Source organism: Elephas maximus, chromosome 20 (assembly GCF_024166365.1).
Source record: "Elephas maximus indicus isolate mEleMax1 chromosome 20, mEleMax1 primary haplotype, whole genome shotgun sequence".
Classification (NCBI taxonomy): domain Eukaryota; kingdom Metazoa; phylum Chordata; class Mammalia; order Proboscidea; family Elephantidae; genus Elephas; species Elephas maximus.
Window position 1 is genome coordinate 72,434,570 of NC_064838.1, and position 72,089 is coordinate 72,506,658.

General features: G+C 37.0%; 3 pseudogenes; all 3 read left to right on the forward strand.

The window, feature by feature from the left end:
- The first annotated feature begins 28,980 nt into the window (after positions 1–28,980).
- Positions 28,981–37,957, forward strand: LOC126063648 (olfactory receptor 6C3-like; annotated as a pseudogene).
- Positions 37,958–39,655: 1,698 nt separating this feature from the next.
- Positions 39,656–53,825, forward strand: LOC126063649 (olfactory receptor 6C1-like; annotated as a pseudogene).
- A 13,296-nt stretch (positions 53,826–67,121) lies between these two features.
- Positions 67,122–68,055, forward strand: LOC126064039 (olfactory receptor 6C3-like; annotated as a pseudogene).
- Positions 68,056–72,089: the final 4,034 nt, after the last annotated feature.

The following is a 72,089-nucleotide window of genomic DNA, read 5'->3' on the forward strand; positions in this document are numbered from 1 at the left end:
AAGAATATAGAATATAGAATAAAGGAGAATATAGAACATAAAATACAGAATATAGAAGAATATAAATTATAGCATATAGAAGAATATAGAATGTAGAATGTGGAATACAGAATATAGAAAATAGAAGAATATATAACGTAGAATATAGAACATAGAATATAGATTTTAGAATATAGAATATAGATTTTAGAATATAGAATACAGAATAAAGAATGTAGAATATAGAACATAGAGTATAGAATATGGAATAAAGAATATGGAATATAGATATAGAAGAATATAATATATAGAAGAATATAGGACATAGAATATTGAATATAGAATATGGAATGTGGGATATAGAATATAGAAGAATAAAGAATATAGAGGTATATAGAATATAGAAGAATATAGGATACAGAATATAGAAAAATATAGAATATAGAAGAGTATAGAATATAGGAGGATAAAGAATGTACAAGAATATGGAATTAGAATAATATAGGATATAGAATAAAGCAGAATATAGAAGAATACAGAATGTAGAATAGAGTATATAGAAGAATGTAGAATATTGAAGAATTTAGAATGTAGAATATAGACTAGTATTTAGAATGTAGAATAAAGAATATAGAATATAGAAGAATATAGACTATAGAATACAGAATATAGAATATGGAATGTGAAATGAAGTATATAGAATGTAGCATATAGAAGAATATAGATTATAGCATATAGAGGAATATAGAATATGGCATGTAGAGTGTGGAATATAGTATATACAATGTGGAAGAATATAAAATATAAAAAATAGAAGTGTATAGAATATAGAATGTACAATACTGAATATAAAATATGGAATATATAAAATAGAACAGTATAGTTTATAAAATATGGAATATACAGTACAGAATATAGAATAAAGAACATAGAGGATAGAAGATAGAATATAGAAGAGTATACAATATAGAATATTGATGAATATAGAATATAAGACATAAAATATACAATACAGAAGAATATAGAATACAAAATATAGAATATAGAAGTATATAGAATATAGATAAATATAGAATGTAGATTATAGAATACAGAATATAAAATATAGAATGTAGAAAATAGAATATGGAATATGGAACATAGAACATAGTATTTAGAAGAATATAAAATATTGATGAATATGGCAAAAAGAATATAAGAAATAAAATATACAATATAGAAGAATATAGAATACAGAATACAGAATGTACAAGTATATAGATTATAGAAAATAGAATATAGAATGCAGAATGTACAATATAGAATACAGTACATAGAATAGAGAATATAGCAGAATATAGATTATAGAATATAGCAAGTAAAATGTAGAATATAAAATAAAGAATATAGAAGACCATAGAATATAGAAGAATACAGAATACAGAATAGAGAAGAATATGGCATACAGAAGAATATAGAATATTGAACAACATAGAATATTGAATATAGAATGTAGAATATAGAAGACTATAGAAGGTTGAATGTAGAATGTAGAATACGGAGTATAGAATATAAAATTTAGTATATACAATGTAGAAATAGAATGTAGAATATAGAATATGGAAAAACATAGAAAAAGAATATTGAATATAGAATGTAGAATACAGAATATGGAATATAGAACACAGAAGCATACAGTATTTGGAAGAATAAAGAATACAGAATACAGGACATAGAATATAGAGTACAAAATATAGAATATAGAAGAGAAAATGTAGAAGAATATAGCATATAGTACATAGAATATAGAATACAGAAGAATATAGAAAGTAGAATACCGAAGTCTATAGAATATAGTAGAATATGGAATATAGAATATAGAAGAATATAGTATATAAAAGAAAATAGAATATTGATGAATATAGACTTTAAGACAAAAAATACACAATGTAGAAGAATAGAAAACAAAGTAGAAGTATATAGATTATACAATATAGAAAATATGGAATATATACTGTAGAATGTAGAATGTACAATATAAAACGCAGAATACAGAACACAGAATATAGAATATTGAAGAATATAGATTATAGAATATAGAAGAGTACAGAATATAGAATGTAGAAAAATATAGACTGTAGAGTGGAATATAGAATACAGCATTAGAAGAATACGGAATATAGAACATAGAAGGTAGAATATTGAATACAGAAACTAGAATGTAGATTATAAAATATAGAAGAAAATATATATAGAGAAGATTATAGGATATAGAGTATAGAATGTAGAAGAGTGTAGAATATAGAAGAATATGGAAAATAGAATATAGAATATAGAAAATAATAAAATATAGGACACAAAAGAATATAGAAAATAGAAGAAAATATAATATAGAACACAGAATATACAATATAGAAGAAAATTGACAATAGAAGATAGATTGAAGATAGTAGATAGAAGAAAGCAGATGATAGAAGATAGAAGATTGAACATAGAACATAGAACACAGAACATAGAATATCAAAGAATATAGAGTATAGAATATAGAATGTAGGATATAGAAGAGTATAGAGTACAGAATATAGAAGATAGAATACAGAATATAGAACATAGGATATAGAATATAGAAGAAAATAGAATACAGAAGAATATAGAATATAGAGTGTAGAATGTGGAATATAGGATATAGAAGAAGATAGAATATAGAAGATATGAAAATATATGTAGAATATAGAAAATAGAATTTAGAATATACAATATAGATTAATATAGAATAATACAGAATAGGAATAATATAGAATATTGTTGTTGTTAGGTGCTGTCGAGTCGGTTCCGACTCATAGAGACCCTATAGCACAACAGAACGATACACAGCCCGGTCCTGCTCCATCCTTATAACCAGTGTTATGCTTGAGCTCATTGTTGCAGCCACTGTGTCAATCCAACTCGTTGAGGGTCTTCCTCTTTTCCGCTGACCCTGTACTCTGCCAAGCATGATGTCCTTCTCCAGGGACTCATCCCTCCTGACAACACGTCCAAAGTATGTAAGACGCAGTCTTGCCATCCTTGCCTCTAAGGAGCATTCTGGCCGCACTTCTTCCAAGACAGATGTGTTCGTTCTTTTGGCAGTCCATGGTATATTCAATATTCTTCGCCAACACCACAATTCAAAGGTGTCAACTCTTCTTCCGTCTTCCTTATTCATTGTCCAGCTTTCACATGCATATGATGTGATTGAAAATATCATGGCTTGGGTCAGGTGCACCTTAGTCTTCAGGGTGACATCTTTGCTCTTCAACACTGATGAGGTCCTTTGCAGCAGATTTGCCTAATGCAATGAGTCTTTTAATTTCTTGACTTTTCTGGCATGGCTGTTGATTGTGGATCCAAGTAACATGAAATCCTTGACAACTTCAATCTTTTCTCTGTTTATCATGATGTTGCTCATTGGTCCAGTTGTGAGGATTTTTGTTTTCTTTATGGTGACGTGCAGTCCATACTGAAGGCTGTGGTCTTTGATCTTCAAATATAGAATATAGAACGTAAAATGTAGAATATAGAAGAATGTAGATTATAGTGTATAGAAGAATGTAGAATGTGGAATATAGAATATAGCATATAGAACGTACAATATAGAAAACAGAATATAGAAGACTATAGAATATAGAAAATAGAAGAATATATAATGTAGAATATAAAATATATAATAAACACTAGAGAATATAGAATATCAATTATAGGATATAGAAGAATATAGAATGTAGAATATGAAATATAGAGTATAGAATAAAGATGAATATAGAATATAGAAGAATATTGAATGTAGAATATATAATATGGAATATGGAAGATAGGAAATAGAAGAAAAAATATATAGAATATAGAACGTAGAATGTAGAATATAGAAGAATAAAGAATATAGAAGTATATAGAGTATAGAGGAATATAGAACATAGAATATAGGATATAGAATATAGAAGAATATAGAATACAGAAGAACATAGAAAATAGAATATAGTGTGTATAATGTAGAATATGGAATAGAGAATACAGAATATAGAAGAATATAGAATATCAATATAGAAGAATATAGAATATAGAGCACAAAATATATAGAAAATAAAAGATAGAATATAGAATATTGAAGAATATGGAATATAGGATATAGAAGAATACAGAACACAGAAGGATATAGAATATAGAAGGATATAAAATATAGAAGAATATAGGGAGAATGAAGGGAGAAGCAGAGAGATTTCATAAAGACACAAGCAGAGATGACAATGTGACCACAGAGGCAGAGATTGGATGATGCAGCCACAGCCATGGGATAGAGACAGCCACCAGAAGCTGGAAGAGGCAAAGAACAGATTCTCCCCTGGAGCCTCTGAAGAGTGTGTGGTGTGGTTCTGCCGTGACATCTTGATTAAGGCTCAGGTATTTTGGCTCTGACTTTGGATTTCTGGCCTCCTGAGCTGTGGAAGAATAAATTTCTGTTGTTTTAAGTCACTCAGTTTGTAGCGATTTGTTATAACAGACACAGAAAATGAATTAACTGACCAATAAAAGATGTGGTTATCTATGGCACCGTTATAGGATTGTAACCTGATGAGGGTGGGTCCCGCCTGGTGCGACCCCTTGAGTCAATTGAGAGGCACCAGGCCTTTGAAAAAGACAAAACAGATTTTATTGCAAGCCGGTCAAGCAAGGAGCTCAGATTAAGTCTCAAATCAAACTCCCTGAGGTTGGGGATTCTAGTGCATTTGCAGGGTTTGTCATAGGCAACTTAAGCATAATTCATGAAGTTTCTAAGAACTGGCAGACAATTTCAGGAAATTAACACATACAGGGGTGCAGTAGGGGGTGCAATATGGTGGCTGGGGGCATGTGGTTTTTAGGGGGGGTATGAAACATGAAGTTTACCTGAGGACAGCTTTGTGGCTTATTGCTCATGTCCAAATGGAGTGGGGGGAAGGTTGGTGGGTAGCAAAGCAAACCTGAGCAGAGAAGCAGTAAGATGGCCTTGAGCTGCTACACAGAATTTCTTATCAAAAGTTTGTGATGTCACCCAGGTGTGATGGGAGGAAGGGGAACCGTTTAACCCTGTTGTTTATGGATCAATAATACATATTTTTTAAAATAATTTTTATTGTGCTTTAAGTGAAAGTTTACAAATCAAGTCAGTCTCTCACATATAAACTTATATATACCTTACTACATACTCCCATTTACTCTCTCCCTAATGAGTCAGCCCGCTCCCTCCTTCCAGTCTCTCCTTTCGTGACCCTTTTGCCAGTTTCTAACCCTCTCTACCCTCCCATCTCCCCTCTAGACAGGAGATGCCAACACAGTCTCAAGTGTCCACCTGATACAAGTAGCTCACTCCTCATCAGCATCTCTCTCCACCCCATTGTCCAGTCCAATCCATGTCTGAGGAGTTGGTTCCTGTCCTGGGCCAACAGAAGGTTTGGGGACCATGACTGCTGGGATTCTTCTAGTCTCAGTCAGACCATTAAGCCTGGTCTTTTTATGAGAATTTGGGGTCTGCATCCCACTGTTCTCCTGCTCCCTCAGGGGTTCTCTGTTGTGTTCCCTGTCAGAGCAGTCATTGGTTGTGGCCAGGTACCATCTAGTTAATAATATTTTTAATAAAATATCTAGACTTAAAAACTTAAGGAAGGAGAAGGGTCTTTCACTTCTTAAAATACGGCAGATGTTATGGGTTGAATTGTGTCCACCAAAAATTTGTGTGTCAACTTGGCTAGACCATGATTCCCAGTATTATGTGATGGTCCACCATTTTGTCGAGTGATGCGATTTTCCTACACACTGTAAACCCTACCTCTATGATGTTAATGAGGTGGGATTAGTGGCAGTTATGTTAATGAGGAAGGACTCAATCTACAAGTCTGGGGTGTGTTTTAAGTCAATCTCTTTTGAGATATAAAAGAGAGAAGCAAGCAGAGAGACAGGGGGACATCATACCACCAAGAAACAAGAGCCAGGAGAATAGAGTATCCTTTGGACCGGGGGTCCCTGTGTTTAGGATCTCTCGACTGGGGAATATTGATGACAAGGACTTTCCCCCAGAGCCAACAGAGGGAGAAGGCCTTCTCCTGGACTAGCACCCTGAATTAGGACTTCTAGCCTGCTATGCTGTGAGAGAAAAAATTTCTCTCTGTTAAAGCCATCCATCCACTTGTGGTACTTCTGTTATAGCAGCACTGGATAGCTGAGACAGCAGGTATATTGAAAATTATATTTCTGGCACAAAAAGCCTCAAATTGCTGAAAGAAATTAAAAATATACTTGTATTTTTGTATATTTGTGTGGGTATATGTGTATATATATATGTATATATGAGCTCTGGTGGGTTTATATATATATATATACATATATACACCTATATATGAGTTCTGGTGGCACAGTGGTTAAGTGCTCTGATGCTAATCAAAAGATAAGCAATTTGAACTCACCAGCCTGTTCCACAGGAGAAAGGAGTGGCAGTCTGCTTCCGTAACGATTTAGAGCCTTAGAAACCCATGGGTCAATGCAGCTCTGTTCTGTGGAGTCACTATGAGTTGGAATTGACTCAGGGGCAACTGGTTTGATTTGGTTTTATATATATAATATGCAAATATATATGCTATCAGATGAATGATTGAGCTACTGGAAAAATAAGAGAAATCTGCACTATCTAGAAAGATATTGTGAATGAGTCCTGAAAAAGGTCAATACAGGTAACAGACATGAAAAAGGTGTTGATATAGGTATTGGACTTTACTAGGACTCATACAATGGGGAAAAGAAGCCAAATTAAGTCCCATGCACAGTGGTTAGTTATTGCACATGCCGAGATATCAAGCTGGGACCAGGAAAATTATGTTCTTAAAAAACTGAGTAAGAAAAAGCTACATCAGAGATAAATGAGGACCATGACTTCCCTTAACCATAGATGTCTGTGGAAGGGAAATAAAAAAGCTTTTCTTAAAATTTCTATTCTCATCCCCACACTTAGATATATTTGGAAGTAAATTGCACACCGCCATGTAACTTAAATATCACCATCTCAAAATCTAGTTAACATAGAGTCCGAGTGATGAGCAGCCAGTTACTGAGCAATTGAGAAGGACAATTCTCTTATTAGGATTCAAATATAGACATAGATAAATTTCTAAACAATATGACCTCAGAATGAAATATCTCATATTATATGTTTAACAGTATTGCTCTGGGCAAATCTGCTACAAAAGACCTCCTTAAAGTGTTAAGAAGCAAAGATGTCACTTTGAAGACCAAGGTGTGCCTGACCAAAGCTATGGTATTTTCAATGACCGCATATGAATGTGAAAGCTGGACAATGAATTAGGTGTTGGTGAAGAATATTGAAAATGCCAGTGACTGCCAGAAAAATGAACAAATCTATCTTGGAAGAAGTACCGCCAGAATACTTTTTTGAAGCAAGGGTGCAGAGACTTTCTTTCACGTGCTTTGGATATGTTATCAGGAGGGATCAGTCCCTGGTGAAGGACATTATGCTTGATAAAGTAAAGGGTCAGTGAAAAAGAGGAAGACCCTCAAAGACATGGATTGACACAGTGACTACAACGATGAGCTCAAACATGGCAATGATTGTGAGGACGGCACAGGACTGGGCAGCTTCTCTCCCTGTTGTACATGGTGTCACTATTAAAAAAAAAAAAACAACCATTGCCATTGAGTCAATTCTGACTCATAGTGACGATGGCAACTAACAACAACATATTTTTTTCTCAAGTATTGGGATGGGAAACAACCAAGGTAACAGAATCTTAATATATTGCCTAATGGAGACAAAAGTTCCTTTCGAGTTAAACATCTGACCAGTAAAATTACTCAACAGCCCCATGGGAGTTGAGAGTAGATTGCATACCACCACATAACTTAAATATCACCACCTCAAAATGTATTTAACATAGGGTCCAAGTGATGAGCAGCCAGTTACTGAGCAACTGTGAAGGACAATTCTCTTATTACAATTCAGATATAGCCATAGATAAATTTCTAAACAATATGACCCCATGGGAGTGGAATAGCAGAATACTGTTGACACCTTATATAGAGTTTAAATCATTTCTGGTTATCTTTTGGGAGAATGTCCCCTCAGTTTTGTACTTAAAGGAATTGACAATTCTCTGTCTTTTTTTTTTTTTTTTGTATGTAATTTGTAGACAGGAACACCAGTCTCCACAGGAGATTTCTTTTTCTTTTATCCTTTTATTTCATTTAATCCCCTTGAGTCTTTTATGAGCAAACTGATAAAACTGTGGCAATTGTGGAATTTTGTGCACAATTGCAAGCATAGTTATTCTTTGTTATGAAAAGTGGGTTCCTGTAATCTGAGAGCTTTCCTAAAATATCCTTCCTTTCGAGAATAATGTTTTCATTTAGGTTTAAATATTTACGGAAAAAACTTCAGAAAAATTCTATTAGAAAGAGTATTCTAATTGAATTATCTGTAATAACCACGTCCTGTGATTTTTGTGGAAACCCTGGTGGCGCAGTAGTTAAGAGCTATGGCTGCTAGCCAAAAAAAGTCAACAGTTCAAATCCATCAGGTGCTCCTCAGAAACCATATGGGGCAGTTAGTTCTACTCTGTCCTATAGGATCACTGTGAGTTGGAGCTGACCCAATGGCAAGGGGTTTCATTTTGGTTTCAGGTGATTTTTGTAGTGTATGTGAAATTGCATATACTTTCCAAATTGCCCCTCTGATTCAAATTGTGCTTAAGAAGAGCATTGTAATTAAACTTCTTATTTAAATAATTGAATGCTTTTCTATTTGACTTTTTTTTATACCATATACCCTTGGGGAGAAAGAACATCAATATACTCTGCATACAGTAAGTCACTTGTAATTTGGAATAAATATCTAGGTAATAAAGGCAATTCTACGAATACAGTGGTAATTAACATTGACATCACAGACATCATATATTTTCTATCTTCATGTAGAAGCAGCACTCAAACCTGCCTGATTATGCAAGGGTGGATATAAATTTGGCATGATAGATCTGATTCTTACTCTATGCAATTGTGGTCCTTCAGAAAATTTTGAAGAGTAAAAATAGCACCTATTTTGCAGATTCTTAAGAAACCATTGTGTAGACTTGTCCTCTAGCAACATAATGTCAGCAAAAACTGTCTGCCTCTTAGAAAGCCCTCCTACTGACTGAATGTGGAGTTACATTGGGAGTAGAAGTGATGACAGTGCTGATACATATTCTTGGTAAATAAACACTTGTAATCACTCAGCTTATAGTCTTTTCAGTAGTCAAGGAATAAAACAAAAACATCTACTCAATTTGACTTCAGAATTTGAGATTTACAAAAATCAAAAGTTGAAACCTGTCTGCCTATCTATCTAATCTATTTTCCAAAGAAAGTATAAATCCAAAAATAGATATAAAATATTGGGGGAAAAAAACACTTGAAAATTGGAGCACCTTAGCCTGTTGTAGCTATAGATTGTTATAGCAACTTAGACTGTTAATAGCTATCATTGTAAACTCACAACTGTCATCGGAAAGTAGATATTTTGTCACATTAAGCAGAGTGAGTAAAATTGAATTTCAGGAAAAACTAAAAAAATCCTCCCATGTTGATGGCACAGTGGTTAAGTGCTCAGCTGCTAACCAAAATAAGTAGTTTGAATCGACCAATCGCATGTTGGAAACCGTATGGGACATATGCTCTGTCCAATAAGGTAACCCATGAGTTGGAATCAACTTGACGGCAACAGGTTTGATTTTTGGATGCAGGAATAAAAAGAAATATTTTATTTAACTGGGATAACAGATTAAAAACCTAGTGTAATGACATAAAAAATGCATAAAGTAATTATTTTTACAAATACCCCTATCTAAATACCATATTACCAAACCAAACCAAACCCGTTGGCTTTGAGTCAATATGGACCCATAGCTAACCTGTAGAAGAGAAGTAGAACTGCCCCATCGGGTTTCCAAGGAGTGACTGGTGGTTTTGAACTGCTGACTTTTTGGTTAGCAGCCTGAGTTCTTAACCACTGTGACACCAGGGCTGCTAAATACCATATGAGACCTATAAAATACCTTTGACTTTAAATAGGTCAATGATGAGGACTTCCAGCCAACATGGCACCCTAGCCAGAAACACCTCGCCATCCCTCCACAACAAAGACCCAACAAACTAAATAAAACAGAGACAAACATCATTCCTGGACCCCAAAGTGTCAAATGAAGAGCTAAAGAACTCAGCCAAGCACCAAATGGAATAAGAAACTGACAGAGGACTGAGAATGAGGAGAGATATTTGCCGAGAATCCTTATCAGCTAATGCAGCATGGATTGGCCCTCTTGGACTCCTGTCGGAGATTGGCTAACAGGGAGCATGGGAAAGCAGCTTCATGGAGCTCCTAGCAGGAGATAGAGCACCTGGTAACCAGCGATACATGCTTTCCTGCCCCCCATCATCTCCCCATTACTCTACTCCCCACTACTCTACCTCCAAACTTCCTGACTGGCTGTGGTGGCTTGGACAGCTGGGAAGTGCAGCGTCTGCAGTGAGTACAGGAAAGCAGCTTCATTAAGTTGCCAGCAAGAGGCAGAGGACCTGATAAGGAGTTATATATCTTTCCTAATCCCCACCCTTCTTCCCCTGCCCCTTCAGCCTCCTCTGCTTCCTGCCAGCTGCAGTCTTTTGGCCAGGAGGCAACTGCTTCAGCCCCAGGATGCTTGGGTTCGCCCCATCCACACTGGCCAGTTCCCTGAGCTGGGTTGCTACTTTCAGTCTCTTTTGGTTTCTTCCATGCCTCCTACCACCTCCCCCTCATTTATCTTGAACACTTGGCTCCGTGTGCCATCTTTGCTTCTTCTTGAAGGGCTTTGAAGCCCCACTCAACTGGGGATCCACTCCCCTGGCCTAAGGCACCACACTGGTGGGATCCCTGGGGCTTTTCTTTTCTTTCCTTTTTTAAAATTTGCTTGCTTTCTTTCTCTTTTCACACTTTGGAGCCCTTTCTTGCTGGGCTGGACTGCACAGCCTAGGAGACACTCCCCCAATCTGCATAGCTGAGTAGGCAGGATGCCTGGGGGAATTTCTTTTTTTTCTTCTTTTTCCTTCTACCTTTTTCCCTTTCTGTCTCTCTTCATTTCTCAGTTCTCATCTGTGTATACTTACCTTCTTTTCCTGTCTCCTGAATACTTGATGCTATGTGACATCTATACCCCCTCTAGCCAGGCTATACTGTGCAAACTGGGACACTTCCCCCATCTTCACGGAGACACAGAAGGGACACCTGAGGGCTTTTGTTTTCCAAATTTTTGTCTAGTTTTTTTCTTCTTTTTCTCTTTTTCTTTTCTTTTTGCTGCTCTCCATTTCGTGGATTCTCATCTCTCCACTCCAACAGCAAGCTCCCTTTGCACTCTTTTGTTGTTGTTGTGTTTTTTTCCCCTTTTGGCTCCTTTTTCTCTCTCCTCTTTTCCATACCCATGCTAGCTCTGCACACCACAACCTCCTCCGTTTCCTACCTACCTGCACTGTGCACTAAACATCACACCTCTGAGTACCACAGTCATGGCCTACTGGAACGTGCCCAGCACTGATTCCTGGCCCTCCCTGTTGGCTCTATGTGTGCCACAAACCCATCCCAGGCCCTCCCCTTCAGCTGCACTTGCCCTGCTGCACTGTACCTGAGTGACTAACCCCACCCATTAGACAAGTAGGCGAAAAGTATCATGAGTACAGATGAGAAAACAAAGAAGGCAAAGTGCACCTGCTCAAACATAACCAAATAAAACTGTAAGACAAAACAAACAAATCAAGAAACAAAGAAAATAACTACTGAATGTCCTGAAGACAGCAGACAATATCAAAACATTAAAAAAGAGAAGATCATTCCAGTAGGTATCCAAAATAAAACACCAGATGACTTTTCAGTAGAAGAAAAGACACTAGAACTACCTGACAGGGAATTCAAATCTCTAATATTCACAGCTATCCAAGAGTTGAAGCAAAAAAAAAGACAAAAATGAGGAAAAATACACAACTTTATGGAAAAAGCAGACAAATTCATGGAAAATACAGACAAAAAAATGGAAGAATTCAGGAAAGTAATACAGGAACAAAATGCCAAAATAGATTGACAACTAGAAGTCATGCAAACACATCAATTAGAAATCCAAAAGATAAACAACAAGATTTCAGAAATGAACAGTGTCATAGAAGGTGTGAAATGATGGAAAACAGGATTAGTGAAATTGAAGACAAACACTTGGATATAACTTTGAGGAAAAATCAGAAAAAAGAATGAAGAAAAATGAGGAAACCCTGAGAATTATGTGGGATATAATTAAAAGCAAAAATTTGCAAGTGATTGGACTTCCAGAACAGGGAGAGAAAATAGAAGCCACCGAGAGGATATGATGGTGAAATTAGGACATTTCCACATAAACAGAAATTAAGGGAATATGTAAAAACTAAACTTACGAGAGTTATTAAAGGGAGTCCTTTGGCCTGAGAACAAACAACAGCAGACCACAGCCTGAATCTAGGACACAAGATTGTACCAGCCAGACACCAGTGTAGGAAATGAACTCTCAAGGACTATCCAAAACCAAAAGAATTACCACAGGGAGCCAGAGAAGTTAATCTGTAAATGACAACAACATCAGAACAATACAAGAGGGGAAAAATGGTGTAGGTATAGAGTTTTCTAATGGAGAGGAAGGCAAGGTGATACCAAGAAATAATAGGCTTGTTCAAACCTAGGAAGATAAGGGTAAATTTCAAGGTAACCACAAAGAAAATTAATAAACCTACTCATCAAAATAAAGAAGAAAAATAAAGTCTCAATAAAAACAAAATCTACAAAAACAAATGAAAATAAAAACCACAAACAAAAGGAACTCAGCACAGGAGAGTAAGAGGAACAAAGAAAATGTTAGCACCAGAAAAAAAGCACTACAACATGACAGCAATAATTGCACACCTGTCAATAATTACACTGCATGTAAATGGCCTAAATGCACCCATAAAGAGACACTGCGTAACAGAATTGATGGAAAAAAAAAAAAAAAAAAAAAAACAGGATCCATCAATATACTGTCTACAAGAGGCACACCTTAGAAACAAAGATGTAAATTTATTAAAAATCAAAGGGCGGAAAAAATATATTAAGCAAATAACTACCGAAACACAGCAGTATTGGCAATACTAATCTCAGATAAGAGATAAGATAGACTTTAAAATAAATTCTACCATGAAAGACAAAGAAAGGCACTATATAATGAGTAAAGGGACAATCCATCATGAAGACTTAACCATAATAAACATCTATGCACCCAATGACAGGGCTCCGAAATACACAAAACAAACTCTAACAGCACTGAAAAGAGAAATTGGCAGTTCCACAATAATAGTAGGAGCCTTCAACACACCACTCTCGATAAAGGACAGAAGATGTAGAAAGAAACTCAAGAAAAATACACAATCAGCCAACTTGACTGCCTAGACATATATAGAACACTCTACCCAATAGCTGCAAAGTACACATTCTTTTCCAATGTATAGGGAACGTTCTCCAGAATAGACCATATCTTAGACCACAGAGCAACCCTCAACAAAATCCAAAACATTGAGATAATACAAAGTATCTTCTCTGACCACAATGTCATCCAAGTAGAAATTAAGAAGAGGAAGAAGAGGAAAAAAATCAATTACATTCCTAGGTTTGAACCTGCTTAAAAACCACTGGGTAATGGAATAAATCAGAGATGAAGTAAAAAATTCCTAGAATCAAACGAGGATGAAAAGACATCATACCGAAGCCTTTGGGAGACAGCAGAGGCAGTCCTCAGAGGTCAATTTATAGCAAGAGATACACACATCAAAAAAGAAGAATGGGACAAAATCAAAACATTAGCTACAGAACTTGAACAAAGAGAAGAGCAAAAAAAAAAAAAAAAGGTGAATGTTAGGATAACACTTCAACATCTTCATTCAGTTAAAAGCTCTTTTCCACCATAGATGTATATATACAAGACAATCATCTACTGAACATAATGTATCCAATAAGCAATTTAGCAAACAGTGGCCCTGTTCATCTGTAGAGAAAAGACTTACTTATGGATTTAAGAACAATTACGTTGAGTGACAAAAACGATAGTTAGGATTGTAAGTTGACTGTTTACCATCACTTCTGTACTTGTCTTTGACTAACAGAAGAATTTAATTCAATTCTTTACTCATTAAAATCACTCTCCTACTAAGAAGACAAAATTATTTATTATGGTCTGCATAAACAGGAAAAATGTACTATTTAAGAATTTATTAACTATCTGAATCTAACACAACAATCAAGTCACAAAATGCCTGATTTGTTTGTTTCTCCTAAAAGCTGTATTTCTTTCCTCAATGCCTTTAGACTTTTTTGAAATTAGTAAATGCATCTTGAACGTATTTCAAAATGATGAGTTTAAATGCAACATTTTCAAAAAGCCTGATGATTTGGAAGCAGAAAAAAATAATAAAGGAAATAAGTCAAAGAATAATGAAGTGGTTCTGCATTGGAGCCAAGTAATTAAAGGCATATGCTAAAGAATTTTAATCACACTTAGGGAAATCATGTAATAGCTGATATTACTGTATGTTTCATAGATTTGAAAAAGTCTTTTCACAAGGTAAAAAATACTGAACATGCATAATAAATTGACACTGGCAAAACTGTCTAGATTTTATAAGAATTTATGCAATCACTAATAAACATACACAGAAAATACATCTTAAATAATACTTGGACTCTCTTTATTTAGAGTGTTTAAGCAGAATTCAGATCATTTAGATTTAAATTACCTTTCAAGCCTAAAAGGGGAAAAGAATAACTTGCTATAGTAATATGTAAAACTTTAATGTATAAAGTCAATTATAAGATTATCTTAGTTTGTTCTGTACTATAATTTTAGGTATCATCTGCCTTGTTAAACTGCAACAAATATTTACACTTGTTTATATTTCTGGATATCAGATTTTTTTCTTGATGGTAACTTTAAAAAACTACTGTTATTTCTGCTTTTAGAGTTTATTTCAATGTCCATTTAATAGGTCTCAAATCTGAAATGAGAACCAGGGAGACAGAGCTCATTCTCTTGAGACTGACGGATGACCCACAGTCGCAAACTGTAGTTTTTATATTTTTCTTTCTCAACTACATTTTGAGTGTGACAGGGAATTTATCCATCATCCTCCTCAGCTTGCTGGATCCTCTCCTCGAGACTCCAATGTATTTCTTCCTCTGAAATTTCTCCTTGGAAATCTTGTTGACAACAATCTGCATTCCTAGATTCCTGACAACCATTGTGACTAAAAACAAAATCATTTCCTACGATGGTTGTGTATCTCAATTATACTTTTTTCTTTTATTAGGAGATGTATAGTTTTTCCTTCTGGCTGCCATGTAGCTATCTGCAAACTCCTGCATTATTCAGTCGTTATGAGCAGCAAAGTGTGCTACCAACTTGTACTCAGTTCATGGTCATCTGGCTTTCTGAATATCTATCTTTCCACCACTGGTCTTGGGACTGAAATTGTAATTCTGTGTTTCCAATGTAATGGATTGTTTCATATGTAACACTTCTCCACTCTTGCAGGTGTCTTGCAAAGGCACTGTCTTCCTAGAATTGGCTTCGTTTGCTTCAGCAGGTATAACACTTGTGGTCACATTGCTGTTAGTGATTTTTTTCCAGTACACATATAATCAAGACCCTTCTAAAAATCCCCTCTGCTCAGAAAAGAACAAAAGCTTTTTCTACTTGTTCTTCCCACACGATTGTAGTCTCCCTTACAGGTAGCTGCATCTTTACTTACTTGAAGCAATCAGCAAAAGAAAGTGTGACTTTATCTAAAGGTGGAGCTGATATCTATATGTCAGTTGCCCCTTTATTAAACCCCTTTGTTTATACCCACAGCAAGTGAAACAAGCTTTCAAGGATACACTGAGAAAGATTTTCATTTTTTTCAAAAAATGAAGAAATACTTTAAAAATCTTGATGTAAACATTGAGTAAAGGTTATTGCTCCTATGTTCATGTTTACTTAATCTATTCTTTCACTTACTTAACATTCTTACAACATTTTAGACAAATATCTCAGGATGATTCACACTTTCCTACTTCTCTTTATGATTATTACTTCTTGCAGTGCCATAGAATTATTCCTTCAAGTTTTCAAGATAAATTTAAATACCTTTTATTTCCCAAGACATGGAACTCACCGTCACTAAAAAGAAAAAAAAATTAAATTATATACTCGTATATCCCATAATCAATTTGCCTGGATAAGTGTAGTTAGTTAACATCCATTTATTATAGATAAGCTCATCTGTTTCTACATTAGTCATAATTTCTGTTCTCATTAGGATGATACAGTTTACTGTGGGGCAGAGAAATAAAGAAACCAAAATTATTAAAGAGTGCAATTTCTTTTATGACAGAGCTATATACAGAATTGTGTGATCACAGCAATATTTTATTATTTTAGTGAATCAAGTTTCATTATTTTAGTGAATCAAGAATGCAGTTCAAAAAGAGGCAATTCTTGTGACAGTTGCAATATATAGAAAAAAGAGTAATAGGATGTTAAAGACATGTATATAATAACATACACACTGTTCAGGAGCACAGGAAGTAGTTCGAATATCACTAGCTACTATCACTATACTGATATTCAGGAGCATAGTCTGAGCCAGCCAGCCAGGGTATAACTGCAGAATTATGTATAGGCATGGTGTCAAGTTTCTCAAACTCTTTGTTGCTGAATTTCTCCGTTTATGAAATAAACGTAATAACCGTTCTCACTTGATAAGTTTGGGAATGAATTGAGGCAGTACAAAAAAAGCAATTCTAGGTCAACACCTGGCCCTCAATGAGCTCTCGACAAGTGTTAGCTGCCCTTTGGGGGGAAAGTTTACCTTAGGTGGGATAAATTGTAACAAGAAAAAGAGACAGACTACAAATTTTAAAAGTGTAAGTGCACTGAAATGTACTGGAACTTAATCTGGTAGGTGTACAGTCCCCAAAATTTAGTGTGAACAGAGTAGTGAGATGCAAATTCTTTGTGTCTCATACCTAAACCAACTTTAAAACCACATGGAATATTCTAGAAAAATGAACCGTGGGTGATTCTGAGGCAGATATTCATATAAGCGTTTCCTCTTTTAATCTAAGCATCTATGTGATGAGATATTTATCTTATATGGATTGCTCTGTCAAATGCGCTGAGAATGGATTTTTAGATGTTTAGAGTTAGGAAGACAAGTTAGAGTGCCAATAATTTAAGCTAAATGAGATATTTTAAGAGTTAAAAACACAATAGTGGGAGTGGATCAAAAGCTCCAGATGTGACCCCCAGATACATTTAGGAAAATGAACTGAGGGAAATTATTGAACGTTTCATATCTGGGATAAGTGAAAGAAGGTTGCAAGAAGCTTATAAAAAATGATTCTTCTTGGGCTCTCCCTGCTTTCCACTTCTGCACACAAGCACCCATATATTTAATACCATTTAAAAAAGGAAGTTTTAACCCTATGGGGAGCAAGGGAGAATGAATAAAACCAAAGATACAGGGGAAAAATTAGTCCAAAAGACTAATTGGCTACAACTGCCACACCTTCCTCCAGCCTGAGTCTGGTGTCCGGCTACTACCACTGACTGCTCTGACAAAGATCACAGTAGAGGGTCCTGGGCAGAGCTGGAGAAAAATGTAGAAAAATATGCTAACTCACAAAAAAGACCAGACTTACTAGCATGACAGAGATTGGAGAAACCCTGAGAATACAGCCCCTAGACACTTTGTAGCTCAGCACTGAAGTCAGTCCTGAGGTTCACCCTTCAGCCAAAGATTAGACAGACCCATAAAACAAAACAAGACTAAAGGGGCACGCCAGTCCAGGGGTAAGGACTGAAAGGTAGGAGGGGAGAGAAAGCTGGTTGTATGGAATCCAAGGTCGAGAAGGGGAGAGTGTTCACATGTTAGGGGGTTGGTAACCAATGTCACAAAGCCATATGTGTACTAATTGTTTAATGAGAAACTAGTTTGTTCTGTTAACCTTCATCTGAAGTACAATAATAAAATAAAATGAAAATATATAGGGAAGTTTTATTAATATACTTTGAAATTTAAAAAAATCACCTATAAAACTTATGGATTCTGTATGGGATATAATTTGCCATATAAGTGAATAACTCATTAGGCGAATGGTGGTGTAACTATTATATATGTGACCCTGAATATAAATCATTTAACTTCAGATTTGTGTTCAAATTAGTTTTGCAAACTTTCAAAGGGAGAATTTTGAGTAATCTAATTTTCCTTGGTAGATATGGTGTAAGGGCACATGATTATTTCAAGGCCTTGAGAGCCTCCATCCACATAGATTTTGTTTCCTCGACAAGCTCTTAAATAAAAAAAAAAACAACAACAACAACTAGAATCTTATCAGATATATGATTTGCTGGTGGAATTTTTATTTTCTTGATAGTGTCCTTAGATGCAGAAAAACCTTTCTAATAGATGAAGAAAAGAAAATCCTTCCTTTTAACATCTAAAGAAGTAGTTTGTATGACAATATTTTTTCAAAAAATAAGTGGACAGAGATATATTGCATATTACTGAAATTAAGACACTATCTGAATTAGTTTAAGTGAAGATGCTAACTATAACCTTCACAGATATTTCTAAGAAAATAATTTAAAATATATATTGTAAAAGATAAAAAAGTAAATTTAAAAATTCACTAGGAATATTGATTTAACAAAAAAGTAGCCAGGGATCAATAAATAGACTAACCGAAAAAGAACTAAGACACATAAAAAACAAATTGCAAGAAGTAAAAGGAAATATTATCTGTAATTAAATTTAAATAGTGGAACAGCCCAATTGAAAGATAGATGCTGGAAAAATGCATTAAATAGAAAATATGACCCAAATAAAAACCAGTGTGCATAGACACACTTAAGATTTAAAGACACAAGTAGTTGTTCAAAAATAAAGGATGGTAAAATGTATGACCTGTGTTATGAAATGAAAGTGTACCTGGAAATAAAGTTGAAGTCCTAACCCCTATACCTGTCATCGTGGCCTTGTTTGGGGAAATAAGGTTATTCTTTGAAGATATTATCAATTAAGTCATATCAGAGTAGAGAAGGTCCTAATCCTAATATCTTCTGAGAGGCATATTATACAAGGAGGGAACAGTTGGAGAGACAGACACACGGGCAAGAGAGATGCTATGTGAAGATGGAGGCCAATGCATCTGTAAGCAGCCAAGGAATGCCAAGGAATGCCAAGAAATGCAAGGGGCTACTAGAAGGTGAAAGTCAGGAGGCTGTTCCCCTAGAACCAAAAGAGAAAGTGTATAACCCTAAATTTGGAGAAGAACTGTGAGATAATAAATAAATTTGTTATGGCACCCCTAGGAAAATAAGATACCACACAAGCAGTGCCAAAAGAGACTGGAATCAGCTACACTAATATCTGACTGTGACAGTTGAGATTGTGTGTCACCTTGGCTGGGCCATGATTCTCAGTGTTTACATGTGATCTGCCCCATGATGGAATCTGCTGTGAGTAGCCAGTCAGTTGAAAGGGAGTCCTTGGGCATGTGGCCTGCATTTGAATATAAGCAGATGTTCAGGCTTTTGCCCTGTCTGGTATCCTACAGCTGCCTCCTGTTCACCTGACCTCTGATTCTTGGGACTTGAGCTAGCAGCTTATCAGCTGATCTTGGGATTTGTCAATCTTTACAGCCTGTGAGAAAGAGCCCTGCTCTCCGACCTGCCAATTTTGGGTTCACCAGCCCCTGTGGCTACAGGAATCAGGAGAAGCCTCTATTCTGATCCATGGACTTGGGACGTTCCAGCCTCTACAATCCCATGAGCCGTTTCCTTGATATAAATCTCTCTATATTTATATGCTTTACTGTTTTTGCTTCTCTAGAGAACCCAGGCTAAGACACTGACTATTAGACTTCAAGTAAAAACATGTTACCAGACACCAAGGACATCTTAAAATTATAAAGGTGTTAATATGTTGGGCAGAACAGATTTGTAAAAGGCAGACCAGACTGACAAGACATATTAAAGGGAGTCCTTCTAATAAAGAACCAATGACATCAGACAACTTGAGATAAAGACCCACAACAACATCTCCCAGATACCAACTCAAATAAAGACTTCGCAATAATAAAATAAAGCTAAAAAACTGATCACAGGGAACCAGGGAAGATAAGCTGTAAATGATGACAACTTTGAAAGAAAAAGGGAGAATTAAAGATGTAGTTATATAAATTCCATATGGGGAGAGAGTCAATGAGATTTCTAGATGTAGCAAACTGTCTTAATTTTAAGGAGACTAAGGTAATATTCAGGGTAACACCTTTGAAAAGGAATAGATCTACTTACTTAAATAAAGAAGAGACCCAAAAAAACTCAGTAAATGCAAAAACAACAACACTAGTTGGAAGGAAAAGAAAATCCAGATACAAAAAGAACCCAGCACAGAAAATTAAAAGGAACAAAGAAACCATTAACTTCTCAAAACAAACAATGGTACAACAAATGACAGCAATGAATACATACCTATGTTAATCACCCTCAGTGAAAATGGATTAAATGAACCAGTGAAGAGACAGAGAGAGAGAGTGGCAGAAAGGATTAAAAAAAAATACATCAATATGTTGCCTACAAGAGACACATTTAGACACAAAGACATAAACAAGTTAAAAATCAAAGATGGGAAAAAAAATATACCAAGCAAACAGTATCCAAAAGAGAGCAGGAGTAACAGTATATAATTCTGGATAAAAAAGACTTTAAGCCAAAATTCATTATAAGAGACAAAGAAGGGCATTATATAATGATTAAAGGGTCAAACCGCTAAGACATAACAATACCCAGTCCATTTATTCATTTAATGAAAGATCTCTAAAATACATAAAATGAACTAACAGAATTGAAAAGAGAAATAGACAGTTTTACAATAATAGCATGAGGCTTTAACACAGTACTTTAGATGATGGACAGAAGAACTAGAAAGAAACTCAATAAAGACACAAAAGAACTGAACCACAAACTCAAGGATGCAAATAATCTACAGGGCTAATGGGCCACGAGAACCACAGCCTCCTCTAGCCTGAGACCAGAAGAACTAGACGGTGCCTAGCTACCACTACTGACCATCTGACCAGGGACACAATAAAAGGTCTTAATTTGAATGAGAGAAAAATATAGAACAAAACTCACATATGTAAAAGAGAGCAGACTTGCTGGAGTGGAAGAGACTAAAGGAATCTCTGACATTATAGTCCTAAAACAACGTTTCTTTTTTTTAAACCATATTTTAGATGAAGGTTTAAAGAGCAAACAAGTTTCTTATTAAACAGTGCATATTTCGTTTTATGACATTGGTTACCATCCCCATGACATGTCAATATTCTCCCCTTCTCGGCCTTGGGTTCCACAATACCAAATTTCCTGTCCCCTCCCACCTTGTCATCCTTGTCCCTGGTCTGGTGTGCCCATTTAGTCTTGTTTCATTTTATGGGCCTGTCTAATCTTCAGCTGAAAGGTGAACCTCCGGACTGACTTCATTACTGAACTACAAGGATGTCTGGGGACCATACTCTGGGGGTTTCTCCAGGCTCTGTCAGACCAGTAAGTCTGGTCTTTTTTTGTGAGTTAGAATTTTGTTCTACATTTTTCTCCAGCTCTGTCCAAGGCCTTCTACTGTGATTCCTCTCAGAGCAGTTGGTGGTGGTAACCAGGCACCATCTAGTTGTACTGGACTCAGTCTGCTCAGGGTGTGGTAGTTGTGGTCTGTTAGTCCTTCAGACTAGTCTTTTCCTTTTGTCTTTAGTTTTCTTCTTTCTCCCTTGCTCCTGATGGGATGACAAGTGGAGTATCTTAGATGGCTATTCACAGGCTTTTAAGATCCCAGGTGCTACTAACCAAAGTAGAATGAAGAACGTTTTCCATAAGACAACTTTTTAAACTGGAATGGAAATCACTCTCGTAGATCACCTTTCAGCCAAATAATAGATCGGCCTACAAAATAAACAATAACACCCTCGAGGAGTCAACTGTATGAGACCAAAAGGGCAATATTTGCCCAAAAGCAAAGATAAGAAGGCAGGAAGGAGTGAGGAAACCAGGCGAATGGAAACGAGGACCCCAGAGTGGAAGTGGGGAGAATGCTGGCACATTACGTGGATTGCAACCAATGTCATGGAACGATGTGCATATGAATTATTGAATGACAAACTAATTTAGTATGTAAACGTTCACCTAAAGCACAATAAAATGTCAAAAATAAAAAAAAAAACAGTAACAATTTGAGGAATGTGCTTCTTAGAACAATCAGCTATTTGGAAACAAATGGGCAACACTTGCCCTAAAGCAAAGATGAGAAGGCAAGAGGAGTATGGAAACTAGAGGGATGGATACGGGGAAGGCAGGGTGGAATTGGGAAGAGTGCTGACACATTGAGGGGATGGCAACCAATGTAACAAAACAATTTGTCTATGAATTTTTCTTTTGTCATACACAACTGTTTTTGTCTATGAATTATTGAATGGAAAACTAATTTGCTGTGTAAACTTTCACCAAAAACACAAAAAAATACTCAAAAAAGCTAAAAAAGGATAAATCACAAGAGAAATTTTAAAATAAAATATTTAGATAAAAGAAACAGAATGCCACTTCAGAATTGTTTATAGAGAAATTAATAGCTGTAAATGATTACATTAAAAAAGAAGACAGATTCCAAATTAATAATAAACAAGTGTTATACCTGTGAAAACAAGAAAAAGAAGAATAAAATAATCACAAAGAGGACAAAAAGAACATGTACTATATGATTTCCTTTATATAAAATTCTGGTAAATGGAAGCTAATATGTAACAACAAAAATTAGATTGACTGCCACCTGGGTGTGGCAGGGGGTATGTATCAAAGAAGTTGGGGAAGGGCTGAATGAGGGTGTACAAAATGGAAGAGGAAAACTGTTGGCGATGATGACTATGTTAATTATGGTGATCGTATTGACGATTACATGAGTGAATACATACATCAGCACGTATCAAATTGTACACATTTTAATCACGTGCAGTTTATTATATTCCAATTATACCTCAATAAATCTGTTTTAGAAAAAACAACCAATGTGTTATTATTTTCCACTAGATAATATGTGCCAGGCTACATGTCTGAAGATCATTTTTTGCTGAAGATCATTCAAAAGCATCTGCAGCAGTCTATTGACCGAGAACTGCCAGAAATTCAAGCCGGACTCTGAAGATGCTGAGGAACCAGGGATATCATTGCTGATGTCAGATGGATCCTGGCTGAAAGCAGAAAATACCAGAAAGATGTAGACCTGTGTTTTATCGACTATGAAAAGGCATTTGATTGTGTGGATCCTAACAAATTATGGATAACATTGTGAAGAATGGGAATTCCAGAACACTTAATTGTGCTCATGAGGAGCCTGTACATAGATCAAGAGGCTGTCATTCGAGTAGAACAAGGGGATACTGCGCGGTTTAAAGTCAGGAAAGGTGCGTGTCTTGCTTATCTAGTGTTGCCATAACAGAAATACCACAAGTGGATGGCTTTAACAAAGAGAAGTTAATTTTCTCACAGTAGAGTAGGCTAAAAGTCTAAGTTCAGGGTGTCAGCTCCAGGGGAAGGCTTCCTCTCTCTGTTGGCTCTGGAGGAAAATCCTTGTCCTCGATCTCCCCATGCTCGAGGAGCTTCTCAGGCACAGGGACCCTGGGCCTAAAGGATGCACTCTGCTCCCGGTGCTACATTCTTGATGGTATGAGGTCCCCAACTCTCAGCTTGTTTCCCTTTCATCTTTTGAGAGATAAAAGGTGGTGCAGGCCACACCCCAGGGAAACTTGTCAGCAGGTGATCAGTGGGATGCAGACCCCAAATTTGCACAAAAAGACCATACTTAATGGTCTGACTGAGACTAGAGGAATCCCGGCGGTCATGGTGCCCAAACCTTCTGTTGGCCAGGACAGGAACCATTCCCGAAGACAACTCATCAGACACGGAAGGGACTGGACAGTGGGTAGGAGAGAGATGCTGATGAAGAGTGAGCTATTTGTATCAGGTGGACACTTGAGACTGTGTTGGCATCTCCTGTCTGGAGGGGGGATGGGAGGGTAGAGAGGGTTGGAAGCTGGCAAAACTGTCACGAAAGGAGAGACTGGAAGGGCTGACTCATTAGGGGGAAAGTGGGAGTATGGAATAAGGTGTATATAAACTTGTATGTGACAGACTGACTTGATTTGTAAAAGTTCACTTGAAGTTCAATAAAAATTAAAAAAAGTAAGAATTTTCTGAAGCAAGCTAAAAATGAATGAGATGAGGCCCTGTGACAATAAGATAATTGCTTGATATTAAGTCCCATGTTCTTTCTACTCTTAACTCTTTAGTAATTTATTTAAGGCTATAAGCAATCCTTTTGGCATTATATTAGTATAATTTCATTAAACTTATGTTTTAAATTAAAAAAAATGCATCAATTGGTCTCAACCCACCTGCATCAAAGGAGAATGAAGAACACCAAGGTCACATGATAACTATGAGCCTAAGAGATAGAAAGGGCCACAAGAACCAGAGACTTACATCATCCTGAGACCAGAAGAACTAGATGGTGCCCGGCCACAACCGATGACTGCCCTGACAGGGAGCACAACGGAGAACCCCTGAGGGAGCAGGTGATCAGTGGGATGCAGACCCCAAATTCTCATAAAAAGACCAGACTGAATGGTCTGACTGAGCCTAGAAGAATCCCAGCGGTCATGGTCCCCAAATCTTCTGTTGGCCCAGGACAGGAACCATGCCCGAAGACAACTCATCAGACATGGAAGGGACTGGACAATGGGTTGGAGAGAGATGCTGATGAAGAGTGAGCTACTTGTATCAGGTGGACACTTGAGACTGTGTTGGCATCTCCTGTCTGGAGGGGAGATGGGAGGGTAGAGAGGGTTAGAAACTGGCCAAATCGTCAGGAAAGGAGAGACTGGAAGGAGGGAGCGGGCTGGCTTATTAGGGGGAGAGTAAGTGGGACTGTGGAGTAAGGTGTATATAAGCTTATATGTGACAGACTGACTTGATTTGTAAACTTTCACTTAAAGCACAATAAAAATTATTTTTTAAAAAAAGGTGGTGTGGGCCACACCCCAGGGATACTCCCTTTACCTTGGATCAGGGAAGGGACTGGAGTACGGGTGATGTTACAGTGCCACCCTAATCCTTGCAATGTAAAATTGCAATCATGAAATGGAGGGCAACCACACAATACTGGGAATCATGGCCTAACCAAGTTGATACACACATTTTTTGGGGGACATAATTCAATCCATGACAGTGTGCATCAGGGTTGTATCCTTTCACAATACCTATTCCATCTGCATACTGAGCAAATAATCTGAGAAACTGGACTGTATGAAGAAGAACAGGCATCAGAATTGGAGGAAGACTCATTAACAACCTGTCTTATGCAGATGACACAGCCTTGCTTGCTGAAAATGAAGAGGACTCGAAGCACTTACTGATGAAGATCGAAGACCACAACCTTCAGTACGGATTACACCTCAACATAAAGAAAACGAAAATCCTCACAATTGCACCAATAAGCAACATCATGACAAATGGAGAAGAGATTGAAGTTGTCAAGGATTTCATTTTGCTTGGAACCACAATCAACACCCATGGAAGCAAAGAAACCAACAGATGCCTTGCACTGGGCAAATCTGCTGCAAAAGGTCTCTTTAAAGTGTTGAAAAGCAAAGATGTCACCTTGAAGACTAAGGTGCGCCTGACCCAAGCCATGGTGTTTTCAGTCGCCTCCTATGCATGTGAAAGCTGGATGATGAATAAGGAAGACCGAAGAAGAATTGACACCTTTGAATTGTGATACACTATGAACTGCCAAAACAACAAACCAAATCTGTCTTGGAAGAAGTACAGCCAGAGTGTTGTTCCTTAGGAGCAAGGATGGCGAGACTACTTCTCACATACTTTGGACATGTTGTCAGGAGGGATCAGTCCCTGGAGAAGGATATCATGATTGGTAAAGTAGAGGGTCAAAAAAAGAGGAAGACCCTCAATGAGATGGATTGACACAGTGGCTGCAACAATGGGCTTAAGCATAACAACAATTGTGAGGATGGTGCAGGACTGGGTAGTGTTTTATTCTGTTGTACATAGGGTTGCTGTGAGTCAGAACTGACTCGATGGCTCCGAACATCAACAGGCCTGCAGGTGTCTGGAGAGAGGTGCTGCCTATCATGATCTGGGTATTATGAGATATAGAACTGTATGTTTGGGCAAGCCAAGAAGCAATGTATTATACAATGCATTCTGGACAGGTTTTAGAAAGTCTCAAAAAGACTTTATATCACTTTTATGACACCTTATTATACTTTGTTATAAAAGTGATATGAAGTCTTTTTATTTTAAGGCTTTCTAAAGCCTTATATCTACTTCTCAGATAACATAAGCTCATTGAGTCTTCCTGTGGCAACTGACAATGGAAGAAAATGTTCACGCATGTTTTATATAGATGGATTGATGTGATAAGTGATTCTGCTCATAAATGGATTGTTACCACATAATAGTTCAATTTAGGGAAGATCTTAAAAAATTTTATATGTAGAAGAACTGGCCTGAGACGTCAATATACATGGACTCCTGGGCAGTGGTAAATGGCTTAGTTAGTTGATGAAAGTTCTGAAAGTATCAAGACTGCAAGTTTGGGGCAAGGGCTGTAGAAGTGGTGTGTGGTTCAATCTATGGAAATGGACAAAAAATATGCAAAACTAATTTTCTCGTATCATGTCAACTCTGGAGTTTCCACTACAGAGAAGACTACCAACAACCAGTGTCATGTGGATGTCAGTGAGTCCTTCTTGTTAGCCATGTCAGTACTGGTGCTCTGTGCCAATGATCAGACTGGCCATGGTAAATAGTGTTGGAGACTATGCATAAGCCCAATAGCATGGACTAACTCTCACCAAAGCTGATGCACTTACTACCACCATTGAATTCTCAACCTGCCAGAAGCAGAATTTGATGGTAAGCCCTGAATGTAACATTCGTGCATTAGAAAATTAATGATAAATTAGTGGTACACAGGCACTAAAAATTACAATGGCCTAAGAAAGTTAAAATAGATAAAGAACAAATACCTTGAAAATGAAAGGTCTGGCAACCCTGACCAACAAATTTCTGGCTCCGACTGAGGAAACCTAGACTGCTTGGTGAAGCAGGGTGACAGGGAATATCAACCATTCTGCTGGAATTAATGAAAGCAATACACTAATGAACTAAAAAAAAAAAAAAAATCAACCATTCTGTTAGAATTAATGAAAGCAACACACTAATGAACTAGGAGTAGCAAAATTGGGACATCCATGCTTTCTTGCATTATGTTTTGTTCAGTGATTAAAACTGGCCTCTCCTTGAAGTGCCTCTATGGCTATTTGAATTTGCGTATTTTTACCACAACGCGATGTTGAGTTATATTACTTTCAGGAATTTAAAGCCCCAATATTGTACCATGAGGGCTGGTTAAAATGGGAGGACTTCAGCTGATCTGAGTGTCACAATGAGTATACTGTGTCAGAAGACTCTGGTGTTTACATCTTGTGCACCATTTTAATGATAGAATCCAAGATAGGCTCTAGCTAAATTCATTTGGGTACAACCTGAAAATCTATTGTCTTTTCTTGTATCATATGCCTCGTGCATCCTGTACTAGACTCTGTTGTTATTTCTGAGGCTAAAGATATTGCTGTACCTGCTCAGTTCGAAAAGTGAAGTACTGAGCAATGAACGCAATGTAGGTCAAATCTTTGACCGATGGAAAAGCAGATCAGTGAGTAATTTCTTCCTCTTCTTCCTGGTTGGATTATTCTGAGACATATCCATTCATAGGACCTTTGAAAGAAGGTAACTAAACTAAACCAAACTCACTGTCATAGAGTAGATTTCGACTCGGAGTGACCCTATAGGACAGAGTAGAGCTGCCTCATAGGGTTTCCGAGGCTGTAAATCCTGGTGCGTCTACTGGATTTGAATCACCCACCTTTCAGTTAGCCAAAAGCTTTAGCTACTGCACTACCCTGGCTCCTTTTTGAAAGAAGGTAGTAAAGTCGAACTATCAGTTATGCTTGATAAATAACTGGCACAACATTTCAGTAATGAAGTTTAGACTGGCTTTCTCTCTTTCACTCAGTCCCAATTTTCTTCCCTCCCGTGTCTTTAATATTTTACTCCATAAAAAGCAGTAGCTTATAGGCTTTTTTAATATTAATATCTCTGAAAAATTAGCTAAGATATCACATCTATATCTATTTAGCTATCTACATATATAGAAAGATTTTCTTTTCTTTTTTTTTACTTAATGCCAGTAAGACTTTTTGGTTAAACCAAAATGCTCACTAGTGGGAGGACAATACAGAGGTTTCATGTCTTTGAAATAATTACAGAAATATTTACTGAGTGTTAAGTATATTACTTCTACCAGGCACTGAAGATACAAATACACCCACTACTCACTTATCGAAGTGGTTCAGTTCTAAAGACCAGGTTGTTATGCAAAAGTAGGCATTATGAAAAATGAAAGATGACCCAGGACTCAGGATACAGGGTTCCCCTCACAGTCTTTGGCGCGCCTCGCGGCTGGCGGCTGGTGTGTCCTCTGTGGCATGTCTGCTCCAACCATTTCTTCCATTCAATCTCATTCCCTTCCTTCTCTTCCCTTGCTCCCAACTCCTAACCTTCCGCCTCTCCCTCCTTCCTTCCAATTCCTTGGTCTCCTCATCCCCCCACTCTCCTTTGTCCTTTGTGCATGGTTGGGAGCTAGTTGGAGACTGCGTGGGCAGGATGGTCGCACTGGTGGGACCCTAGCACCCAAGCTCTGAGTGGGACTGCACCAATGGCACCAGGCTGGGGGTCAGAAGCCATTCTTTATCTTCCCAGACTGTTCTCCAGCCCTCCTGGCTTGACCCTGCAGTGCTTTGCTGCCTGGAGCCTGGAGCCTCTTGGCGAGTCACTCTTAGCTGGGCACCTGCTCCCGACGGGAGTTCTGGGAGTTCAGGGCGCGTCCCGAGCTAGAGCTCGGGCTGGGGCTTGTATGGGAGAAGGTCCATTAGTTACCACACTGTGTGACATCAACCCTAGTGAACCCACTGCAACCAGTGTTAGTCTTTTCTCGCATCTCTGCATTCCTTACTGCCAGACATACATCGTCAACGTGCAAATTAAGTCAGTAGATTTTTCACTAATGAGGTAAATGGGAAAAGTAGGTTAATGCGATAGTAAATGAAGAGCAGGTATATAAAATAACCAAGGCCTATTGCCTCCTCCTTAAGTTGCTTTTTAATAGAAACAGATTTCTCTACAAATAAATGCAGTGGAGTAAGATAAGAGTACAAATTGTGGGGAGGGAAAAGAGAAAGCATCTAATCCTGGTTTTACAGATAGGGAAGATTTCAAAGATTTTATGATATTTAGATTAAACATTAAAGGAAAGTATAAATTTGTGTGTGTGTGTCTGAAAATACCTCACTATTTGAAGGAATAAAAGAAAAGATTTGATGATATTAGAGCAATGGTTATGCATAGTCTTGGTTCTGGAAAAGATGTCATACACTTGGCTGCTTCCCAAAGAACAATGAAAAGGAGAAATAACTGATCCCTTGGCACTTGTCCAATATAATTTTCTGCAATATATAAATGGTCTTTAATCTGTGCTGTCCCATACAACAGGCATTAGCCACATGTGGCTACTGAACATTTAAAATGTGGCTAGTGTGACTGGGGAGTTAAACTTCTATTTGATTTCATTTGAATTAGTATATAGTGAATTTAAATAACCACACACATAACTTTCTGCTGAGCAAGGATGACACCTGGTTAGTAATTAAAATACAATTACTGCTATAAAGATGAAGCACAGGGTATTATAAAAAGACATGAGTTTGAGAGAATCAGAGAAGTCGTCTCTAAGAGAGTACAATTAAAGTACAAACCAACTGAGGTGCCAGAGAAGCCACATCCAGCAGGCAGAAGAGCATGTATGAATGTCATGAAGGAGGAGAGAAAGTGTTGAATTATTAAAACAAACAACAAAAACAAGAACAGACAAACAACAACAACAAAAGCAGGTTACTGGAATGGAATAAGTCAGGTGAGATGGTACAAAGTGAGTCTGAAAGGGGAGGAGTGGGTTAATAATTACAGGGCCTTGAAGGTATTAAATTTAGTTATTTATGTACTTTATAATGAGGGCAGTAGGAGCCCAAATTGTTCTTTACCTGAAAAGTGAGATGATATTTATATATATTTCGTGCATCGTTCTGGTTGCACTACGAGTTAAAAGATCAAGAGAGGAGTTTTTATTTTTTTTGAATAATTTTTATTGAGCTTTAAGTGAACGTTTACAAATCAAGTCAGTTTGTCACATATAAGCTTATATACACCTTACTCCATACTCCCACTTACTCTCCCCCTAAGGAGTCAGCCCTTCCCGTCTCTCCTTTCGTGACAATTTTGCCAGTTTCTAACCCTCTCTACCCTCCCATCTCCCCTCCAGACAGGAGATGCCAAAACAGTCTCAAGTGTCCACCTGATACAAGTAGCTCACTCTTCATCAGCGTCTCTCTCCTACCCTTCCATGACTGATGAGTTGTCTTCGGGAATGGTTCCTGTCCTGGCCAACAGACGGTTTGGGGACCATGACCACGGGAATTCCTCTAGTCTCAGTCAGACCATTCAGTCTGGTCTTTTTATGAGAATTTGGGGTCTGCATCCCACTGATGTCCTGCTCCCTCAGGGCTTCTCCGTTGTGCTCCCTGTCAGGGCAGTCATCGGTTGTGGCCGGGCACCACCTAGTTCTTCTGGTCTCAGGATGATGTAAGTCTCTGATTCTTGTGGCCTTTTCTGTCTCTTGGGCTCATAGTTATCGTTTGACCTCGGTGTTCTTCATTATCCTTTGATCCAGGTGGGTTGAGACCAATTGATGCATCTTAGATGGCCGCTTGTGAGCATTTAAGACCCCAGATGCCACATTTCAAAGTGGGATGCAGAATGTTTTCATAATAGAATTATTTTGCCAATTGACTTAGAAAACCCCTTAAGCCATAATCTCCAAACCCCCGCCCTTGCTCTGCTGAACTTTGAAGCATTCGGTTTATCCGAGAAACTGCTTTTGGTCCAGTCCAGTTGAGCTGACCTTCCATGTATTGAGTATTGTCCTTCCCTTCACCTAAAGTAGTTCTTATCTACTAACTAATCAGTAAATAACCCTCTCCCACCCTCCCTTCCTTCCCCCCTCGTAACCACAAAAGTATGTGTTCTTCTCAGTTTATACTATTTCTCAAGATCTTATAATAGTGGTCTTATACAATATTTGTCCTTTTGCCTCTGACTAATTTTCTCAGCATAATGCCTTCCAGGTTCCTCCACGTTATGAAATGTTTCACAGGTTCGTCACTGTTCTTTATCGATGCGTAGTATTCCATTGTGTGAATATACCACAATTTATTTAACCATTCATCCGTTGATGGACACCTTGGTTGCTTCCAGTTTTTGCTATTGTAAACAGAGCTGCAATAAACATGGGTGTGCATGCATTTGTTCGTGTGAAGGCTCTTATTTCTCTAGGGTATATTCCGAGGAGTGGGATTTCTGGGTTGTATGGTAGTTCTATTTCTAACTTTTTAAGAAAACGCCAGATAGATTTCCAAAGTGGTTGTACCATTTTACATTCCCACCAGCAGTGTATAAGAGCTCCAATCTCTCCGCAGCCTCTCCAACATTTATTATTTTGTGTTTTTTGGATTAATGCCAGCCTTGTTGGAGTGAGATGGAATCTCATCGTAGTTTTAATTTGCATTTCTCTAATGGCTAATGATCGAGAACATTTTCTCATGTATCTGTTAGCTGCCTGAATATCTTCTTTAGTGAAGTGTGTGTTCATATCCTTTGCCCACTTCTTGATTGGGTTGTTTGTCTTTTTGTGGTTGAGTTTTAACAGAATCATATAGATTTTAGAGATCTGGTGCTGGTTGGAGATGTCATAGCTGAAAATACTTTCCCAGTCTGTGGGTGGTCTTTTTACTCTTTTGGTGAAGTCTTTAGGTGAGTTATCTGGTTTAAGAGAGGAGTTTTTTAATTATGATATACTTCTGTCTCCACTTGGAGGCGAACATAGTTCCACGGATATTAGATAGTTTTTTAGACCAAGGTTCTATTTCAATAGATGCATCTCTATCTCCAGCTGAAGGATTATGTGTAGACCTTGAAGATGAGAACTCTGGGCTAGAAATATTACTAACAGAGGGTAACATGACATTGGTGCTTATATTGTCTCTAGCCTAGCACTGTTAGGGTAGGTGGTTTTGAGAAAATAGTAAAATTAAATCCATATCTTACAAAAACAAGCCTGAATTATATATGGATTCTGGATGGATTAAAGATGTCAGTTTAAAAAGCATAACCATGGAAGTATTAAATATATAAAAAAAGATATTTGTATAGATTGGAAGGCATGCAAAATACTACTGCAAAAGAGTTGCCTACTTAAATTAGAGTCAACCTGAATGATGTGGTTGGAGACAAGCTTTCAGGACCTTCATTTGTGGATGTGGCACAATTCAAAATGAGAAGAAATAGCAGCAAACATCCATTTGTAATAGAAATGTGGAATGTCTGAAGTATGAATTTAGGAAATCTGGAAATTGTCAAAAATGAAGAGGAATGTATAAACATCAATATCCTAGGCATAAACATATATATCCTAGGACTGGTACTGACCATTTTGAATTGAACAATCATATGGTTATGGTCTACTATACCTGGAATGACAACTCAAAGAGGAATGGTGTTGCATTCATTGCCAAAAAGAATATTTCAAGATCTTTTTGGTCTTTAAAAGGGCAGGAAAGAAAGAAAAGACCAAAATGGATGTCAGAAGAGACTCTGAAAGTTGCTCTTGAATGTCAAGTAGCTCAAGTAAAAGGAAGAAAAGATGAAGTAAAAGAGTTGAACAGAAGATTTCAAAAGGTTACTTGAAAAGACAAAGTATTATAATGACCTGTGGAAAGACCTGGAGATAGAAAACCGAAAGGGAAGAACACCGTTGGCATTTCTCAAGCTGAAAGAACTGAAGTAAAATTAAGGCACCAAGTTGCAATAGTGAAGGATTACACAGGGAAAATATTAAACAAAGCAGGAAGCATCAAAAGAAGATGGAAGGAATATACAGAGTCATCATACTAAAAAGAATTATTTGACTTTCAACCATTTTAGGAGGTAGCATATGATCAGTTACCGATGATACTAAAGGAAGAAGTCTAAGCTGCAATGAAGGCATTGGCAAAAATAAAGCTACAGGAATTGACAGAATATCAATTGAGATGTTTCAACAAATGGAGGCAGTGCTGAAAGCTCTCACATGTCTATGGCAAGAAATTTGGAAGACAACTACCTGGCCAATCCACTGGAAGAAATACATATTTATGCCTATTCCCCAGAAAGGTGATCCAACCCAATGTGGAAATTATCGAACAATATCATTAGTATCACACACAAATAAAATTTTACTGAAGATCATTCAAAAGTGGCTGCAGCAGTATATTGACAGGGGACAGCCAAAATTCAAGCTGGATTCAGATAAGGACACGGAACAAAGGTTATCATTGCTGATGTCAGATGGATCATGGCTGAAACCAGAAGTACCTGAAAGATGTTTATCTGTGTTTTATTGACTGTGCAAAGGCATTTGGCTGTGTGGATCATATCAAATTATGGATAACATTGTGAAGAATGAGAATTCCAGAACACTTAATCATGACTCTGAGGAACCTGTACATAGGTCCAGAGGCAGTTGTTCGAACAGAACAAGGAGATATTGCATGGTTTAAAGTCAGGAGAGGTGTATGTCAGGGTTCTATCCTTTCACCATACCTATTCAATCTGTATGCTGAACAAATAATCCGAGAAGTTGAACTATAGGAAGAACGGGGCATCAGGATTGGAGGAAGGCTCATTAACAACCTTCATTATGCAGATGACAGAACCTTGGTTGATGAAAGTGAAGAACTTGAAGCACTTACTGATAAAGATCAGAGACCACAGTTTTCAGTATGGATTACACCTTAACATGAAGAAAACAAAAAATCTTCACAACTGGACCGAGAAGCAACATCATGATAAAGGGAGAAAAGATTGAAGTTGTCAAGGATTTCATTTTATTTGGATCCACAATCAACACCCATGGTAAGCAGCTGTCAAGAAATCAAAGGACACATTGCAATGGGCAAATCTGCTGCAAAAGACCTCTTTAAATTGATGAAAAGCAAAATGTTGAAGACTAACGTGAGCCTGACCCAAGCCATGGTATTTTCAATCGCTCCATGTGCATAGGAAAGCTGGATGATGATTAAGGAAGGCTGAAGAACTTTGAATTGTGATATTGGCAAAGAATATTGAATATACCATGGACTGCCAAAAGAGTGAACAAATCTGTCTTGGAACAAGTACAACCAGAATGCTCCTTGAAAGCAAGGATGGACAGGCTACGTCTTACACACTTCGGACACGTTCTCAGCAGGGATAAGTCCCTGGAGAAGGACGTCATGCTCATAGGTAAAGTAGAGAGTCAGAGAAAAAGAGGAAGGAGATGGATTGACTCAGTGGCTGCAACAATGGGCTCAAGCATAACATAGATTTTGAGGATGGCACAGGACTGGGCAGTGTTTCATTCTGTTATACATAGGATCTCTATGAGTTAGAACTGACTCAACAGCACCTAACAACAACAGCATTTATATAATTTTGAAGTATGTGGGTAAGTCCTTGCTAAAGAAAATATGTCACTAAGAATTTATGATAGTTGTACAATCTTTTCGAGTAGAACTACAGAGAAAATTTACAAAATAAAAGGATACACAACAGAGAAGACACACCATGTATTTATATCCACAATATATAAATGTATCCTACCATGGAAACTCTGGTGGTGTAGTGGTTAAGAGCTCTCCTGCTAACTAAAAGGTTGACAGTTCAAATCCAGCAGGTGCTCCTTGGAAACCCTATGGAGCAGTTCTACTCTGTCCTGTATGGTCGCTAGGAGTCGAAATTGACTTGATGGCAACGGGTTTGGTTTTTTTTTTTTTTTTTGATCAATAAATAGGAAGACAATAAACCCAATGGAAGGTGAAAAAAAGGTTGTAAATAGGCAGTTCAGGAACAAGAAATAAAAATACTGAAAATATATTCAATCTCTGTATGAATCAAAGAATATGAAAATATAAAAATAGATGATTTATGCATTAAGCACTTACTATATCTCAAGAAGCCCTTGTGATACAATGGTTAAGCACTCAGCTGGTATCCCAAAAAGTTGGTGGTTAGAACCCACCCAGCAGCTCCATGGGAGAAAGATGTAGCAATCTGCTCCAGTAAAGATTACAGCCTTGAACACCCTATGGGGCAGTTCTACTCCATCGAATAGGGTTGCTCTCTGTGAGTTGGAATCAACTTGAAGGCAACTAATGACAGCAGCATTTGCTAAACTCTCTTATACATTATCTCATTGTAATTTTTATAATAGCCTATGACTTAAGACTATTAGTCTTCTCATTTTATGGGTGAAGAGACCAATGTTCAGAAAGCTGCATTAAAATTTGTGAGTTTGCAAAAAAAATGGATCTGTTTAATCTAAAAACCCATGCACTGTGATCTTTAAGCTACAGTGTCTTTGCCATTAAATAAATTGTGACATTATTTTGTCTTTCTGCTTATAAAATTTTTTAATGACCAATAATATCCAGTTTTGACTCAAATGTGAAGAAAAGGGCTCATTCTTATCTGTAGGAGAATTTTTTTAAGTATCTATTAAAATTTTAAACACAGCTGTCAGTTTTACACATATGTAAATGTATGCATACAGGTGCATTGTAACATCATAGGTAATCATGTGAAATTTGTCACAATCTAATCCCCTAAATCTTAAATCAGCAAAGTAATTATTAAATTACATGCAAGTCACCTCTGGTATTCTTTGCAATTGTCACAAAAAAACTTGATAAGGAATGATATCTATTACATATTACATACTAAGAAAAAGATAATTACAGAGTATTTGGCATCGTATAATGGCATTAATGTATAATATCAACAGGAACAAATCTTCAAGTGTGTGAATGTGAGTGCTCCCATATTACTCCAGATAGAGAAAAAACATATCTTGAGAACATACTATAAACTCTTAACACTGGCTAATTTGAAAATTGGAGTAAAAATGGAGGATTCGTTGGAAATATTAGGGTCATTCAAAATGCCACTCTATACTACTGTCACCTTGATTCTTATAACATTAAACATGTATTAGATTTAAAATTAAGAAAGGAAAATCAAAACCAAATTTTCTAGTACTCTTCTGATATTCAAAGATATTGAAATCCCTTATTTTATTTATGTGTTCATTCATTTTGCCTTACGCTGGTGGATATATATGAATGAATAAAACATAGATAGCACTCCCAAATTAGGGTCCGCTGTGGAGTAGTTCAGTTCTGGATTTCATCAGACCCAAAGGGACTGAGAAGAAATTATCTCTTGAGTGTAGAACAAGTGCCATATGCATATTAGGAAAATTATACACAGTCAAAGGGAGACTAGGTTGATGGTACAAGCTGATTGGTATGTTTTTACTTTTATCTTGTTATATTGCTTAGCTTTCCAGAAAACTCTATGTTATGACATCATTTACAGTTTTGGAATTTATCTTTCCTTGCACCTTTCCTTTCTTCATGCTAATCTCTGGGGAATTTATTCCGTGACCAGAGAAGTTAAAATTGTTTTATTTTGGGGCAGTGTTAAATCTTCATCTTATCCAGAGAGCTTTGAAATGCTTCAACTTCCAGTCTCTTAAAGCATTATTCACTGGACATTTACCTAAAGAACTCTTAGTGTTAAAATAAGTAGCTTTTATTGGAGTTCAGGTCCAGAGCAATGTGTTTTTGTGGAAAGATAAGAGAAATTTCTGTTACTTATAACAAAAGCTGCTAACAAACTGATATGGAGTCCAGTCTGTGTTTTCTTTATGCTAGAGGCTCTTCTGTGATAGAAGCAAGGGTGGACCAAGTGACAAAAAGTTCCTCTGAAGGACATTATGCATGTATTATTTTTCATTTTTTAAATAAATTAAGAAAAATCCAGGATAATATTTCGGACTGGAACCATCAGACGTATCACATCTTTATGGGTGTGCCTGAATTTTTTCTTCTAACTGCCATGTCTTATGATCGTTATATTGCCATCTGCAAGCCCCTTCATTACACCAGCGTCATGAACAAGAAAATCTGCACCCTGCTCGTTCTTTGTTCGTGGCTGGGAGGATTCCTGACCATTTTCCCACCACTCATACTTATCCTTCAGTTAGATTTCTGTTCTTCCAATGTCGTTGACCACTTCTCTTGTGACCACTTCCCCATCTTACAACTCTCATGCACAGATACCTGGCCTTTAGAGATGATTGGCTTTTACTTTGCTTTTTTTACTTTGCTATTCACTTTGGCATTAGTGATTCTATCCTACTTGTGCATTGTTATCACCACTCTGAGGATCTCTTGTGCCAGTCAGAGGAAAAAGGCTTTCTCCACTTGTTCTTCTCATATGATTGTCATTTCCATCTCTTATGGCAGCTGCATATTCATGTATGTCAACCCTTCAGCAAAGAAAGAGCATCATTGACCAAAGGAGTAGCTATTCTCAACACTCCCATTGCCCCCATGCTGAGCCCCTTCATTTACACCCTGAGGAACCAGCAAGTAAAACAAGCCTTCAAAGACTTGATCCATAAAATAGGATTTCCAGAAAATAAATTAATTTATTGGCATGAATGAATGTTATTATGAAGGTTCAATGAAAAATAAATGAAATTCTAGCCTTCTTCTAATCTTCACTATCCTAAATCCATCTCTCCACTACCCCTAATGGCGAACTCAAATACTTAAACGTTCTTTTTAACACAGAAGTGTCTATGTTGTGCCTTCCTTTAAAACTTTCAGTAAATTCCATGTAATCGTCGATTTATCTTTCTGAATAGAAAACCAGTGACTATAAGATATAATTCATTTGGCTAATTATCCTGAACATTAAAAATGTTTTACATTGTAATCACTTAAAAGAGCAGTTTTAATTAACTCTTAAATTTTCTGTTACTAGCACAATAGTTTCTTCTTAGAAATTATGTGAAATATGAAATTTGACACCATGTTTTGTACACTCCCTGCAGTGTCTGTACAATTATTTCCACTTATCTGATGGACTTGGGTATTATTTTCCTACTTACAAGTAATTGAAAATTCATAAATACTCTGTTTCCTAGTTATGTTGAAGACGTGTTATCTCTGGCTTTTTATAATCTCCTCGTTATCTGTATTTGTTTTTGAAAATGTATAATAAAGATGAATATTTAGGGAGCCACTATTACCATTATATAACCTGCAAGTCTGATTGATGTGTAATAAATAATAAAAGCTCCTCTGAAGAGAATACCTACTCTGTGCATTTACTCAACTAGGTAAGTTCTATACTATATTTTATTTACTAGGTATATGGCATACTAAACATGATTATCTTCCTTTTAAAAATGTGTAAATTCATTCTCAATTTGAGTAACTTGCTTGAGGCTACTGAGCTGTAGTATCTAGTGTGATAGCCTGAAGTAAAAAACAAAACAAACAACGGAAAAAAAAAGCTTGAGTTTGTTCTAGTTTTATACATAGTTGGAACTCTGAAATGACCCACAGATTTTGTATAGATTCCAAAGAATCTGAACAATTTTTTTTTATTATTCAAATTATCTAATTTGAGTGTAAGTGTATTATTGAATGTAGGCAGGGAAGATACTAACTCCAATTATTATTTTGGAATATAAGGTACAACGTTATTCAATCAAAATAAGGTACACTCTTCATTTTGCCATTGCTGGTGAGCAGTAGCATAGTGATCTCAAAAAAAGCATAAAGTATTAGCAGTATATGGCAGCAAAAATTTGTATTAGAAGGCAGATTAAAAATAATAAGAATCATATATGTATTTACAACAATGTGGTAGATTCTTAGCTTTTAAAAATGGCATAGAGTACTGAGAAGAAATCTGAATTTGGAGATAAGATATTTGGGTTCTTGTCTTTGTCTGGGGGGCAGGGGAATCAAGGGGAAAAACTTCAGACTTAACTGTTGTTGTTAGTTTTTATTCCCTGTCTCACAGGCTCTCTTTTCCAATTTCAATACTAATGTGTGTTATGTTTTATATTCCTTAGTGTTTTGTATACATTCCTCTTCTGGAAATTTTGATTCCCTGAATTAATCCCCTTGAGCCAGTGGCAGTTCAAATAGATAAAACGTTAAGTATCTGTGCAAGTAAAATCTGTGTAGAAACCATGTCATAGAGTTTCAAAACACCTTCTGACATTTTTCCTCTTTTATATTTTTGCTCCTTTCTCACTCTCTGCAATTATATATTCCTCAAGGGTAAAATGAGACATATATGTAATAGGGCATTATAAGATCCTAGTTTGGTGGGAAGGGGAGGGGATGGTTTCAGGAATGCTGGCTTCCCTGGATTACAACGATGGCATTTTTACCATCCTAGGCATTCTGAGTGTGTGTGAAACTATACGAATAGCAGAGGTAAGTGAGGCATATAAAAGGCAATGAAAATTTCCCTATTCTTAGCATTGATTTGTTTTGTATCAACTTTTAATGAAATTAAATAGGATATATAAAAAAACTTAGGGGTTAAAATTTAAAACCAAATATATTAAAAAGTATTTTTAAAAAGTTGAGTATTATTTTATTAATTTATTTATTACCCATTAATTAAAAGCAGACAACTGCTGTCTCTATGTCTGTGTTTCTAATTGTACATAGGCTATGCAGTTTAAGGGAACAGAATTGCATTTCAGGCAGTCTGACATTACATTTAACACTTGCTAGCTATATGAATTTATTTAAGTCACATAATTTCTCCCAGCCTTAGTTTTTTCATTTAAGAATAAAGATAAAAATTTCATAGCAATTGTTACAAAGAATAAATGAGATAAATCATAAAATCTTTAGTCTTTCAGTGAAATGGTGCCTTTGAAAATTCACAAATATGAATATCTTTTCCAAAGTTGAGCATTTATTCCAATTAAAATAAAAACAAATTTAATTAAACCGTTACTTTTAAGCACCAATTTAGTATGATAGAATTTATGAAGCACTTTCATTTATGTTATTTCAATTAATTCTCAAAAACACCCTTGACATTTCCACTTTATTTTTAAAAGAAATTCAGTAACTCACTCAAAGTCACAAATCCATGATGTGGCCTGTTTGAATTTTTAATGCACGTCTCTCTATCCACAAAGCCCATATATTTTCTAGGATAATAAATTGACCTTATAATACCAAAAGTGGAAAATTAATATTAAGTTTTGATACTGTAAGTTTATTAATAATTATTTCCTTTTCTTGTTTCCCTGGCAGGGAAGTGGTTAAGAGCTATGGCTGCTAACCAAGAGGTTGGCAGTTTGAATCCACAGCCACTCCTTGGAAGCCCTATGGGGCAGTTCTACTCTGTCCTGTAAGGTCGCTATGAGTTGGAATTGACTTGATGGCAATGGGTATCTTGTTTCTGTGTGAAATAGTCTGTTATAGTATAGGTGGCAAATTAATGAACTGAAAGTGTGAGGTTACAAGTTGATATTCTCCATAAACTCTTACATGTATGAATGTTGTTTTGTTTCTGAAGTTATCATTAAATGTGACTTTGGGATGTCTATTTACCTTTCATTTGTTTCTATACACACTGGTATAAAATCTGAGAAATGAACCTGCCCGTCTTTATTGAAATGAAGAAATATAAATTATTTAACTTTTTCCAGGGAAACAATAAAATTTCTATGAAAAATGGTAAAAAAAAAAAAAAAGAAAAAAATTCTAATAAAACAGTTCTGCCAGCAAGTAAGCGCCGTCCCCTGTGGAGACTTTGTTTCACTCTGGAAGAGGAAAGGTCTCAGATGAGCCCCGTGTTATTCAAAGCCAAGAATGATTGAGCAGTGCCAAATGTATATTTTAGTGTAATTATGAAGCTATGTTGAATGTTGCTCACAACACTATATTAGACTCTTTCCCTTTTTCTAATGTATTAGCTTAAACACTAAACAAATCTGTAAGTTCAGTAAAGTAAAAAGAAACCGGGTGACATGGTCAGTAAAGCAGATTGCTTCGGAGATTCGCTCTGTCCTTGTTTTTCTAATGGTCTTTAATGAGACTTAACTAAAGAAGAGAGAACTGAGTGAACATAGAGGAAGATGACAAAAGTAGGCTTTCAAAGTCATTAAATCACCAACTGGTATTCCCTCCCAGTGTAACATAAAGCACTAAAAAGAAAGAAAAAAAAAAAAAAAAGGCACATGAGAAAAGAAGTGGAACCAGTCAAAAGTTCATCTTAGTTTGTCAAAGGTATATCCTTCGATCTTCAAATCTAACTTGACCTTTAAAATAAAGTTCTTTTCTTATTTTGTGCATCAAAGAAATTGTCTTCAGTATTCAAAGGGAGATTGTTAGTATTTACTTGATGGTAGGGATTTTGAAAGAGCAGAATCTAGGAGTGCTTTGAGAAGGAAGGCCCTGAAAATCCTTTCCAGTCATTTTACTTAACCAGTGTTACAGATTACTGTTAATTTGTATTTAGAATGATTCACAGAGTCTGTCTCAGGGGTCCTTTGAAGGTAATTAAGAATCTATTTTGAAGAAATGGGTGGAAAGAAATGTAAAGGTTGGTAACATGACCCATGTTCAGCCAGGGAAAAATAGGGATCTGCACTCAGCAATACAAAGCTGAAATGTTGAGTTAAATCTTGAAGATGTCCTTCACTACCCTGAGTACATCCTTGGGATGACTTAAGACTCTACAAATCATATGACCTTGTGGAACATTGAAGTTTATTTCTCTCTAAGGATTATGAATGGTGAACATTTTTATCAGTTTATTTGATGTTGGGAAATAAATATAATTCGTTGGGTTTCCAAAACATTTTTGCATAAAAGTTTGATGTACTGCCACTAATCTTATGGTATTGGATCATGTCCTGCTAGAGTTTCTTTTTGCTAGGTTTTTTTTTTTTTTTTTTTAATAGTCCTTGCAGACTGGGTATAGAAGTGTTAATTCTTTGTGATGCTCAAGTAAACTATCTCTTCATACATTTCTTCACAGCTCTTTGTACACTTCTTCAGAGCTTTAATCAATCTCCAGAATGAGTAAGTCATGGTACCATTACTCAGAAAATGCTGAAGTTAAGAGGAAAAACACATACTTTTTTTTTTTAAAGTTGTGTACATTTAAAAATACTGTGCAATGATAATGTTACTCACTGCATAATAATAATTATAAAACAGTAGTAATAATAACCCTTGGTTCCCAAAGCCAGTAAGCTATTGAAGGAACTTCAATCCTGAGATTGAAATAAAATCTTTTCTATTTGATGAGGATGTCCTTTGAGACTTTAAGTTGTCATGAAAAACTAGAGATTTAATGAACAGTGACCTCTGAAAAGGAAGAATGATGTCACCGAACTAACAGAGTGAATTCAGAGGACGGATTGTAAAGTAATTTAAAGGGAAGTAATTTTAAAAAACATTTTATGAAGTTTGTTTTTAATTTTATATATCGATAATCTATAAAAATAATATCAATAATATTTTCTTCCTTTACATATCATTTGTTTGCAATTTATTTAATACAGAGAGTTTGGGCCAAACATTATTGGTAAATGGGAAAATAATTTATCTTGCAAAACACAGACATGAATTTAAGAAACATCCAAGCTATAATATAGCATAAAATAGAGAACTGCACATGATGTCAATGTCTGGTTCAACAACAAACTCAACTTCTGTTTGTTTGCTTATTTGACAAGTGTTTATTTTAAACCTACTATATATTATAATATATATATATTTTTTTATATATATTAAGCAGAAAACCCTGGTGGCATAGTGCTTAAGAGGTATAGCTGCTAACCAAAAGGTCAGTAGTTCGAATCCACCAGGCACTCCTTGGAAACCATATGGTTGCAATTATTTTGATGATTAGACACTGTCCTAACTCTCAAGAATGCACATAGTAGTGGGAAAATTCACAGATTTCAGCGCAGTGTGTTAAGGATGGTGGGTTTGGGAAGAATAACTGTAAGGTGATTATGGAGACACATGCAATGGACATAAAATCCACGGCTGTGTTAAGTAGGGAATTGGTTTTGGTTGTCATTGCAATGTGCTACCCACAAAGCTATTTACATCCACATATATTATTTCATTCCAGTCTCACAAGCACTCTTAGAAAGGTTATTATTACTAATGAGGAACAGAGAAACTAAGTAGCCATTGGTGGTAGTACTGACATCTTGTAAACACCTACCTGCAACTTGGTAATCAAATCCTAGCTGAGATGGGAGCAGCGGGAGGTGTATGGTGACGACAAGGTAGAGAAAAAAGATACCAGGATGAGAGAGGTCAGCATCATGTAAACGAGATGGAAAAACAAGTCTAAGATTCACTTGCCTAGAAGGCCAGAGAATGTAAAAGCCAATTTTTTAAATTATTAGTATTATTCCTATGCTATTTCTCTTGGTACTGAATTTATCTTAGACATGGTCTTTTGCAAAGGTCATACATCTTAATCCCACAGGTTTTCAGCTCTGTGGTTAAGGAACATTTTTTCAGTAGTTTAATCCTTGTATCATTTTCATTAAATGCTGGATATTTTTCTAAATGCTACAATACATTAATTCATTTTTGGTAGTTCGTTGCCACCTAGTTGATTCCGACTCGTTGTAACCCCACATGTGCAGAGTAGGCTACTCGATAGGGTTTTCTAGGCTGCGACCTTTCAGAAGCAGATTGCCAGGCAAGTCTTTCAAGGTACCTCTGAATGGATTCAAACTGCCAACCTTTCAGCCAACCTTTTGGCTATTAGTTGAGTGCTATATGTTTGTATGACCTGGGGAGTCCTATTAACTCATTTAATTCATTAACTCGTTTAATGCTCATAAAAACCCTATGAGGTAGACAGGTATACAGAGAAAGAAACAGTATATTTACAGATGAAGAGACTTAAGCATAGAGGAATTAATGATTTTCAGACCTAGTAAATGCCTTGGACTGAAACCCAGAGCTTCTCACTCTTCCCTATGAAAACACCTATAGTAAAACCTTTTAAATTGTATTTTAAAAAAAGAAAAATTAAAACGTGATATTTTAAAAACACATGTAAATAAAAAATTTTAAAACCAACTTCCTTGGAGTATACCTATGTATCTGTTTGACTGAGGGTAAGGGTTCTGTACTAATGCTAATTATTTCCATTGTTGTTGTAGTTCGATGCCATCAAGTAGATTTTGACTCATAGTGACCCATGTGACAGAGTAGAACTGCCCTATAGAGTTTCCTGGGCTATAATCTTTAAGGAAGCAGATCGCCAGGTCTTTCTCCCTCTGAGCTCCTGGGTGGGGTTAAACTGCCAACCTTTTGTTTAGCAGCCAACCACTTAACCATTTGTGCCATCAGGGCTCCTTATATTATTTTACAAAGAAAGGGAAATGAATCGTATAGGAATAAGTGTTATAATAACACATAAATAGCCTGAAATGTCATAAAATATTCCAGATTCAGGCACAATCAATCAGTTTTAAACCCCTTCCATTTCTCTCACCCTTGGCTTCCACCTGTTTCTCCCAGCCATACCTAACATCTGAGCTTGCTGGTGACAACGGCTTCAGTATCTCTGACTTTCAATAAGGTAGTTAGTAGGTGTTGGAAAAGCAAAAGTGGATAGATGACTAAGGACAAGAGTCAGAATGTAAGAAATGTCAAACTCTCCTTCCCTGTTCTGAGAAAAGTTAAATCTTTAACTGACTTTTTGTCTTTTGTACCCATCTACTCTCCCAAAATAAGAAAAAAATAAAAATAAAGTAGGAAACTTTCACTGGGGTTGAAGCAATGATACAAAGCTGCTTCTGCTTAAGGAAGAACATTGCGGCATGTCTCTTTGAAAGTTTAGAGGTAGTATTTTGGGTCAGAAAAGTTGGGTTAAATATCCTGCCCTATCACTTTATGCAGTGTGATAATGTCAAGTTTTTTGAGCTTTTTTTAAATCACTTTAAGCAGTGTGATACTGTCCAGTTTTTGAGTTTGATTTTGTAACTGGCTTTCACCCAAGTGTTCACCTGTGAAATAAAAGAAACTAAAGCATTGCTGTCATTATGTGGGTGCTTTAAATTTCCCTTGAAGGTGAAATAACATACGCTTTTAGCCAACTTCCAGCTCCACACGTGGATATTTTGTTAATGTAGTCTTCTTTTCAAGTTTGTCCTTTGTGCTTTCTCCTACAGATCTGGCAGGAGAAAAACAAATAAGCAACTGAAGAACGAGAAACCATACAGCAATAACAGAGTTTGTCCTCTTGGGATTGTCAGATGACCCAAAGCTTCAGAGTGTGATTTTTGTCTTTCTGTTCATCACCTACATGCTCAGCACCACTGGAACCCTGACCATTATCAGGCTCACACTGCTGGATTCCCGCCTCCAGACACCCATGTATTTCTTCCTCAGGAATTTCTCCTTATTAGAGGTTTCATTCACAACTGTCAGTATACCCAAGTTCCTGGGCATCATTATTACAGGAGATAAAACCATTTCCTTTAACAACTGCATTGCTCAGTTATTCTTTTTAATTCTCTTGGGGATCACAGAGTTTTACCTTCTGGCTGCCATGTCCTATGACCGCTATGTGGCCATCTGCAAACCCTTGCATTATGTGACTATCATGAATCGCAGAGTCTGCACACTGCTTGTCTTCTCTTCGTAGCTGGCTTCATTTTTTTTTTTTAATTAACTTTTATTAAGCTTCAAGTGAACATTTACAAATCCAATCAGTCTGTCACATATAAGTTTACATACATCTCACTCCCTACTCCCACTTGCTCTCCCCCTCTTGAGTCAGCCCTTTCAGTCTCTCCTTTCTTGACAATTTTGCCGGCTTCCCTCTCTCTCTATTCTCCCATCCCCCTCCAGACAAGAGTTGCCAACACAATCTCAAGTGTCCACCTGATATAATTAGCTCACTCTTCATCGGCGTCTCTCTCCCACCCGCTGACCAGTCCCTTTCATGTCTGATGAGTTGTCTTCGGGGATGGTTCCTGTCCTGTGCCAACAGAAGGTCTGGGGACCATGGCCGCCGGTATTCCTCTAGTCTCAGTCAGACCATTAAGTTTGGTCTTTTTATGAGAATTTGGGGTCTGTATCCCAATGATCTCCTGCTCTCTCAGGGGTCCTCTGTTGTGCTCCCTGTCAGGGCAGTCATCGATTGTGGCCGGGCACCAACTAGTTCTTCTGGTCTCAGGATGATGTAGGTCTCTGGTTCATGTGGCCCTTTCTGTCTCTTGGGCTCTTAGATGTCCTGTGGCCTTGGTGTTCTTCATTTTCGTTTGCTCCAGGTGGGTTGAGACCAATTGATGCATCTTAGATGGCCGCTTGTTAGCATTTAAGACCCCAGACGCCACATTTCAAAGTGGGATGCAGAATGATTTCATAATAGAATTATTTTGCCAATTGACTTAGAAGTCCCCACAAACCATATTCGCCAGACCCCCGCCCTTGCTCCGCTGACCTTTGAAGCATTCATTTTATCCCGGAAACTTCTTTGCTTTTGGTCCAGTCCAATTGAGCTGACCTTCCATGTATTGAGTGTTGTCCTTCCCTTCACCTAAAGCAGTTCTTATCTACTGATTAATCAATAAAAAACCCTCTCCCACCCTCCCTCCCTCCCCCCCTTGTAACCACAAAAGTATGTGTTCTTCTCAGGTGGGCTATTTCTCAAGATCTTATAATAGTGGTCTTATACAATATTTGTCCTTTTGCCTCTGACTCATTTCGCTCAGCATAATGCCTTCCAGGTTCCTCCATGTTATGAAATGTTTCACAGATTCGTCACTGTTCTTTATCGATGCGTAGTATTCCATTGTGTGAATATACCACAATTTATTTACCCATTCATCCGTTGATGGACACCTTGGTTGCTTCCAACTTTTTGCTATTGTAAACAGAGCTGCAATAAACATGGGTGTGCATACATCTGTTTGTATGAAGGCTCTTGTATTTCTAGGGTATATTCCCAGGAGTGGGATTTCTGGGTTGTATTTTTTTTTTTTTTTATGGTAGTTCTATTTCTAATTGTTTAAGATAACGCCAGATAGATTTCCAAAGTGGTTGTACCATTTTACATTCCCACCAGCAGTGTATAAGAGTTCCAATCTCTCCGCAGCCTCTCCAATATTTATTATTTTGTGTTTTTTGGATTAATGCCAGCCTTGCTGGTGTGAGATGGAATCTCATCGTAGTTTTAATTTGCATTTCTCTAATGGCTAATGATCGAGAGCATTTTCTCATGTATCTGTTAGCTGCCTGAATATCTTCTTTAGTGAAATGTGTGTTCATATCCTTTGCCCAATTTTTGATTGGGTTGTTTGTCTTTTTGTGGTTGAGGTTTGACAGAATCATGTAGATTTTAGAGATCAGACGCTGGTCGGAGATGTCATAGCTGAAAATTCTTTCCCAGTCTGTAGGTGGTCTTTTTACTCTTTTGGTGAAGTCTTTAGATGAGCATAGGTGTTTGATTTTTAGGAGCTCCCAGCTATCGGGTTTCTCTTCATCATTTTTGGTAATGTTTTGTATTCTGTTTATGCCTTGTATTAGGGCTCCTAGGGTTGTCCCTATTTTTTCTTCCATGATCTTTATCGTTTTAGTCTTTATGTTTAGGTCTTTGATCCACTTGGAGTTAGTTTTTGTGCATGGTGTAAGGTATGGGTCCTGTTTCATTTTTTTGCAAATGGATATCCAGTTATGCCAGCAACATTTATTAAAAAGGCTATCTTTTCCCCAATTAATTGACACTGGTCCTTTGTCAAATATCAGCTGCTCATACGTGGATGGATCTCTGCCTGGGTTCTCAGTTCTGTTCCATTGGTCTATGTGCCTGTTGTTGTACCAGTACCAGGCTGTTTTGACTACTGTGGCTGTATAGTAGATTCTGAAATCAGGTAAAGTGAGGCCTCCCACTTTCTTCTTCTTTTTCAGTAGTGCTTTGCTTATCTGGGGCTTCTTTCCCTTCCATATGAAATTGGTGATTTGTTTCTCTATCCCCTTAAAATATGACATTGGAATTTGGATCGGAAGTGCGTTAAATGTATAGATGGCTTTTGGTAGAATAGACATTTTTACTATGTTAAGTCTTCCTATCCATGAGCAAGGTATGTTTTTCCACTTAAGTATGTCCTTTTGAATTTCTTGTAGTAGAGCTTTGTAGTTTTCTTTGTATAGGTATTTTACATCCTTGGTAAGATTTATTCCTAAGTATTTTATCTTCTTGAGGGCTACTGTGAATGGTATTGATTTGGATATTTCCTCTTCGGTGTTCTTTTTGTTGATGTAGAGGAATCCAAGTGATTTTTGTATGTTTATTTTATAACCTGAGACTCTTCCAAACTCTTCTATTAGTTTCAGTAGTTTTCTGGAGGATTCCTTAGGGTTTTCTGTGTATATAATCATGTCATCTACAAATAGTGATAAGTTTACTTCTTCCTTGCCAATCCGGACACCTTTTATTTCTTTGTCTAGCCTAATTGTCCTGGCTAGGACTTCAAGTACGATGTTGAATAAGAGCGGTGATAAAGGGCATCCTTGTCTGGTTCCCGTTCTGAAGGGAAATGCTTTCAGGTTCTCTCCATTTAGAGTGATATTGGCTGTTGGCTTTGCATAGATGCCCTTTATTATGTTGAGGAATTTTCCTTCAATTCCTATTTTGGTAAGAGTTTTTATCATAAATGGGTGTTGAACTTTGTGAAATGCTTTTTCTGCATCAATTGATAAGATCATGTGGTTTTTATCTTTGTTTTATTTATGTGATGGATTACGTTAATGGTTTTTCTGATATTAAACCAGCCTTGCATACCTGGTATAAATCCCATTTGATCATGGTGAATTATTTTTTGATGTGTTGTTGGATTCTATTGGCTAGAATTTTGTTGAGGATTTTTGCATCTATGTTCATGAGGGATATAGGTGTATAATTTTCTTTTTTTGTAATGTCTTTACCTGGTTTTGGTATCAGGGAGATGGTGGCTTCATAGAATGAGTTGGGTAGTATTCCGTCATTTTCTATGCTTTGGAATACCTTCAGAAGTAGTGGTGTTAACTCTTCTCTGAAAGTTTGGTAGAACTCTGCAGTGAAGCCGTCCAGGCCAGGACTTTTTTTGTTGGGAGTTTTTTGATTACCGTTTCAATCTCTTTTTTTGTTATGGGTCTATTGAGTTGTTCTACTTCTGAATGTGTTAGTTTAGGTAGGTAGTGTTTTTCCAGGAATTCATCCATTTCTTCTAGGTTTGCAAATTTGTTAGAGTACAATTGTTCATAATAATCTGAAATGATTCTTTTAATTTCATTGGGTTCTGTTGTGATGTGGTCCTTCTCGTTTCTTATTCGGGTTATTTGTTTCCTTTCCTGTATTTCTTTAGTCAGTCTGGCCAATGGTTTATCAATTTTATTAATTTTTTCAAAGAACCAGCTTTTGGCTTTGTTAATTCTTTCAATTGTTTTTCTATTCTCTAATTCATTTAGTTCAGCTCTGATTTTTATTATTTGTTTTCTTCTGGTGCCTGATGGATTCTTTTGTTGCTCACTTTCTATTTGTTCAAGTTGTCGGGACAGTTCTCTGATTTTGGCTCTTTCTTCTTTTTGTATGTGTGCATTTATCGATATAAATTGACCTCTGAGCACTGCTTTTGCTGTGTCCCAGAGGTTTTGATAGGAAGTATTTTCATTCTCATTGCATTCGATGAATTTCCTTATTCCCTCCTTGATGTCTTCTATAACCCAGTCTTTTTTCAGAAGGGTATTGTTCATTTTCCAAGTATTTGACTTCTTTCCCCTAGTTTTTCTATTATTGATCTCTAGTTTTATTGCCTTGTGGTCTGAGAAGATGCTTTGTAATATTTCGATGTTTTGGACTCTGCAAAGGTTTGTTTTATGACCTAATATGTGGTCTATTCTAGAGAATGTTCCATGTGCGCTAGAAAAAAAAAGTATATTTTGCAGCAGTTGGGGGGAGAGTTCTGTATAAGTCAATGAGGTCAAGTTGGTTGATTGTTGTAATTAGATCTTCCGTGTCTCTATTGAGCTTCTTACTGGATGTCCTGTCCTTCTCAGAAAGTGGTGTGTTGAAGTCTCCTACTATAATTGTGGAGGTATCTATCTCACTTTTCAATTCTGTTAAAATTTGATTTATGTGTGTTGCAGCCCTGTCATTGGGTGCATAAATATTTAATATGGTTATGTCTTCCTGATCAATTGTCCCTTTTATCATTATATAGTGTCCTTCTTTATCCTTTGTGGTGGATTTAAGTCTAAAGTCTATTTTGTCAGAAATTAATATTGCTACTCCTCTTCTTTTTTGCTTATTGTTTGCTTGATATATTTTTTCCATCCTTTGAGTTTTAGTTTGTTTGTGTCTCTAAGTCTAAGGTGTGTCTCTTGTAGGCAGCATATAGATGGATCGTGTTTCTTTATCCAGTCTGTGACTCTCTGTCTCTTTATTGGTGCATTTAGTCCATTTACGTTCAGCATAATTATAGATAAATAAGTTTTTAGTGCTGTCATTTTGATGCCTTTTTATGTCTGTTGTTGACGATTTCATTTTTCCACATACTTTTTTGTGCTGAGGCGTTTTTCTTAGTAAATTGTGAGATCCTCATTTTCATAGTGTTTGACTTTATGTTAGTTGAGTTGTTACGTTTTTCTTGGCTTTTATCTTGAGTTATAGAGTTGTTATACCTTTTTGTGGTTACCTTATTATTTACCCCTATTTTTCTAAGTAAAAACCTAACTTGTATTGTTCTATATCACCTTGTATCACTCTCCATATGGCAGTTCAGTGCCTCCTGTATTTAGTCCCTCTTTTTGATTATTGTGATCTTTTACCTATTGACGTCCATGATTCCCTGTTATGTGTATTTTTTTTTAATTAATCTTAATTTGTTTGTTTTTGTGATTTCCCTATTTGAGTTGATATCAGGACGTTCTGTTTTGTGACCTTGTGTTGTGCTTATATCTGATATTATTGGTTCTGTGACCAAACAATATCCTTTAGTATTTCTTGTAGCTTTGGTTTGGTTTTTGCAAATTCTCTAAACTTGTGTTTATCTGTAAATATCTTAATTTCGCCTTCGTATTTGAGAGAGAGTTTTGCTGGATATATGATCCTTGGTTGGCAGTTTTTCTCCTTCAGTGTTCTGTATATGTCGTCCCATTCCCTTCTTGCCTGCATGGTTTCTGCTGAGTAGTCTGAACTTATTCTTATTGATTCTCCCTTGAAGGAAACCTTTCTTTTCTCCCTGGCTGCTTTTAAAATTTTCTGTTTATCTTCGGTTTTGGTGAGATTGATGATAATATGTCTTGGTGTTTTTCTTTTTGGATCAATCTTAAATGGGGTTCGATGAGCATCTTGGATAGATATCCTTTCGTCTTTCATGATGTCAGGGAAGTTTTGTGTCAGGAGTTCTTCAACTATTTTCTCTGTGTTTTCTGTCCCCCCTCCCTGTTCTGGGACTCCAATCACCCGCAGGTTATCCTTCTTGATAGAGTCCCACATGATTCTTAGGGTTTCTTCATTTTTTTTAATTCTTTTATCTGATTTTTTTTCAGCTATGTTGGTGTTGATTCCCTGGTCCTCCAGATGTCCCAGTCTGCATTCTAATTGCTGGAGTCTGCTCCTCTGACTTCCTATTTCGTTGTCTAATTCTGTAATTTTATTGTTAATCTTTTGGATTTCTACATGCTGTCTCTCTATGGGTTCTTGCAACTTTTTAATTTTTCCCCTATGTTGTTGAATAATCTTTTGAGTTCTTCAACAGTTTTATCAGTGTGTTCTTTGGCTTTTTCTGCAGTTTGCCTAATTTCGTTTGTGATGTCTTGAAGCATTGTGTAAATTAGTTTTTTATATTCTGTGATAATTCCAGGATTGTATCTTCATTTGGGAAAGATTTTGATTCTTTTGTTTGGGGGGTTGGAGAAGCTGTCATGGTCTGCTTCTTTATGTGGTTTGATATGGAGTGCTGTCTCTGAGCCATCACTGGGAAACTAGTTTTTCCAGAAAATCCGCTAAAAAAAAATGCAGTCAGATCCCTATCAGAGTTCTCCCTCTGGCTCAGGCTATTCGGATGTTAATGAAGCCGCCTGGGGAGGGTGGGGGAGGGAACAGAGAGATAGGAGAGTAGCACCTCAGAATATAGCCAGAGTTGCTTGTCTTGCTTGGAATGACTATTATATCTGAGATTCCCGCGGGGCACGTCGCCTATGTGTGCTGGCTGTGTGGAGATTGCCCCCGGGGGGTCTGGCCCGCTGGAGTCACGGTCAGATCCTCCGCTTCCAGCCCCACGCCCAGGGTCAAGATTCCCCTACTGGGACAATGCACTCTCGACTCCAAAATCAGTCGCTTCCTTCCGGGGACTTCTCGTCCCTCCAGCCACGTTGCCGTGCCACCCCCGAGAACTGATTGGGCCCCCTCCCGGGGTTAGTTCAGGTGGGTGGAGGAGCTCCCCGTGCTTGTGCCGTGACCGAGTGTCCCGGCTGGGACGCTGTTCTTCCCGCTCCAATACCAGTCGCTGCCTCCCGGGGACTTCTCCTACCGGCTGCTTCCCACGCCGCCCGTGCGACCCGGCCGGGCCCCCTCCCGGGGTTAGTTCAGGGGGTGGAGCAGCTCTCCGTGTTTATGCCGTACCTGCGTCCAGTCCAAATCCCGGCGGGATGGTTCCCCAGCTGGGATGCTGCTCTCCCAGTTCCAAGACCAGTCACTGCCTCCCGGGGACTTCTATCGGCTGCGTCCCATGCCGCCCGCAGAACCAGCTGGTTCCCCTCCCGGGGTTAGTTCAGGGGGGTGGAGCAGCTCTCTGTGCTTGTGCCGTACCTGACTGGCATGCTGGCTCCAGGCTCTGAAAACAATCGCTGCTTCCCCATATTAGTTCGTTCTCTGTCTCTAAATCTGTGTTTGTTGTTCAGGGTTCGTAGATTGTTATGTATGTGATCGATTCACTTGTTTTTCCGTGTCTTTGTTGTAAGAGGGATCCGAGGTAGCGTCTGCCTAGTCCGCCATCTTGGCTCCGCCCCCGGCTTGCTTCATTCTTAATCGTATTCCCTGTGCTCATGTTGCTGTTAAAGCTTGATTACTGTAGATCTAACATTATTGACCATTTTACCTGTGATTATTTTCCCCTGCTGCAACTTTCTTGTTCAGATACAAAATTCCTGGAGATAATGGGTTTTTCCTATGCTGTGTTTACTCTAATGTTCACATTGGCATTAGTATTTCTGTCTTACATATATATCATCAGAACAATTTTGAGGATTCCTTCTGCTAGTCAAGAGGACAAAGGCCATTTCCACATGTTCTTCCCACATGATTGTTGTATCCATCTCTTATAGTAGCTGCATTTTCGTGTACATTAAACCCTCAGCAAAAGACAGGGTGTCTTTGAGCAAGGGAGTAGCTGTGCTAAACATCTCAGTAGCTCCCATGCTGAACCCCTTTATTTATAGCCTAAGGAATCAACAAGTCAAGCCAGCTTTCATGGACTTGGCAAGGAGGACTGTATTTTTCACAAGGAAATGAAAAGATGATGTGTCATGAATTAGAGGTACACTGAAGGGCAATTTAAAAATAAACATGAATTTTCAGTATCCTGTTCAAAACAAAATGGCCTCCCTTTCATTCATGTTCATGCGTTCTTTTCTTTAATTTTTCCCTAATAATTCACAGGGATATTTGTTTAATATATTTCCCATCTTCTTAAAATGCTTCTTTTATCTTTCTAACTCCTCCTTCTTCTAGACAGGTTTGTTAATCATAATTTCTCTAACAATAATTATTTTGAAAGGCAAAATTATGTTTTGAGTTGTGGCTAGCAAAACAATAATCCTACAAATATAGGAGCCACTCTAAAAATATTGATATAATATTTCACTTATTATACAGAGAACATAATTTTTTCATTTGTATTTATTTTTGACAGGAATTTGCCTCACCATCTTGTAGCTTCTCTAGGAAATATGGGTGTGGGGGATTCCATATAATTTAAAGAAAAATGCAAATACATTTGTTTGTAAAAGCAAAAAAAAAAAATTATTCCTCACTTCAATATGTTAACCAGAAAAACCAAACCCGCTGTCGTCAAGTCAATTCCGACTCATAGAGACCCTATAGGACAGAATAGAACTGCCCCATAGAGTTTCCAAGGAGCGCCTGGCGGATTTGAACTGTCAACCTCATGGTTAGCAGCTGTAGCACTTAACCACTAGGCCACCAGGGTTTCCAAATATAATTTACATGTTAATAAAGCAGCAGAGATCGTTATCAATACGTATTTCTTTAGGTATAAGTGTTAAATAGACCTCTTTCAAATCCTATAATCTCTCTCAATAAATAGGTAGGTAGGTGGTGGTGTTGTTAGGTGCTGTCAAGTCGGTTCCGACTCATAGCGACCCTGTGCACAACAGAACGAAACACTGTTCAGTCCTGAGCCATCGCCACAAGCGTTGTTATGCTTGAGCTCATTGTTGCAGCCACTGTGTCAGTCTACCTCACTGAGGGTCTTCCTCCTTCCTTCTCCAGGGACTGATCCCTTCTGACATATCCAAAGTACGTAAGCCGCAGTCTTGCTATCCTTGCTTCTCAGGAGTGTTCTGGTTGTACTGCTGAGACAGATTTGTTCGTTCTTTTGGCAGTCCATGGTATATTCGATATTCTTCGCCAACACCACAATTCAAAGGCGTCAATTCTTCTTCGGTCTTCCTTATTCATTCTCCAGCTTTCACATGCATATGCTGTGATTGAAAATGCCATGGCTTGGGTCAGGCGTACCTTAGTCTTCAAGGTGACATCTTTGCTCTTAACACTTTACAGAGGTCCTTTGCAGCAGATTTACCCAATACAGTGTGCCTTTTTATTTCTTGACTGTTGCTTCCGTGGCTGTTGATTGTGGATGCATGTAAACTGAAATCCTTGACAACTTTAATCTTTTCTCCATTTATCATGATGCTGCTCATTGGTCCAGTTGTAAGTACTTTTGTTTTCTTTATGTTGAGGTGCAATCCATGCTGAAGGCTGTGGTCTTTGATCTTCCTTAGTAAGTGCTTCAAGTCCTCTTCACTTTCAGCAAGGAAGGTTGTATCATCTGCATAATGCAGGTTGTTAATGAGTCTTCCTCCAATCCTGATGCCCTGTTCTTCTTCATATAGTCCAGCTTCTTGGATCATTTGCTCAGCATACAGATTGAATAGGTATGGTGAAAAAATACAAGCCTGACGCACACCTTTCCTGACTTTAAACCAATCAGTATCCCCTTGTTCTGTCTGAACAACTGCCTCTTGATCTATGTAAAATTTCCTTATGAGCACAATTAAGTGTTCGGGAATTTCCATTCTTCACAATGTTTTCCATATTTTGTTATGATCCACACAGTTGAATGCCTTTGCATAGTCAATAAAACACAGGTAAATATCCTTCTGGTATTCTCTGCTTTCAGCCAGGATCCATCTGACATCAGCAATGATATCCTTGGTTCCACGTCCTCTTCTGAAACTGGCCTGAATTTCTGGCAGTTCCCTGTTGATATACTGCTACAGCCGTTTTTGAGTGATTTTCAGCAAAATTTTGCTTGCATGTGATATTAATGATATTGTTCTATAATTTCTACTTTCAGTTGGGTCACCTTTCTCGGGAATGCGCATAAACATGGATCTCTTCCAGTTAGTTGGTCAGGGAGCTGTCTTCCATATTTCTTGGCATAGACAAGTGAGCACCTCCAGCTCACTTGTTGAAACATCTCAATTGATATTCCATCAATTCCTGGAACCTTGTTTTTAGCCAATGCCTTCAGAGCAGTTTGGACTTCTTTCTTCAGTACCATCGGTTCCTGATTATATGCAACCTCTTGAAATGGTTGAACATTGACTAATTCTTTTTGGTATAATAACTCTGTGTATTCCTTTGATGTTTCTTGCATCGTTTAACTTTTTCCCCATAGAATTCTTCACTATTGCAACTTGAGGCTTGAATTTTTTCTTCATTTCTTTCAGCTTGAGAAACGCCGAGTGTGTTCTTCCCTTCTGGTTTTCCATCTCCAGCTCTTTGCACATGTCGTTATGATACTTTACTTTGTCTTCTCGAGATGCCCTTTGAAATCTTCAGTTCTTTTCCTTCATGAATTCTTCCTTTTTCTTTAGCTGCTCCACCTTCGAGAGCAAGTTTCAGAGTTTCATACGTACATACATACACAGATGCTGTCAAAAAATACTGAATGGAGAGGCAGAGTCAACATGGCACCCTAGGCAGACATATGATGCTGTCCTTGTACAGCAAAGACGCAACAAAGTAAAACAGATAAAAATCTCTAGCCTGGAACCCTAAGCATTGAATGAAGGGATAAAGAACTAGATCAAACACTGAATGGAAGGAAAAAAATGATCAAAAACAGAATGGGGAGAGATATGGAGTGGAGGTCGCCTGCCAACTAACATGGCACAGCTTTGCCATCTTGGAGCACAGCAACCAATGACCCTGGGCAGGGAGTAAGGGAAGGCTACTCCATGGAGCTCCCAACAGGAGACAGCACCCAGTAAGCAGAAAAACATGCTTTCAGTCCCTCAACTTTCTGCCCTGTATGCCACATCAGCCCTTCCTGACCGGCTACTCTGTCTGCTTGGCTAGAGAGCTACTGGCCTGCCATTACCCCTGGTCTGCCCCACCCCCTCCCCTGGGTCTTTTTGTGTCATTTTTTCCCTTCTTCCCCTCATTTCTCCCTCTTGATAAGCTCCATACATTACCTCCATCCCTTCACGACAGGCAAAGCTGTACCATTTTGGCTAGTGAGCTACTGGGGTCTACCCCACCCTCACCTACCAGCTCCTACCACACCGCTTTTTTCTTTCTCTCTTTTTTTAATCTTTCTTTTCTTTCTCCCACCCAACTAGCCCTATACAGCACCTCTACCCCTTCCTGCCAGGCCATACTTCACCATCACAGGTAGAGAGTAACCAAAAAAAAAAAAAAAAAAACAGTAATGGCAATACTAATCTCAGATAAAATAGACTTCAATATAAAATCAACCATTAAAGACAAGGAAAAAAAGTATACAATGGTTAAAGGTACAGTCCACCAAGAAGATATAACCTTAATGAATATCTGTGTACCCAACAGTAGGGCTGCCAAATATATAAAACAAACTCTAACAGAACTGAAAACATATATAGACAATTCCACAATAATAGTAGGAGACTTCAACATACTGCTCTTGGTAAAGGACAGAACATCTAGAAAGAAACTCAACAAAGATACAGAACATCTAAAGGCCACAGTCTACCAACTTGACCTCACAGACATATACAGAACACTCCACCCAACAAAAGCAAAGTATACATTCTTTTCCAATGCATATGGAACATACTCCAGAATAGACCACAATTTAGACCACAAAGCAACCCTCAATAAAATCCCAAACAATGAAATATTACAGAGCATTCTCTCTCATCACAATGCCATAAAAATAGAAATCAATAAGAGAAAGACTAAGGAAAAAAAGTCAAATACACAAAACCGTATAACATCTTGCCTAAAAACAACTTTTTGGTAACAGAAGAAATGAAAGAGGAAATAAAACATTTCTTAGAATCAAATAAGAATTAAAACACATCATACCAAAATCTTTGGGACACAGCAAAGGCAGTGCCCAGAGGTCAATTTATAGCAATAATTGCACACATCAAAAAAGAAGAATGGGCCAAAATCAAAACGTTGGCCCTACTACCTGAACGAATAGAGAACAATGAAAAAATTCCACAGATATCAGAAGAAAAGAAATGATATAGACTAAAGCCAGAATAAATGAAAGAGAGAACAGAAAAGCAATAAAAAGAATCAAGACCAAAAGTTAGTTCTTTGAAAAGATCAACAAAATAGACAAATTGCTGGCCAAAATGACAAAAGAAAAACAGGAGAGGAAGCAAATAACCCAAATAAGAAATGAGATGGGGAACATTACAACAGACACAGCTGAAATAAAAAAGGATCATGACAGAATCCTATGAAAAATTGTACTCCAACGAATTTGAGAACCTGGAGGAAATGTACAAATTCCTAGAAACACACTACCTACCTAAACTAACACAGGCTGAGATAGAAAATTTGAGCAGACCCGTAACATGAAAAGAGATTGAAGAGATAATTAAACTTACCTCCCTCAAAATAAAAAAGTCCTGGCCTGGATGGCTTCACTGGAAAATTCTACCAGGCATTCAGAGAAGAGCCCAGAACAGTACTATTGTATCTGTTTCAAAGCATAGGAAAGGAAGAAATACACCTGAATTCATTCAATGAAGCCAGCATAGCCCTGATCCCAAAGACAGAGACGCCACAAAAAAGAAAATTACAGATCAAAATGTCTCATAAATACAAATGAAAAATTCTCAACAAAATTCTAGACAAAAGAATTCAGTGCATCAGGAAAACAGCACATCACGAACAAGTTAGTTTCATACCAGTTATGCAAGCATGGTTCAACATTCGAAAACCAATCATAGATTAGACCCTGGGGGGATATATCACAGTGAAAATTTTTTTCCCAGTCTGTTGGTTCTCTTTTTACTCTTTTTGGTGAAGACTTTTGAAGAGCTAAGTGTTTAATTTTTAGGAGCTCCCAGTTATCTAGTTTCTCTTCCAGTATTTGTGCATTGTTGGTTATGGTTTGTATCCTAGTTATGCCATGTATTAGGGCACCTAGCATTGTCCTTATTTTTTCTTCCGTGATCTTTATCGTTTCAGATTTTATATTTCTCCAATTAAAAAATGGGCAAAGGATATGAACAGCAATTCACGAGAGAAGCCATTCAGGCAACTAACAGATACATGAAGAAATATTTGTGATCATTAGCCTTTAGAAAAATGCAAATCGAAACTATATTGAGATACCATCTCACCCCAACAATAGTAGTACTGATCCAAAAAACACAAAACAGCAAATGTTAGAGAAGTTGCAGGGAGATTGGGACTCTTATGCATTGTGGTGGGAATGTAAAATTATGCACTTTGGGAAATGATATGGGTCTTCCTTAAAAAGCTAGGAATAGAAATATCATACAATCCAGTAATCCCACTCCTGGGAATATACCCTAGAGAAATAAGAGCCTCCACATGAATGGACAGAATAGACACATGCACACTCATGTTCATTGCAGCACTATTCACAGTAGAAAAAGGATGGAAACGATGTAAAAGCACACCAAGAGATGAACGGATAAAAAATTATGGTACATACACATGAGGAAATACTATGCAACAATAAAGAATAGTGATGAATCTGCACAACCTGAATGAACCTGGAAGACACTATGGTGAGTAAAATAAGTCAGTCAGAAGAGGACAAATATTGTGTGAGACAGCTATTATAAGAACTCAAGAAAAGGTTTACACACAGGAAAAAAAAAAAAAAAACACTTTCTTTTATAGTAAGACGTAAAAGACCCATACAAAGAAAACTACAAAACTCTATTGCAAGTAACCAAAAGAGGCCTACATAAATGGAAAAACATGCCTTCTTATGGGTAGGAAGACTCAACATTGTGAAAACGTCAATCTTACACAAAGCGATCCACAGATATGATGCAATCCAGATCCATATGTCGACAGCATTCTTTATCAAATGGAAAAACTAATCACCACCTTTATATGGGAAGGAAAGAGGCCTTAGATAATCAAAGTATTACTGAAGAAAAATAACAAAGTAGGAGACTTCGCATGACCTGATCTCAGAGCCTACTGTACAGCCACTGTAGTCAAAATAGCCTGGTACTGATACAACGACCAGACGTACACGAATGGAATAGAATCGAGAACCGAGATGTAGATCCATCCACCTATGGTCAGCTAATCTTTGGCAAAGGACCCAAGTACATTAAATGAGAAAAAGGCAGTCTTTTAAACAAATGGTGCTGGCAAAGCTGAATGTCCATCTCTAAAAAAACAAAACAGAAGCCATCTAAAATACACCTATTTTCCCCATCAGGTTTGGAGCAAAGGAGAATGAAGAAAACCAAACATGCAAGGAAAGTATCAGTACAAAGGAATAATGGACCACATGAACCACAGTCTTCATCATCCTGAGCCCAGAAGAAATAGATAGATCTTGCCTGGTTACCACCACCTTCTACTCTGACAGGGATCACTATAGAGTGTTCCAGACAGAGCAGGAGAAAAATGTCGGAAAAAATTCAAGTTCACAAAAAAGACCATACTTACTGGTCTGACAGAGACTGGAGGGACCCTCAGAACTATGGCCCTCAGACACTGTGCAAACTCAGAGCTGAAGCCACTCCTGAAGTCCACCCCTCAGCCAGTGATTAGGCCTTTAAAACAAACAGTAACACATGTGAGGAATGTTCTTCTTATTTCAATCAAATATAGGACACTTAATGGACAACACCTGACCATATAAAGACATGAAAGCAAGACTGAACAGGAAACATGGACAAATGGACACAGGGAAGCCTGGGTGTAAAGGGAAAGGGGGAGTGTGCTGACCCATTGCAGGGATTGCAACCACTGACACAGAACAATTTGTGGATAAATTTTTGAATGAGGAATTTATTTGCACTGTAAACTTTTCACCTAATACACAATAAAAAATAGGGAAGAAATACACACTAGATCTGTAACATAAGTTTATTTACTGTTATTGTGTTAAGAAGCCCTGGTGCCACAGTGGCTAAGCACTAGGCAGCTAACCAAAAGGTCGGTGGTTTGACTCCACCAGTCGCTGAGCCAGAGACAGTTGTGGCAGCCGGCTTCCTTAAAGATTTATAGGTTCGGAAACCCTATAGGGCAGTTCTACTCTGTCTTTTAGGGTCTCTATGAGTACAAGGTAAGTTCTTTCTGAATATTAATAGCTTTTGTCTAGAGAGGTCTCCACCTAGTTGGAAAGGGTCTTTCAAAAGCTTCCCTGGAGCAATACGACATCAGAGGCTGAGGGATGAGAAGGCCTGATCCTGCCCACCCTCCCTCTCTTTAGAGTCATGGTTGTTGTTGTTGTTAGGTGCTGTTGAGTAGATTCCAACTCGTAGTGACCCTATGTACCACAGAATGAAATACTGCCCAGTTCTGGGCCATCCTCACAATCATTGTTATGCTTGATCCCATTGTTGCAGCCATTGTGTCAATCCATCTTCTTGAGGGCCTTCCTCTTTTTCACTGACTTTCTACTTTACCAAGCATGATGCCCTGCTCCAGGGCCTGAGCCCTCCTGATAACATGTCCAAAGTATGTGAGACATAGTCTCACCATCCTTACATCTAAGGGGCATTCTGGTTGTGCTTCTCCCAAGATAGATTTGTTCATTCTTTTGGCACTCTATGATATATTCAATATGCCTCGCCAATACCAGAATTCATAGGTGTCAATCCTCTTTGGTTTTCCTTATTCACTGTCCAGCTTTCACATGTATATGAGGTGATTGAAAACATACTGCCTTGGATCTGGCAGACCCTAGTCTTCAAGGTGACATCTTTGTTTTTCAAAACTTTAAAGAGGTCATTTGCAGCCAATTTGCACAATGCAATGCACCTTTTGATTTCTTGACTGCTGCTTCCATGGGTGTTGATTAAGGATGCAAGTAAAATGAAATCCTTGACAACTTCAATCTATTCTCCATTTAACATAATGTTGCTAATTGGTCCAGTAGTGAGGATTTTTATTTTCTTTATGTTGAGGTCTAATCCATACTGAAGGTTGTGGTGGTTAATCTTCATCAGCATACGGTCGTTATGAGTCAGAATTGACTTGATGGCGATGGTTCCTGTTTTTAAACCATGAAATATTCCCTTGTTGTGTTTGAAGGACTCTCTCTTGGTCTATGTACAGGTTTCCCATGAGCACAAGTAAGTGTTCTGGCATTTCCATTCTTTGCAGTGTCATCTGTAATTTATTATGATCCACGTAATTGAATGCCTTTGCACAGTCACTGAAACACAGGTAAACATCTTTCTGGTATTCTCTGCTTTCAGCCAAGATCCATCTGAATTCAGCACTGCTACCTCATTTTATGTCCTCTTCTAAATCCTGTTTGAATTTCTGACAGCTCACTGTTGATATACCATTGCATTTTGAATTATCTTTAGCAAAATTTTACTTGCATGTGATATTAATAACATTGTTCGATAATTTCCCCATTCTGTTGAATCACCTTTCTTTGAAATGGGAACATACGTGGATTTCTTGTGTTCAGTTGGGCAGGCAGCTATCTTCACAATTAATTGGCATAGGCAAGCGAGTACCTTCAGGGCTACAACTCTTTGTTGAAACATCTCAGTTGGTATTGCTTCAATTCCTGGAGCCTTGTTTTTCACCAATGCCTTCAGTGTATCTTGGGTTTCTTCCTTTAGCATCATCAGTTTTTGATCATATGCTACCTCCTAAAATGGTTGAGGGAACCCTGGTAGCTCAGTGGTTAAGAGTTCAGCTGCTAGCCAAAAGGTCAGCAGGTGAAATCCACGAACCACTCCTTGGAAACCCTATGGGACAGTTCTATTCTGTACTATAGGCTCGCTGTGAGTTGGAAACTACTTGACAGCAACGGGGTTTTTTTTTTTTTTAAATGGTTAAATGTCAACCAGTTCTTTTTGGTACAGTGATTGTGTATTTCTTTCATTTTCTTTTGATGCTTTCTGTGTCCTTTAAGATTTTGTCCACAGAATACTTCAATATTGCGACTTGAGGTGTAATTTTTTTTTTCTTCAGTTATTTCATCCTGAGAAATGAGGAGCTTGTTCTTCCCTTTTGGAGTTCTAACTCCAGGTCTTTGGACATTTCATTATAACACTTTACTTTGTCATCTCGAACTGACCTTTGAAATCTTCTGTTTAGCTCTTTCACTTCATCATTTCTTCCATTTGCTTTATCTATTCTACCTTCAAAAGCAAGTTTCAGAGTCTCTTCTGACATCCATTTCAGTCTTTTCTTTCTTTCCTGTATTTTTAATGACCTTTTGCTTTCTTAGTGTATGATGTCCTTGATATCATCCTACAACTCGTCTGGTCTTTGGTCATTAGTGCTTCAAATCTATTCTTGAGATGGTCTCCAAATTCAGGTGGGATATACTCAAGGTCCTATTTTGGCTCTCATTGCTTTGTTGTGATTTTTTTTCAACTGTAACATGAACTTGCCAGTGACCAGTTGGTTGTCTGTTCCAGAGTCAGACCCTGGCCTTGTTCTGACTGATGATATTCAGCTTTTCCATCATTTCTTTCCACAGAAGTAGGCGATGTGGTTTCTGTGTTTTCCATCCACAGAGGTCCACATGTATAGTCGCCATTTATGTTGATGAAAAAAGTGTTATTATTTTTATTTTCTAAATCAGTTTGGGATAGTTATGAATATATTCAGAAATAAAAGACATTTTTCTAGCCATTTAGGACTTCACAGTTTATTATAGCTGACAAACACATTCAATATTTTCAAATCTACTCAGGAAGTATTTATAAATATAAAAACAAAGTGATTATGATAAAAGTTGAAAAAACACATAAAATTCAAATGCAGATGAGGAGGAATTTAATTTTAATTAGGGCTATCTATTTTTTTTTGTTTTTGGTTTATCTATGGAAGCCTGGTAGAGAAGATTGTATGCTTACAAAATATTAAGAAATGCATCTACATAACATAGACCAGTGAGAAAGTCCATATAGTGTTGATGTTGGTGCATAGTATACTGTTTTTGGAAAACAGGCCAAAGTAGCCCAAGTAGAAATTATAAACATTAAACAATAACTCCCCATACTCTCTTCCCGTCAGCTCCTAAAAACTTCTAATCTACTTTCTGTCTCTATGAATTTGCCGATTGTACACATTTCATACAAGTGCAATCATACAATATTTGTCAAATTTTTGTCTAGCTTATTTCGCTTATCATAATGTTTTTAAGGTTCAGCTATGTCATAAGAGGTATCAGAACGTCAGTCTTTATATGGCTGAATAATATTCCACTGTGGGTTTATATCACATTTTGTTTATCCATTCATATGATGATGTATACTTGGATTGTTCCCACCTTTTGGCTGTTGTGAATAATGCTGTTATGAATATTTGTGTACAAATATATTTAACAAGTACCTTTTAAGCACACAATTTATACTTAATTCTATAAATTCATTTGATTACATATTAAATACATAGTATTATTATCTGACTTCATATTACCTATATGTCTAATGTCAAAATATTTGGAAAACATAAAGACAACAATAAATAAAAATGAATAATAACCCCACTAACCACATTTCATGTAAGTAAAGTGTAATACACTGTGATATTCTTCAACAGAATTTAAAAAGCTGATAAATGAATTCAAAGGTCAAGATGAAAAGAATGGTGGGCAAAGTTGAAAAATATTGCCGTCTGTAAGGAGAATTAAACAAATTAACCTATGTAATAAAATTTTTCTTAAAGATCTTGAGCACGATATTTAAAGGGTAATTTTTTATCTCAAAAACTGAACACAGAAGTACAGACAGAATGCTAATTAGAAACAAGGATGGTGAAACTTCATCTCGCATACTTTGGACATATTATCAGGAGGGATCAGTCCCTGGAGAAGAACATCATGTGTGTTAAAGTAGAGGGTCAGTGAAAAAGAGGAAGACCTTCAAGGAGATGGATTGACAGTGGCTGCAACAATGAGCCGAAGCATAACAATGATTGTGAAGTTATGCAGGACCAGGCAGTGTTTCGTTCTGTTGTAGATAGGGTTGCTGTGAGTCATAACTGACTCGATGGAACCTAACGATAGCAATTAAGGATGATGAAATAACCATTTGTCTATGTTCCGACATCTAACAAAACATAAGGGTAATAAGACAACAAAAAGGCATATGTCCGAAACATGTTTCTAATGAAGATGATTAGCTACAAACTAGATGAAGACCTCAACTTTTGTAAGAAAGTGGCTTTCATACTTATTTTATTACTCATAAAATATTAAATAATGATAAAATATTAAGTGACTTAGTCAAAGAAGGAAATGGTAAGTAGAAGTCACCACCTTAGGTCCTCTGTGGGATACAACGATGAACACGACTCTTCTCAAGGGAGACCTATTATGGAGAGGAGTTAGCACATCACTGAGTTACCCAAGGACGCCTTGCAGAATTCCTTCCTGGTCCATAATAAAGCAGAGAAATGCCCTGGACTTTGCCTGGTTCCCAGGAGATCTCTGCACAGTCTTTGCTAAGGTTAAAGCAAGCATGAATTAGCAAATTTAAGATGTAAGTATAACTAGGGGAAAACCAGATCCTAGTTTGAGTACACGCTCATAATACCTAACGTTGTCATATGTCTCTCAGTTCTCTCTTTAAATATTAGCTCCTAGAACTTGTAGATCAACCTTATTGAAGGGGATTGTAATTCTACATTTTCTGAAAGTTTCTGACATTTCATTTTTTATTTCCTGAAATACTTGTCTTGAGCAATCATAATAGAGAAAGAATAAAATCAAATTTGATAGTGTGTAAACTTTGCTAGTTTTGGTCAGGGATGCAAAGATTTTTATATTCTATCTTTCACAGCAGGCATTTGACTATCTAAAATCTGGAAGTGATAGCTGTCAGGATTTTATTAGACAGAATCTATGAAATAGTGTATTCAGAGAAATGCTTGAACAAATAGGAACTGAATAGATTAGGACAAATGGAAGTTTTTTCTAAACATTTCTTGAATATCTATATGGATGAGTGCCTTCATGGAAAAGGTAACTGTGGGACAGAATTACAAGGGAATAACACATTCTTCCAAAAAGCTTAATAACTCAGGAAGATGAGTATTTACATGGAAAATTCACTGAGCTACAATGCAGTGAGAGAGCTGCTAAGATCTGAGGCAAGTAATCACTTTTCCAATGTGTCCTTCAGTGCAAAATGAAAAATAAATACATGCATTATGTCTCTTTCACTTCAAAAATAAAAGTGTTTATATATAAATAGGAAACCTTGGCAGCGTAGTGGTTAAGTGCTACAGCTGCCAACCTACAGGCTGGCAGTTCAAATCCACCAGGCACCCCTTGGAAACTCTATGGGGCAGTTCTACTCCATCCTATAGGGTCGCTATGAGTCAGAATCGACTCGACAGCAGTGGGTGGGTTTGGCTTTGTTGTATATAAATATGCACGTGTACATTTGTAGCAAGCCATAAAGGATGTGGAGCATTAAAGATTGTGATGGAATAACAAGAGAAACCAGTGAGTAATTTAATTTATTTGTTAAATAAATAGACTTTTTACTCTGTCTTGTAGAGACTTTATATAGTGTTCTCATATTATCTTCGCAATTAGACCTGTGATTCTTAAGGATAAAAAATAAAACATATTCACTAAGGCAATCATTAACCATTTTCCTACATCCAGAAAAGAGTAATGATTTGTTACTAGCTAAATTTCACTTTTGCTTTTTTGATAAGATTAAGCTCATCCTTTTCTGTTTTTAGGAGATAAAATTGCCTAATAACTACACGCCTGAAGGAAAAGATCTTTGTACTTCCTGTGACTGTTTCAACAAAAATGTAATGATATTTTGCATAAATTGGACACAAAGTGAGAATTATTTATTTTATTCACCATCTCTCAAAGATGTGGTTTATTGTGTGAAGATTTCCTAACTACTACTGCATTTTAAAAACCAGAAAACTAATAAATATGCATTAAAAATAATGCCAGCTAGATCTTAAAAATAAGGAAAACACTTTCATGGATTATATAGGGTATTTTGGAACTGTATTGATGATGGTGATGTTGATCATGATGCATTATATTTTTTATCTCTTTCCCTTTATACTGTTTTCACTTAGTATGTTTAAGGGAAAAAGAGAGAAAGAGAAATGAACAACCACACCGTGGTCACAGGGTTTGTCCTCCTAGGCCTTTCTGATGATCCTGACCTTCAGATTGTGACCTTCTTCTTTCTATTTATCACATAGGTATTAAGCATCACTGGAAACCTGACTTTCATCACCCTAACCTTGGTGGACTCCATCTACAGACACCTATGTATTTCTTCCTCTGGAACTTCTCCTTCCTAGAAATCTCCTTTACAACTGTATGCATTCCTAGATTTCTGGGTGCAGTTATCACCAGGGATAAGACCGTTTCCTATAACAACTGTGCAACTCAACTCTTCTTTATTTTCATGAGGGTGACAGAATTTTACATTCTGATGGCCATTTCCTATGACTTCTATGTGACCATCTACAAACCCCTGCATTACACAAGCATCATGAACAGGAAATTCTGCACCATGTGTGTGTTATGTCCATGACTGGGAGGGTTTCTGACCATTTTCCCACTCCTAATGCTTCTCTTTCAGCTGGATTACTGTGCTTCCAATGTCATTGATCACTTTGCATAAGACTATTTTCCCCTCTAACAACTATCTTGCTCAGATACATGGCTCCTAGAAATAATTGGTTTTTACTTGGCTTTGGTTACCTTGCTATTCACTTTGGCATTAATGATTTTGTCCTACATGTATGTCAACAAGACTATTCTGAGAATCCCATCTGCCAGTCAGAGAAAAAAAGCTTTCTCCCCTTGTTCCTCTCACATGACTGTCATTTCCATCTCTTATGGAAGCTGCATCTTCATGTATGCCAATCCCTCTGCAAAAGAAAAGCATCATTGGCCAAAGGAGTCGCTATTCTCAACACCTCTGTTGCTTCTGTGCAGAACCCCTTCATTTATTCCCTGAGGAACCAGCAAGTAAAACAAGTGTTCAAAGACTTGCTCCAGAAAGTACTGTTTTCTGCAAATAAATGAAATTTAGACTTTTTTCTTTTTTTTTAGCAAAAATACAGAAATGTAGCTGACATGAGTTAGAATTGACTTGACATCGATAGTTTTGTGATTTTTTTTTAAATAAACAACAATTATAAAAAACCTTGAACTTCCTAAATATTTTTACAGGTATGCTTGCTCTTTTAAAGTCTCTTTACCTATCATATCATTTGATTTGATATTTTCTAAGTCCTTTTCTTCAATTTCTATGCATGAGTTTCTCCAATGCAACGTTTATAGACTTATTTTAAAATATAAAAATCAAAACCAAACCCAGTGCCGTCGAGTCGTGACTCTATAGGACAGAGTAGAACTGCCCCGTAGAGTTTCCAAAGAGTGCCTGGTGGATTTGAACTGCCGACCCTTGGGTTAGCAGCTGTAGCACTTAATCACTGCGCCACCAGGGTTTCCATTTTAAGATATAGTGAAGTTTATTTCTCCTACAGAATTTTCTGAAAGTCATGTTTTTACTTAAGGCATACATTAGGTTAAAACGGAGTAAAATTGTTTTAGTTTTATTTATTAGTTCAGCTTCTAAAGACACAGGTATTATTGCTTTATACTTCAAATATAGGGTTTCAAACTTTGTGTAATTTCTTGTGTATTTAGAAGATAAATATTGATAATATCTAAATAATGTGTATAGAATTTCCATGCTCTATCATTGTTCATTAAATTCATCCCCTATTGTACTATTGTATTGCACCTTATAGAGCTTTATATTTTGTGAAATTTAGTGTATATTTCTAGATAAATATCAATCATGATATTAAGTACCTTTTATAGAATTCCCATGTTCTGGACCACTTTTTAGAAAATATTTATATTTTTCCCTGAACATGCAAATAAGTGCACTAAAACTGATACACATTCCACTCTTTTTCTCCGTAAACTGAGAAAATTTTCCCTGCTAAACACAAAAATAAATTAATGATGCACTATATTTTTTTATGATTATTTTAATAATATGGAAAGAGTTATGGTAATTGATGGTTTGACTTAAGATATAAAATATTAATTTATGTCTAGATTATAGAATAATTTCAAATGTTCATTTATTTTTCTTGTACTTCCAAATTGTATTGATTAGAAAAATTTTGCCTAAAACACTTCACTGTTAAATATTAACTTCCACAACAGAATGTAAATAATAATAATAATTTCAAGTATTTGTAAGATAACACAAAGTGTTGTTATACAGATTTTTAGTATAATTCAAATAACTTTTGGTCCTTATATATCTACTTATCTGCTGGTAAGATCTGGAAAACAATGTATTCCGGTATGAGAAATGAATATGTTTACTTCTGTCTGAGGAATTCAAAATCTAAAAGACTTTTGATGATATCTTACAGACTAACATTTGCCTGTGGTTTAATAGTATCGAAGATATTTTACATATTCCTTCTATTTATTTGCTTACTTATTTACTAGTCACAAGTTGCGGTGTATACTAAGAAAACGATTCAGTGATGGAAAAGAATGTCTTTTGCATTGGTGCATATCAATAAAAGAGGGAAAACATAAGTAAAGTGATTATCACGGTGCAATATATTAAATGCTGTACCATCTCTATGAACAGTGCATTGTACAGACACACGAAGACATTAAGGTTATAAATAACAATAGGCTTGCCAACATCATTAAGAATTTGCAAAAAAAAAAAACATTGCATCAGTAAGGAAGACGGAATAATTGTTATTTTATTTCTTATACCAAGATTACAGCCATGACAGTGATAACAGATGAAGCAGAAAAAAATGCTATACTGCAAAGCCTCAGATAAATAGACATATCACTAATAACTATTAACTAATAAGTTAATACTTAAAAATGCCAGACAAATTTGTAAGTACATAAATAATTATTTTTGGAAACTCCTATGACGTATGTGGAGTCCTTGGGTAATACAAATGTTTAATGCTATACTCAGCTGCTGAGTGAAAGACTAGAGGTTTGATTCCGTCTAAAGGTGCTCAGAAGAAATCCCTGGCAGTCTACTTCTGAAAAATCAGCCACTGAGAACCCTGCGGAGCACAGTTCTACTGATGCACATGGTGTCTCTATCAACTGGTTTGGCTTTTTTTTTTAAAGGACATATGTAGTAATAATTTTCTGTGACTAGATATTGTGCTTTTAAACTCTCCTTGCATGCCAGAACAAAGCTGTAATTCTGAGAAAAATCAGTAAATGACAATCTTTGCAACTCCAGTCAAAAAGAAAAATACTCATCCATATGTGTGGACTTGGGTGTCCATTTGAAATTAAGTTTCCATTTGGGGGATTCATATTTACAATAATCTAACAAATAACAAGCAACGAGATGCTTTTTTTTTCCTGGTTGACTATTTATTGAACTTTTGAGTTACCATACTTAACTTTCAACTTACCATTAGTAAGAGCTTTAGAAAATTAGGCATTTTAACTTTTCTAAGCTTAGCTTCCTCATTTTTAAGATAAAGATGATATTACTTCAGTTTTATGTTATATGCTTACTGTGAGATATATTGATAAAAGATATGTGTTAACTGGAGCCCTGGCAGTGCAGTGGTTAAGAGCTCAGGCTGCTAACCAAATGATTGGCAGTTGGAACCGACCAGCCACTCTTTGGAAACCCTTTGGGACAGTTCAGCTCTGTCCTACAGTGTTGCTATGAGTAGGAACCAACTCGATGGCAATTAGTTGGTTTTGGTTTATATGTAAGAGAGTCTTACAGTATGAAAGTCTTAGGTTTTGCTTCAAGTCTATGGCTTTATCTGTCTCTTGGTAGCTTGAGCTCCTGGTGGCACAGTGGTTAAAGAGACTGGCTGCTAACCAAAAGGCTGGCAGTTCAACTCCACCAGCTGTTCCTCGGGAAACCTAGGGGACAGTTCTACTCTGTCCTAAATCAACTCAACAGCCATGGGGTTTGGTTTTTGGGGAGGGAACTTGAAGGAACCCTGGTGGTGCACTGGTTAAAGAACTTGGATGCTAATCAAAAGGTATGCAGTTGGAATTCATCAGCCGATCTATGGGAGAAAGATGACACAGTCTGCTCCCATAGAGATTCACAGCCTTGGAAATCTTATGGGACAGTTCTACTCTGTCCTATTGGCTTGCTATGAGTAGAATTAACTAAAAAAAAAAGAAGTGTGATATTCTATCAGTGATTAAAACTCCTCTGCTTCAGAGTGCCTCTTGCTTTGGATTGGGACCTGCTATGTACTTTATTCGGTTGATTTTTTGCTCTATCCTAACCTTGTTCATCTCTCACTTAGATTGACTTATTCCTTCATTTATATTAGATTTTTTTAAATAGACTCTTTCTTTATAAAACCCTTCTGAGTTTCCTAGAGGAAAAAAAAAAAAAACACTTCAATTTTTCCCACATTTACTCCCATTAAGCATTGAGATAATTTCTACAAATTAAGCACACACATGTTAGAGTAAAAAAAGAAAAAAACACTTTAAAAATCTGTATATGTCATAAAGTTAGGAATTTATAATAATTATTATATATTTTTTTCTTTTTAGCCTGTGGATATCTCAAAAAATACCTGTTTGGAGTATTCCAGTTTATATAGTTCCTAGTGCAGAAAAATTTCTGCTTTCCCAGGATCTTTTGACTAGGTAACCCAATTCCCAGTTTTACAAGACTGTAGACATTTATTCAGTTACTGAATCAACATGCATTTGTTAAATATCCACTTAACACCTGTGACTGTACTAGGTAATGGTACAGATTCAAACCTATATCACAATATTCCTCAAAGGAGCTTCAACTTCTAGTCACCATTATAATTGCAACACAAATAAATACAAAAAAAGAAACTGAGTTCTGCAATGGAATCATTTAATTATTATTTGAGTGAGTGTGTCCTCCCTCCATCTGTGTTTATCATACTGAGGTGGTTTGTGTGTGGCTATGGTACTGGAAGCTATAGCACTGACATTTCAAATTCCAGCAGGGTCTCCCATGGTGGGCAGGTTTCAGTGGAGCTTCCAGACTAAAATAGAGTAGGAAGAAAAGTCTGATA